The sequence below is a fragment of the Cryptomeria japonica genome, chromosome 4 (genome assembly GCF_030272615.1).
Source record: "Cryptomeria japonica chromosome 4, Sugi_1.0, whole genome shotgun sequence".
Lineage (NCBI taxonomy): Eukaryota > Viridiplantae > Streptophyta > Pinopsida > Cupressales > Cupressaceae > Cryptomeria > Cryptomeria japonica.
Genome location: NC_081408.1, coordinates 253,905,658 through 253,977,746, shown reverse-complemented (window position 1 = coordinate 253,977,746; position 72,089 = coordinate 253,905,658).

The following is a 72,089-nucleotide window of genomic DNA, read 5'->3' as shown; positions in this document are numbered from 1 at the left end:
AGACTGCTTATTTAATAGTGGTTATGCATTCCTTGATTAATCCAATCAGCTTATCCTAGAAGCCCAATATCCTTAAGACCTTGAAAAGAAAATCTCATCTCACTCTATCATATACCTTGGAGATATCAAGTTTAAGAACCATCACTAGATGACCACACCTATTCATTGAGTGGATAATATCATCACTAGAAATAGCAGCATCAATAATTTGTCTTATCAGGACAAACCCCTTATGAGAGGGGATAATAAAGTTACCAAGCAATGGCTTGAGTCTATTGGCTAGTGTACCTAGGAAATCAGGTAAACATCAAAACAATATAAATTAGACAACCACGAAAGCTAAATTGAAATGAAAAATATCCTAATACATTCAATAGAGGAAATGAAAACAAGATTTAAAATTATTGCAAACCAAAGCACATGAATCTCCTTCATAACTCCTCCATTGTTCTTCTTTCACCTTCAAATTGTGTGGGTGTCACCTACAAATGCAAGTGAATAGAAAACAAGATGATTGCAAGAAAGAGATTTAAAAGCAACAACATAAGATTACTCAAAGCATGGTTGTCGAAAATGAGCAATGACAGCTCAATTTATAGAAAAATTGGGATTTGATTGAATGGCTAAGATTGAAAATATTTTTGGTTAGATGGACAGACCTGATTGAGTGCACAACAAAGTTGCCATTCAGAGAAGGATGAAGATAGAAAAAAGAAAATGGGAAGATATTATGAGAATAAATAATAAAATATTTAATTATCTTCTAATAAATACCAAATTAGCAGGTTAAAGAGATAAGGGAGATAAAATTAGAAAGTGGAAGAGCTAAGTGGGATAATGAATAAATAAATAAAATTTAATTATTTCACCCACACATGGTAATTAAATAAATTAAAAATTTATTTAATTAGAATAATTTAGAGAAGGGGATTAAATAATTAATTATTGAAGAACAATTAGCTTAGAATAAACGGATTAAATAATTAAATGAATTATTTGATCAAAGAGGAATAGTTAGGATTAGCTGATTAAGATCAACATTAATTGATTAGAAAGAGATAATGATAAATATTAATTAAATAAAAAATATTATTTAATTAATGGTTTAGAAAAACAATAATTAAATAATTAAGAATTAGTTAATTAATTAATTAGTTTAGACAAAAAAAAGTTAGTGAAAAGTATCATCGAAGACTTAGGACAATTTTCAGTGTCTACATTTTGCCACTCTTTGAGACAATGTGATTTTGAGCATTGTTTCAAAGAAAAAAATTTGAGAAATCATGCCCCAATATACTGAAGGATGGAGGTAGGATTCCCCCTCAAGAGATTGTTTATGTATGAAAGAAATGAATGATCTCTCGAAAGAAGAGAAGAATGTTAGATGAAAGAGAAAAATGGTTAGTAAGAAGTGAAGAATATTAACTAATTATAGAAAAGGATTTATTGATATGAAATGATCAGATTGAATAGATAGCATGACAATGATTGATTTGATGAGTAGATAGAATGATTGATAGGATAGAAGAAATGTTAGTTAGAAGAAATGCAAGTGATAAGTGAAGAATGATTAGTGTGATGAAATCTTGCTTTCACAAATGCAAATAGTAGGTGACAACCTTTATTTGATATGACAAAATGGATGCGGTGCACCATGGCAATGAAGGCTAGGGTGATAATGCAATCCCTTCTGCATTAAACAGACATGTTGTAGACAAGGAATGGTTCAACCATCCTAAGACATTATGTGTGTCAAAGGTCAAGGTATGTGAGATAGCCATAATGTGGACATGTCAACACAGACACCCAATACATACTTGCCCCAGAATTTTATGAAACACTCCACAAATAGAAAACAAAAAACAAGAAAGACCATGAGCCATCTCGACCACTTCTAAATCACTCGATGACATCATCAATTAGCATAGGAACTGTTAGACAACTCAGATAACCGATGGACAAGAGAGAGGGGGGGTGAATCAATTGTCAACAGATTATAGAACTTTAAGCATTAAAACCTTATTGCCAGAATACATAAACCAAATACTAGAATAGTAGATATAGCAGTCAAGCACAAATATAAGCCACTGAACATTTACCAACCATCCATAAAAGATAACACCAAGATTTGTATGTGGAAAACCTAGTAAAGGGAAAAACCACGGTGGGAAGCCTACCCACAGTCAAATAATACTTATGTAGTAAGTGTGTGATTACAAAAAGAGGGACCTGCACATGCAAGAAGGCCAATAGCCTAGAATGTACTACTCATCGCAAAAGGAGCCTCACTGACTACAAATAAATCCAAACTACAATTCGGAAAGAAGAGTGAACTGCAAGAATAGCATCTTTTATGCCTAAGTACAGTTCCAATTAAGCTCAATACTGGAGGTCTTAAACCTCTTTCACCAACCTAATTCGATCACCTATGATCGACCAAAACATCTGCATATGATTACAACCTTATTAGCTCATAGATAATCACATAACACATTACCATGATCTACAAAGAGATCTTACATCATATTTATACCAACCCGGGACCTAAACAATTAGGTTGGCCACCTAAAAGATAATACAATAAATCCATTACATAAACTTGCAATCAAATAATCATCCAAGTCGGCCTGGGACAAAAACAACATAATCCAATCAATAAATCCAAACATTAACGCATCAAGATCATCCATCAACACATTACATAAACTGGTCCATAGCCTAGCAGAATAAGGTCGGACCCAAAATAGGTTGCCATAAACCAAAACCAACATCATTGATCAACAAGAATAAGAACAAGATAACCAACAACATCTCACGAGCCATCTAGAAGTTGCACCAAAACCACTTATCACATGCATCAAAAGATCTTGAACAAAGCTCTATCGGTAAAACCCTTACCGATGACCAAAAGGCTTTCTAGAACAAATGATAGCTTCTGAGTCATCAAATCCTGAACCAACTGATTGTGATATGCATTTGAATAGCATGAATGACATATCCAAACCAATTCAACAAAATGAAGCATACCTAGGAATACCGGATCAATAACATAATCCAACCACTCTACCAGAACCTAAAGGAAGCCAGTAAACAACCAAAAAAGTCGGTGTTGCCATCAGTGACAAAACATCAATGCAACACATAATCAATTCCTCCAATTTTCCAACAATCTCCCCCTTTGGCATTGATGGCAACACTAGATGTGAAAAACATCCAAGTGCCAAGAAATGCCAAGCAAGTCTCCCCCAAAGGAAGATAGCCAACAAACTCCCCAAAATGAAATGACAATGAAGTTTTGAACCAACAGACCATACTCCCCCTGTGAGAAATATCTCGGTTAATCTATGATCTCTTCCCTTTTGACATCAATGCCAAAAATCTAACATTAACATCAAAGATAAATTACAAAACCTCTGAACCACATAGCTAACTACTCCCCCTAAGTAGTAGCACCAACACATCAATCCAGAATGAATGGTAACTCTGTAAATGCATACTAGACTGATGCCAATCAACATCACTCAAGTCTCTACTAAAGGGGCAGAAACCCCCAATCTATCTTTGAAGTACTCAAATGATTCCTTAGGCAAAGGTTTAGTGAAGATATATGAAATCTACTCTTTAGTGTTCACATAAACCAGTCTGACTTCATTTTCTTCCACCTTCTCCTTCAAAAAGTTATACTTGATAGAAATGTGTTTTGTCTTGGAATGAAACACTGTATTCTTTGATATGTCAATAGTAGCAGAGTTATCATAGTGAATAACTACCAGTTCATTAAAATCCACCCTTATATCCTTCAACATTTGCTTCATCCATAGAACTTGTGTACAGTTAGTAGTAGCAACAATATGCTCAGCTTCAGCAATAGATAAAGAAGTACATAATTACTTCTTGTTGATCCATGAAACAAGTTTATTTCCAAGAAAGAAAGCTCCACTGGATGTGCTCTTCTGGTCATCAACATCTCTAGCCCAATCTACATCTGTATGTGCACATAGTGTAAAGCCATCATCTTTAGGATACCACAAACCATATTCAGTTGTTCCCTGCAAATACTTGAAAATCCTTTTCACCGCACTCTCATGATTCTCTCTAGGATCACTCTAATATCTTGATACAATACAAACTTCATTCATTATATCCAGTCTAGTCTGAGTTAGATATACCAAACCTCCAATCATAGACTTGTACCTTGTAGGATTTACCGATGTTGATATATCTTTCTTTGTCAATTTCTCACTTGTAACCATAGGAGTACCAACCAGTTTAGAATTTTCCATACCAAATTTCGTCAACAACTCTCTAGCATACTTAGTTTGATAGATGAAAATACCTTTATCAATCTGAGTAATCTACAAACCTAAGAAAAAATCCATCTCCCCAATCATAGACATCTCAAATTCATTCTTCATATTATCAAAGAATATCATACATAACTTATCCTCACCTCCAAAAATGATATCATCAACAAAGACTTCAACAATCAATATGCAATCATTAGTGATCTTATAATATAAATTGTTGTTAGCATTACCTTTAGTGAAACCAAGCTTCAAAATATATTTATCCAATCTTGCATACCAAGCTCTAGGGGCTTGTTTCAATCCATATAAAGATTTCCTTAACCTGCAAACCATGTTTTTGTCATCTGAAAGTGAAATTCCCTCAGGCTCCTCAATATAAACTTCCTCTTCAAGATCTTCATTCAGAAATTCACACTTAACATCCATCCGATAAACCTTATAGTTCTTATGTGCAACATAGGCAAGAAATAATCTCATAGCTTCAATCCTGGCTAACGGAGCAAAAGTTTCATCATAATCAATTCCTTCCTTCTGAGAATAACCTTTACAAACCAATCTAGCCTTATTCCTTACAACTTGTCCATCTTCATTCAATTTGTTTTTAAAAACCCATTTAGTCCCAATAACATTCTTATTTTTAGGTCAGGGTACTAAAGTCCATGTATTATTCTTTTCTATCTGATCTAATTCCTCTTCCATACCTTTCATCCCTCTTCAACTGCCACCCTTCTTCTAGTCATCACTCCTTTATTCTTGTCTCCAATGATCTGATCTTTTGAATGGTTCAACCTTACATACTTAGGAGTCTTCTGATTTTTTGTTCCTCTATTCTAATCTTTAGTTACTGTTGAATTTTCTGATACTGCCAGAGTAATTGGTTCAACATTATGTTCCAGTGTAGGTTGACATTAGTGCTTTTCACAATTCTCTGCAATCTTTTGTTATAACATCTATATGTTTTTCTTTTATTAGAATAACCAAAAAATATTCCTTCATCACATCTAGGATCAAACTTTCCAATGGAATCATCTCTTTTAATATAGTATTTACTACTTAAGATTCTGAAATACTTAACTATAGGTGTATGACCAAACCATAACTCATAAGCTTCTCTCCAGTAGATATGAGGTAGATTAGCTTCCATCATCATAGCTCTAGCCGCATTCAAGATAGTTTTGTTCTTCCTTTCCACAACACCATTCTACTGAGGTGTCTAGGGTGCAGACAACTATCTCCTTATCCCATTCTTCTCACAATAACTATTAAATTCACCGAATGTGAATTCACCACTCTGATCTCACCTTAAACATTTAATCTTCAATCCTGTCTCTATCTCAACTTTAGCTTTAAAGATTTTAAATTTTTCGAATGCTTCAGATTTCTCCCTTAGAAAAGTAACCCACATCATTCTAGAATAGTCATCAATGATTAGCATGAAATATCTATCACCCTGAAAATTTTTGATTCTAGAAGGACCACACAAATTAGTATGAATAAGATCAAGAACATCATTAGATTTGTCTCATGTACTCTTAAAAGAAGTTCTGACTTTCTTTCCCATTTGACATTCCTTACATACTGGATTATAGGGCTTCGCAATCTTAGTTATGTCTCTAACTTCCTTAGTAGAATTGATCTTTACAATGCAATCAAAATTCACATGACATAACCTCTCATGCCATAGCCAACTTTCATCAATTTGTGCAATCAAACATGTCTTCTCACCAGAGTTCAAATGAAAGATGTTACCTTTAGTCTGAGTATCGGTTGCAATCTCCAATCCAAATTTGTTGATAATCTTGCATTTTCCATCCTTGAATTGTAAATGAAATCCCTTATCCACCAGCTGTCCTACACTCAAAAGATTATGCCTTAAACCTTAAACATAATAAACATTATCAGTTTTATGCTTACCATCCAATGATATTGTTCCTCTTCCCTTGATCATGCATGCTCTGTCATCTTCAAATCTAACTAGACTGCCATCAAATTCTTGCAAAGATAGAAACTTCCTTTTATCTCCAATCATATGATGTGAACATCCACTGTCTATCACCCATTCATCCTCATCTTAAAATTTAGCAGCAAGGGCCTTTTCTTTAGGTACCAGATCATCTTCCTTGATAGCCAAAAATACCCATTCCTTTCCATTGCCAAATCCACTAGCTAAATCTTGTGTTAGTTAATCATCAGAATCAGTCACACCTTCCTCATTTGTATAGTAGCATGATTTGTCTTTGTTCCTCCTATACTTATGCTTGTTCTGATAATCATGGTTAGGCCTAAAAGATCTTCTAGCTCTTTCCTCAAATCTTGAATTCCTTTCAGGACATCTAGATGCAAAATGACCTATCTTATTACATGAAAAACATTTAAAAGGTGATTTTCCTTCATACTTACTTCTTGTCGGACCTTTAGGTACTCTTCTAGCAAATAGGGCTTCAAGTTTATCAAGCTCTTCATCTTCTTTCTTTCATTTCCTCCAGTTCCTTAGCATATAAGTCTTTCCATCACTCTTACCGGTAGATGATGTAGATGCATGAAAAGTAGGTTCAGATTTTGCAACTCCTTGAGGACCAAATTCTTTAAGGTCAAAAGCAGATAACTTTCCAACCAAGGTATCCCTATTAATAGAGGTTTTTTCCATTATTCTCGGCTCATTAATTATGGTAGCCTTCATCTTGTAAGCCGGTGGCAAAGCTCTCAATACTTTAGAAACTATTTCATCTTCGCTTAGAGATCCACCACAACACTGAATTCCCATGACAATTTCATTAACTCTTTCAATAAAAGCAGTAATCCTTTTATCTTCTTCCATCTCCAGGTTATCATATCTCACCCGGTAACCATAAAGTTTAGCAATTTTAACAATAGGGTCACCTTCATTCAGAGTCTCCAATTTATCCCATATAGCCTTTGCAATTGATTTGTCAGTTAGTCCCATAACTTGTTGATTAGAAAGTGCACACAAAATAGCTTCTCTACCTCTACAATCATTTTCAATGTCCTTATCCAAGCCTATCGGAGGAGGATTGCTCTATGTCAAATTATGAGGTGTATATCCTTTATCAATGATCTCCTAAATCTCCTTGCCAAGAAATTTCAGATGAGTCTCCATCTGAATCTTCCATACTCTATAATTTGTTCCATAGAGCCTAGGAACTTCTCTCTGAAACACAACTGCAGATGAACTTGAACTATTAGATGCCATAGGATCTTCCTCAAGCAATTAAGCTTCTGCAAAGAGGACCAAGCTCTGATATCAATGGTTAGACAACTCAGATAACCGGTGGACAACTGAGAGGGGGGGGTGAATCAATTATCAACAGATTATAGAACTTTAAGCATTAAAACCTTATTACCAGAATACATAAACCAAATACCGAAATAGCAAATATAATAGTCAAGCACAAATATAAGCCACAAAACATTTACCAACCATCCATAAAAGATAACACCAAGATTTTTACGTGGAAAACTTGGTAAAGGGAAAAACCACAGTGGGAAGCCTACCTACAGTCAGATAATACTTCTGTAGTAAGTATGTGATTACAAAAAGAGGGGATTGCACATGCAAGAAGGCCAATAGCCTAGAGCACACTGCTCATCACAAAAGGAGCCTCACTGAATACAAATAAATCCAGACTACAATCCGGAAAGAAGAGTGAACTGCAAGAATAGCATCTTCTATGCATGAGTACAGTTCCAATTAAGCTCAATACCGGAGGTCTTAAACCTCTTTCGCCAACCTAATGCGATCACCTATGATCAACCAAAACCTTTGCACATCATTACAACCTTATTCACTCATAGATAATTGCATAACCCATAACCCATTACCATGATCTACAAAGAGATCTTACATCATATTTATACCAACCTGAGACCTAAACAATTAGGTCAGCCACCTAAAAGATAATACAATAAATTCATTACATAAACCTTCAATCAAATGATCATCCAAGTCGGCCTGGGACCAAAACAACATAATCTAATCAATAAATCCAAATGGTAAGGCATTAGGATCATCCATCAACACGTTACATAAACTAGTCCATAACCTAGCAGAACAAGACCAGACCCAAAATAGGTTGCCATAAAGCAAAACCAACACCACCAATCAATAGGAACATGAACAAGATAACCAACAGCATCATGCAAGCCATCAAGAATTTGCACCAACACCAATTATCACGTGCATCAAAAGATCTTCAACAAAGCTCTCCCAATAAAACCCTTACTGATGACCAAAAGACTTTCTAGAACAAATGATAGCTTCTGAGTCATCAAATCCTAAACCAAATGATCATGATACGCATCTGAATAGCATGAATGACAAATCCAAACCAATTCCACAAACCGAAGCATACTAGGGCATACTAGACCAATATCATAATCCAACCGCTCTATCGGGACCTACCGAAAGTCGGTAAACAACCAAAATAGTCAGTGTTGCCATCAATGACAAAACATCAATGCAACACATAATCAATTCCTCCAATTTTCCAACAAGGAACATGATCAAAGATAAATCAATGAAAAATAAGATTCACAAATCCAAACAAGTCAAACAACCATTCTGATCTTTGTGGTCAAAGTGATAATGTTTTTTTGATGATAGGACGATTATGTTGCCTAGTTTCAGGGAATGTAGTACCTCATCTAAGATAGGGCATAGTCTAGTTTCGAGTATACCACACCCTGTGTAAAACCCATGATAATGTTGGCAAAGTACCAATGATATTCATGTTGATTAATTGATAAGACAAGTTGACCAATTTGAATGCTTGGTTGATTGAAAAGCTTACTTGTTAATACGTGATTTGTTAAGTGAAATATTTTATTGTGTTATATGTTCAATGTCTGCTCAAATGTTTGTCTATGTACAAAAGAGCCTATTTATAGATGGAATGAAAATGATTGTTTTTGGATTTTGATGTTTTCCAAATTTTAGGGGTTTGTGAACTTTTGGATTTTTTTGTGTGTTTTGTTCAGGATATTTTATGAATGTTTTTGGATTATTTCAAGACATTTTGCAATTATTTATGGATTTTTTTCAAGACTTTATTTGATTTTTATGGATTTTTTTAAGACTACATTTGATTTTTAGTTGTTATTTTAGGACTTTATTTGATTTTTAGTTGTTTTTTCAAGACTTTTTAAAATTATGTATAGATCATAACTTTCGATCTTTCCATAGTGATAACTTTATGAATTGATCATAAGAAGAGATTTTCCCTCAATTAAGGTCCAAAATATATATAGTGAACATGACATAAAACATATATATAGGGATTGGCAATCGACAAGAAGAAACATTTGATGTTGACCAATCACAAGCCTGCACAGGGGCGTTGGGTCAAATCGAAATGGATAGGCAAGATAAAACATTGTGTTATGGACAGATAGAATCAAGATAGATGGCAAAGAAACGACCATGCTATGTGTGGTTCCTGTTTGCTAGGTTTTCACCATGGTACTTACCCAAAGCACCTGTTTGCCAGGTTTTCACTAGAGGGCAAATGATATTTCTTTACTATTTTTGTCATCTTTTTACATTTTTACTCTTTTTTTTGCTTTCACACAAGGTGCTTGTTTACCGGGTTTTCACCAAGGTGATGATTTTTTCTAATTTTTCACTTTTTTTTGGACTTTTTCAATTTTTTTGTATTTTTTTTCAGGATCATATTGGAGAACTACTAAAAGAAAATTATATAGAATACTTTTGGAGATGCATGTTGTTGATAGGATCTAACAAGGGTTCTCCCTTTGGTGTTGCAAGCTAATAAGCACCTAAAACATATGTTGCAGTGACAATGCAAGGGCTGACCCAATTAGGCTCAAATTTTCCCTTAATGATCTCACTAGACTATGAATTCTTAGGGTTAGCTTTCAAGACCAAATCTCCTACTTCAAAGTGTCACCCTTTGACTTTCTTGTTATAGGTGCGACGGAGATGGTTTTGATATGCCTGCAAATGAGTCAAAGTTGTTTGGTGGCTTTCATCTAACATTTCAAGCTAGTGCAGCCTAGACACTCGGTATGCTTCATCATCAATTAGGTGATGTAGAGAGACTTGAAATGATGGAATCTTGACCTCTAAAGGGAGCATAGCTTTTGCACCATACATCAAAGAATAAAATGTTGCACCAATAGGGGTGTGGATAGAAGTGTGATAGGCCCATAAAGTTGGATTTAACTGCACATACCAATCACAGCCAACATCATTGACAACCTTTTTTAGTATTTTGATGATTGTTTTATTTGATGCCTCATCTTGGCCATTACTCTGTGGATAATAGGGTGTAGAGAAGTGATGTTGGAAGTGAAACTTCTCATAGAGTTCTTATACATGTTGATCCTTAAATGGACGGTCGTTATCAGTGACTATTGCTAGTGGGACTCCATATCGGCATACGATATGATTCATGATGAACTCAGCAATTTGTATGCCTGTGATGTAGGTCATAGGTATAACCTATATCCATTTAGTAAAGTACTCTATTGTAGTTATAATGAATTTGTGTCCATTCACAGAGCTTGGATGAATCTTACCAATGAGGTCCAATCCCCATTGAGAAAAAGGACATGGAGATGCAACTGGTTGAAGCTCTTGTGCTAGCACATGAATCAAATCTCCATGCATCTAACATTTGTAACAATTTTTTACAAAGTCATGGGCCTCATTTTCCATTTTAGGCTAGTAATATTCAACTTGTACTAACTTTTTAGCCAAGCTCAGACCATTGAAATGCCCCCCACATATACCATCATGAACCTCATGTAAATTTGTTTGTGCTTCATCATAATCTAGACACCTAAGGAGGGTTTGGTCAAAGATCGATGGTAGAGGGTATCACTGATGATGAAATATTTGGCTACTTGCTGAATGAAGGCTTGGTGTTGGTTTTGGGAAAGGTTTGGTTGTACAATTTTGGATTTCAAATAGTCATATATGTCTTGGTACCATGGGGAATTGGGGCCAACAATCACACAAACCAATTCTAATTGAGGAGTCTTGAAGGGTGGAACCGATAATTGTTCAACCAAAAATTAATATCTCTCAACATTTTGTGGCACATCTAACATGGAAGAAATTGTCGTCATGGTACCTATTGATTTGTTCTATAATCTAAGCACTTGACTGAATTTTATGGAAACAAACTTTATTTAAAAAAATTCTACCAGTTGTTTATAAGGAAGCAAATTCACATCCTTTGTTTCATAGTTATCATTAACTTGTTGGATCACGTTGGGAATCCCCATAGACATGAAGATGAGAAATATGCCATTGTACCTCTATCCTCAATCTTGTAACCAAAGCCTCATATTCTGCAATATTATTTGTACAATCAAAAGTGATTCAGTAAGACTTTGGAATGACATCTCCTTGGGGAGTAACAAACAAAATTCCTTCTCCTAAACCAAATTTAGTATGTGATCCATCAAAATATAATTGCCATTCATCAAAAGTCCCTATAGAAAACATTGACTCGTCAAAAAAATCTGTTAGTAAGGGGTGATAATCTTGGATTGGTGTATCTATGAGTTGATCAATGATGAATTGTCCTTTGATTGCTTTTCTATCGATGTATTCAATATTAAACTCGCTTAAAATCATTATGTATTTTGCTAGTCAGCTAGTAAGGACAACTTTGTTGAGCAAGTATTTTAATAGGTCTATTTCAGCTACCAAAAAGGTCTTATGGTTCAACATATAGTGTCAGAGCTTTTGTGCTCCCAAAACAACTGTTGGATGGGATTTTTCAATGGTATAATAGTTCAATTCATAACCGGCTAATATAATAAATGACTCTTTCTTTTCTTTCTTTATTATGTTGTGCTTGTAGAAATGTACAAAATAAAAGGTTTTCCTTCAATGGGAGGCATTAGGACCAATGGTGAAAATAGATAATCTTTAAGTTGTTGAAATGCTTCTTGCCATTGTTCTATCCATTTGAAAGCTACCCCTTTGTGAAGCAAGTGTTGAAAGGGGTGACATTTGTCAGCTAACTGTGCTATAAACCTACAAATTGATTACAATTTACCTTGAAGGCTTCTTACCTGATGAAGATTGGTAGGAGGAGGCATATCTAGGATTGCTTTGACATTTGTAGGTTCGACTTCAATACCTCTTCGAGAAATAATGTAGCCTAATAATTTGCCAGATGTGACACCAAACACACATTTTTTTGGATTCAGTCTAAGCTTATATTCTTCCATTCTATCAAAAATCACGCCAAGAATACCAAGATGACTATCTCTAGTAACTGATTTGCACAACAAGTCATCCATGTATTCCTCCATTAGTGTATGCATAAATCATGAAATATTGTTGTCATTGCTTGTTGATAAGTCGCTCTTGCATTTTTGAAGCCAAAAGGTATCACATTCAAGCAGTAGGTGCCTGAAGCACATGTGAATACAGTCTTATGTTGGTCTTCGGGAGAAATTTAGATCTAGTTATATCTGGAGAAGTCATCCATTAATGACAACATCTCATATCCAGTTATCATATCTACTATGATGTCAATATTTGGCAGAGGAAAGTCATCTTTAGGGAATGCTTTGTTTAAATCCCTAAAATCAGTGCATATTCTTATGCCCCTAGTTGCTTTATTGACTGGTACCAAATTTGAAATCCATTCTCGTATGTAGTCAATTGGTCTTATAAATCCCACATCCAACAATTTCTTAAGTTCTTCTTTGACTAATAGGGCCACTTGTGGATGCATTTTCCTTAGTTTTCATTTGACGGTCTTTGCTCTTAGTTTTAGTGGCAGATGATGAAGGACTAAATCTGGATCAAGGTCGGGCATATCTGCATAAGACCATGCAAAGTTAATTTTCTTCTCAAGGAAAAAGTTGACAAAATCTATTCTTTCTTGGTCTATTAAGGAAGTAGAAAAGTGAATGACCTTAGGGTTGTTAGGTGCACCCAAATTTATTTCTTCGATCATCTCCACAAGCAATGTTGATTTGTCCTGACCTAATGGGGGTATGTCAAATCTTCCACCTTTGGGTGCCTCAAAGAGGTTTTCACCCGCAAATAAGTCCTTTGTTTTTACTTTTTTGTGGTTAGAGGGTGCCTTGCGGTTTTCACCCGGAGACCTATTCTTTTGATTTTTTTCTTTTTTTATTTTCTTTTTCAATTTTACCACTGGAAGATAGATTTGACTCCCCAAAATATGTTGTGGAATCTAGATCAATAGAAAATTTGGCCTTGTGATCACCTTGCAGTATGCCTTCTCTGGGCTCAAAGAATTATGCAATTACCTCATCATTCTCAAAGCAATCTAAATTAGGCGGTCCTCATTAGTCCCATTGGATAAGCTATGGGTATACATGGGGAGTGTCATCATCAGTTTCAATAAATTTTTGGATCGATATAGAAAAGACATGAATGTTAGTGGTATCGTTATCTAAGTTGCTTATGTCAGATTCAGTGTTATGATTCCAAAAGGATTGTATCCAAGCTTTAGGACAAGTTTTGATAGGAGGGGGAATTTCATGTTTGTCTTCCATAGGTAGATCATCAACGTCAATGAAGACATTGTCTAAGGCATAGGAACTAGAGGATTTAGAATCCCACTCCCATTCATTAGAATCAGTTTCAGGTTGGGTGTCCTCAGATGTCATTTCATCATCAGAATCATAGCCTTTTTCACACATAGTCACTTTGGTAAATGAGGTCCTGATTCGTAATGGTACAAGACCTAAACCCAAAGTTTTATGTCACATCTCAGGTATTATTGGCTCTAATATTCCTTTTTTTCCAGGTCCCAAACTACTACATCCATCATATCCCTTCTTTTGCATTATGGTAAACCCTTTTCCATATTGTTCCACTAGCAATTTAACAGGTGGAGTGTCTAGTATGTCAGCTTCATCTTTATAAAGCCAATCTGATACATCATCATCCAAAGTTTCTTTGTTTAGCTCACCCCACTTTTTGAATTGTGTGGGGGGTTGATATTGGATGATTGTTTTAAATTCCTTTTGCAACAAATGTGGGTTTCCATGTGATTTTGGTGACATAGATATCTTGCCAATGAGGAATGTTTGGGACATTGAATATTGTCCATAGCCTTGATCTTGTATTTTTTATCTTACCCATGATAGATTCTAACAATTTATTGGGATCCACATAATTAGGCAAGGATGCCTCTTTATTTACTAGCACTTGTTGTTGTGGAGTATCCTTTAGGTTAGCACAAAATTGAAAAGGATTCGGATCTCTAGGAATTGTTATCTCAGTTTCATTGTATGAATATTTCAAACACCAGTGATAGGTCAAAGGAACCACTTTCATTACATGACTCCATGGACAACCTAGAATCATATTATAGGGGAGATCTTGATCTAGAACTTGCAACAAAGTGTTCTTTGTTACTAGACCTCTTATGATAGGCAAGACAATCACTCCTTTAGATGGGTATTCAACATCATCATAGGATTTTATTGTTATCTTGCTTGAAGGATCTATGTCCTTTTCAGAGTAACCAAGGCCAATTATGACTCTCATAGTGCATATATTCTAGCCTACTCCACCATCTATCAAAACTTTTCTGATTTTGCAGTTCTGGATGAACACTTCAAGATGAAGGGGATCATTATGATGAGTTTTATCGCAAGGTATATCTTTTTTTGAAAAGGAAACATGTTGGGAAATAGCAAGGTGTCCTATCCTAGCTTGAAATTTGTCAACATCGATATTAGTAGGTATTGTTGACTCAGTCAGGGATTTGTCTAGGATAGCGTGATGCATGGGAGACATTTTTAACAGCGCAAGGATCGAAACTTGTGCAGGTGCTTTTCCCAAATTGTCAAGGATATTTTATTGGCTCGTTGAGGTTGGTTTAGGAGGATTGGAAGGTTCTCCTTTTAAGACTATTTTGGATCAGTGGGTAGTCACTACACATGAGGGATCCTATTCTTTTATCCTTATGTTTGACACATGTTTTGATTAAGTAAAAATAGGTTTTTGAAAGGAACCCGAACCTTTTACAAATCAGGAGAGCAATAGAGCTTGAAAGAGCCATGCCTGATCACTCCAACAACAAAAATTGATCCCACCCAAACAAATAGGGATCTTAACACACTTAACAAGAATAACCACAAAAAGACAGCAAAAGGAAAGCAAAAAGGTTGCACAAAGACTAAGACAGAGACCAAGACCAAGACAACTAGATTTTTTCATGATATCTTCAACATGGACCACCATCTACTTCATGTTGTTTGCAAAGGTCTTTAACTCATCCAGCTCTCAACCCTTGATGTCACCCTTATTCCTGGTGTTGGCTCTAGTCCTCTTCTTGTGACTCTTTTTGTCCATTTGATCCTTGTCGCCCTCTTTGTCTTTGTTGTTATCAAATCTGTTAATCAAAATATTCATATTGTCCACCGAGGCTTTGAGAATCTGGAAGTTTTGTTCATATATCTTCTTAACTGTGAGTTCCATCCTATCAACTCTGCTGCCTAGATTGTTCATAGCAATTTCAATCCCTTTCGCCTCTTTATTTCCTTCCATCTCCTTAACCCTTTTTTTAGTTTCAATAATTTTACTCACCATGTTTTCAATGGCTTCAGCTTTATTAATTTCCTCCGCCAATTCTTTGACATTTTTAGACATAGGTTTGTCACCTATCGTGGCTATTTTGACAACATTCATATCCTTCTTCAGGTTGCCTATGTCTTTCACCATTATGCTGACGGTATCACAGAAACCCTTAATACTCTCATTTTCTCCAACACACTCACTAGATTTGCCCCTTTTGTCCTTTTGATCCTCTTTCTCCAGACCTTTAGTATTCAAATCCTCATTGCTGCCCACAATCGGGATATCATCCCCCTCCTTACCCTGGCCATTATCATTATTATCTTCCTCTGTCTCCTCATCAAAATCAATCAAAATTTGATTAATATCTTTGTTACCTCCCCTGTTGATGTTCTTCTTCCTCTGGGTTTTCTTTTCGATACCTTTACCTTTCTTGCTTTGATGAATTTACCTTTGAAGGACTTGGCCTTAGACTCTGAAATATCTGAATCCACCACTATCCTCTTCCTCTTTATCTTGTTCCTCTACTTTTTACTTAGCTCCTTTGACTCACCTTCAGTTTTTGATTCGAAGTTAAAACCACTAACCTCACTCTTTGTTTCCTCATCCCTTGCATTTTTACCTTTAATAGGTTTCTCAATGCATTTCCCTTTCAGCAATTTATACACAACAGCCATAAGACCCTGATGAAGAGCATGGTCACCCTTGGGGTCTTTCTGTATCTCTTTGATAGTATGGCCCATGGAACATGCAATATAGTATGGTAGGCTAACCTTTTCCCCATGGCGGAAATGGTTGAGCAACACAAAGTGGTGCCCATAAGCTCTCGTAAATCTACCATCCAACGTTATATAGGTAATTGTAGCAAACAAAATGAACCTCCATGGCCTGCATATACATTTTGGGGAGTGATAAGAGTTGTCAAACTTCACCATTTTCTTCTTCTCACCTTCCGTGACAGGAAATTTGTTCGCTGCCTTATCGGAGATGCTACGATCTCTATAGAATTTCATGCCCTCTGTCATCATCCCTGTGGCTTCAGCAATAATCTCCTCATCCACAGTCATCATCTGGGTCCCCACCAAAACTTTACCATTCTTCCAATTCTTGATAAAATGCTTAGTGATTATTGGATCTTTCCCACTAAGCCTCTCCATAAACACACTTAAACCCCCCTCCTAAAGAATATCCTAGACTGTTCTTCCTCCATTTCGAACAAGAGGTAGGTTCGAACCTTTTTTTGTTCCCTCCCATTTTTACTTCACAATCACTGAATTTCCTACTCTTAGCTTTGATTCTTTTTCTCTGGTTTCTATTGTTGCCCTGAAAAATAGCCCTGAATCCATGCCAAGCAATTATGAAAAGACACTTAAATAAATGCTCATCACCACCGTTGTAAGCCTTCATCAAAATAAGTGGAAGAAGCACTTAGAAATTATGGTTGATGATGCCACGTTGCCTCATCTGGATATGGTCCAGATCAAGAAAGGATTTCTCTTCACATGCAAGATCACTCTCACCATTAATAGTAATGATTTCCTCAGTATGATAGGCCAAGTTGGTGGCTCAGTCAGCACACGAATTAGCTTCCCTATACACATGTGTGAAAACACACATTTCAAATGTATCACTTATTTTCTTCGCTGCTTTAATAGCATTGTTTATTGACCAAGATGGTGGGAATTCCTTGTTCAAATAGTTTATTATATTCAAAGAGTCTCCTTCACACCAGACTCTGGTGCAGCTGGCTTCCTTTTCTAGGACCATCCCATGATAAGCTACCATAGCCTCATCAACATGATTAGTTTGATTTCCTATAGGTATGCATTTAATGATTTTTCATTTTCCCCATTTCTCCCTTAGGACCACACCACATCCCACATTACCAGGGTTACCCTTTGAAGCTCCATCAAAGTTTATTTTCATCCAACCATTGGGAGGGCATTCCCATTTCACACCCTCTCTAGGATTAGTCTGAAAGTAATCTCGTCCTTTTAATCTCCACTTCTTGAAGATTATTTGAACATCCTTGTCTTGAGGGTTAGCAATACCACCTATGATATTAATATTTTCCAATATGTTTCTTTTTATTTTCTCAAACACAATTTGAGCCTTAGACACCTTCTCTCTGAATACTCTTTCATTTCTCTCTTTCCATATACCCCAACATATATGGGGTAAGGCCAATTTCCATAACAAAATTGTAGACTTATTCCTTGATGGGTGCTGCCAAGAATTAAAAACCTCTTGAACTGATTCAGGGAAACTCCAACTAATATTGAAGTGATCCAGACATCTTCCCTAGATATCAACAGAGAAGGGACAATGAAAGAGCAGGTGGTTAATGGTCTCCTCATTTTGTATACAAAGAAAACAAGCACTAGGCATACAAATACCTCTTTTTTTGAGGTTATCAATAGTTAGAATTTTATCTTGAAGGGTTGTCCAAAAGAAAATATTAATTTTAGGTGTTAGGCCTTTCACCCAAGCCTTAGCCCAACAAGGACTATCCATTTTAGAAAACTGCTAATAATAAAGAGAGGCCACAGTAAATTTACCATTTGCTGTGAGTTTCCAAATTAATTGATCTTCATCTTCCACCACCACCATGGAGTTCATTATTTTCTTCAGACTTCCCAGGGATGGATCAACTTGGGATAAATCCTTCCACTATCCATCTTTCCAGTAGTCACCCACCATAGAGCCATATTTTTCCTTGCACTGGTTCCGAAATCTATTCCAATCAGGACTAACACTCAAAGGGGACTCGAGCAACCAGGAGTCTTCCCAGAATTTGATAAGGTTTCCTTTCCCCATCTTCCATTTCACATCTTTGGCAATTAGATCTCTTGTTCTTGAAACATTTTTCCAGATATTGGATCCAATTAGGATATCTTCCGCATTAAGGAAACTTAGAAGAGTAGGGTATTGCCTTTTATACTTGTTGTCCCATATCAGTTTCCATTCTCCCTGGTTATTATACCCTCTCCAAATCTTCTTGGCCTTAAGAAATTCATTCATGTCTCTTGTTGGGACTCATTAAATTTGAGTAATTTTAGAGGCCCATTTCAAAAAATTTGCTCTGCATTTCCAAATGATTATAAATAGAGCCAGATGATTTTCAAAGGGTAAGGCTTGGGAAATGTGTCCTACACCTTTCATTTTACCTATACAATGTGTTGCAACTTTCAGATTTCAGTTTGGATCAGTTTATTAGGTACCCATTTCAAGGGGTGAGCTGAAAGTGCATTTTAGGTGCGAATGCAGATTTTACCAAGTAGCCTACTTTGAGTGCTTATATCTTTTGATCGGTTGATCATCATGAATAATTTCAAATTTCACTAAATTATATGCATAAATGTGAGTTATCATGTCAAATTTCAAGTTTCTAGCAATCCATTTTCTCAGTTTAGCAAGCTCAATCCGTTTGCAGTTTATGGTTTGCATAATTCCCTGTTTCAGCACCTAGTCGGAGCCCTGTTTTGCATAAGTATTAAAGTTGCCTCGGTGAATGTCATGGCAGAATGTTTATTTCAAGCTATTTTTGGTACAAAAGACAAGCTATGTTTCAAGTTTCAAGCTCATGCCAATCCGTTTGATCAGTTTTCAAAAGGGTTTCTTGAGCCACCTTTTTCAGTGTTTCATACTTTCATTGCTATATTAGTTAAAGTTGCTATTTTCATGAGCACACCATTTGCACCTAGTCAGCCTTCTGGTCGAATTGAGCATTCTAAGTTTTGGTATGTACTTCAAGGTACCTATGCTTCAGATTTGAGGGTCTACGGAGATCATTTGATATTTTTAAGGAAGGCATCATGAGTTGCCTACGCATTGACTTCATCAGTTCGCCTGTTGTTTGAAGGAGTTGGAAAGGCATAGAAACTTTTAACAAATGCAATTGGTATATTGAAATGCCTTAGTTTGCCTATTATTCCCTAGTGTGTGTGGTATGGTGAGGTATTTTATAAGAATTTTGACAACAAATATGCATTGCCAGACAATAAACTTTAATGCAAGTGCGATGAGCAAGTGTAGTTCCAAATTCCACAACTTTTACCAATCCTCCTACTGTGGTGCATGGTGTTGAAGAGCCATTGAAGTTTGAGCAGCAAATAAAATTTAAATCAAATGCAATTAGGAGGTGCAATGCCAGCATCCTTCCCCAACATGGTTGTTGAAAAGGTTGAAGGAAGTTTCAAACAAATACATTGGCAAGCATTAAACCAAAATCTCTCCCTCCTTCATGGACTGGCTTTTGAAAGGCTGCAGAAACTTCTTAGCAAATGCAATCTAGCAGGTCCATTCTCCCCCTGCATGGTCAAAGGTGCTACTGAAGGGACTCTAAAACATAGCCAATGCAAATGGCAGGTGTAAAATTAAATCTCCATTATATTTGCCAACTTTTCCCTAGCACGTGAGAATGGAGGCATTGAAGAAGTTTTAAGAATTTCAATTTCAATGCAAGTGCCAGCATCCTCTCCTCTTGCATGGGCCTATTGAAAAAGCATAGCAACTCTAGCAAAGGTGTTGCCAAGTCAAAATGCTAGCTCCCCTCTGCGTGATGTTTCCTCCTCTGTGTGGCTGGTGAAAAAGAATTAAAAAAAGTTCAAACAAATGCAATTTGGCAGGTGTTTAATGTTGAAGCCCCTGCGTGGAGAGTGGGGAGGTTTAAAATGAAATGTATATGGTAGCTTTGATGCCAAATCTCCTCTGTGTGGCATGTAAAAAATGCAGAACTCCAAGCAAATGCAGATGTCATGGAATAAGGTAAAAGGATTTTAACCAGCATCCTCCCCTGCGTGAAAATAGAGGAAGGTACATTCAAGTTTCAGAAGAAAGGCAGCCATTAAAAGTCTCAGGCAAAACCTTTAGAATGCACAGTCCCAGGAAAATGCTTTATCCCACATTGGCTTGGTGAGATAAATTTTTCGTATTTAAATGCACAAACACGCTCATTCATAGTGTGAAAGCCTCAAGGGATTTTGACACAAGGTGTCGGTTGGGCCCCAGACGAAACCCATGTGCACGGGCGCGTTTCCTAAGGCGACCAAGGAGACCAAGTGGCAACCAGGCGAACCCCACCCACATGGGCATGGCTCCCCAGGCGAGTTTTGCAGAGAATGGGAGACTTAAATGGTGAGCAAGTTGCAGGAGATCTGACGGTGCGCACAATTTCATGGAGTGAAGATGCACACTGATTAAGCATCGCGAAATGGCGAAATCGTAAAGATCGCGCATCTTGGAGATGATCTGATGGTCGACATTGTTTCATGAGATAAAGATGCATGCTCAGTACCCTTCATGAAATGGCGAAAGGTGGCATGGTAGGTCCAAGTGGAGGTCCCGCTTGCAGGTCCCACTAACATGGCGATGACATGGCAAACAGGTGGTGACAAGCAAGCAATCCAGTGGCAGTCCGGTGGCGGTTACATTGCCGACAAGTGGTGAAAGGTGAGGTGTCATCCTCGGTGGTGCATAGTGGACCCTCCTGACGAATCGCAAGTTTCCACATGGCAGGGCGTCAGGAGTTAAAAGGGTGAAAAATCAAAATTAAATTCATAGTTGAAACTATAATGTAAAATTCAAAAGTTTAAATGACAGGTGCATATCCAAGTTTAATTCACCTGAGAGGCTATTTTTGCCTGAAATAGAAAGTATTATATGTCGCCAGAAAGATTTCAGAATGAGGAATCCAGTCATGAAGTTTGTTTCAACAAATGTGGGATATTTTGAGAGCAGTTTCCACGGGAAGGAAGGAGATATTTTTGCAGTTATAGAAAAAGAAGACACATGGCATGTTCTGATGGATTCTGATCTTTTTCCCTCTCCTTCTTATTCCCAGTTCTTCTCAATTGTAAGGGTTCCATAATTTTCAAGGAAGTGCTCCATATTTCATGGCTTCTAGTTTTGAATTTCTTGACCCAAGTTTGTAAAGGCTCTTTGGTTTGCTTCAGGTTATAGAGATTACATTGTAGGATGATAGATTATTTTTCTAGTTGTAGGTCTTATTTGTGTCAGGCATTAGTAAATTTCCCACAATATTGTCTCTAGGCATGTATTTCATTGGTATGAATTGAGTCCTCAAGGAGGCTATAATTTGTCATCTCAAGGAGATTGTATGATTGTTTGTAAGAATCCTTCAGTGAAGAGTTTAAATTCTATAATCAGTCATAAACAATGGAATGTGTCCCACATCTGATAATTTTGTGAATGTAATGAGTAATGCATTAGTATAAGGTATTAATGCAGGAATATCTTGTAAGGAAAACAAAATTGCAGCTATGATTTGCATTTTGCAGTTCTGTGTGTGACTCTCTTGCCTAATGAACAAGGCACTGGTCTTTGAAAGATTTCGAGATAGTTTTAGATTAATTCATTTAAAGGAAATCTATTTCCCTTTGTGTTTAGGGGTTGTGTCCTTTTCATTCCAAGCTCTGTTTCATCTATGGTTTATACAGATTTAGTCAATCTGTAGTGTGTTTCTAAATTGGGTGAGTTTGTGGAATGATCTATCTGCTTATTGTTGATGCAGTCATGTGTTTGTAACTATTGTATTTAATGTATCAAAAGGGTGTCCCCCCCTAGGTCTACCAGAACATGAAGTGCAGGAGGATCAATTAGGGTCCTATGTTATGTTGTCCAAGTCCTAATGTGTTTCCTAGATCGAAATTGGCCATTTCATAGAAGGATTGCGGGTGAGCTTGGGTTAACCAGATTTGGTGAACAACAAAAGTGGCGACTCTGCTGGGGAATATGCTACAACTTGTGTTGATTAGATTGAAATTGAGAGCACTCTTTGTCTATCAACATTAAAGCCAATTAGTTCAGCCATGTCCATTTGGGGAAAGAGTCATAAATTTGTTATAAATCTAAAACCATTTTCAGATCTGCAATTATTTGTCTGGTAGTGTTGTGTGCCAAGTGTTGAAAATTTGTTATCCTTTTATCTTTGTGTGAGTCCAGATCTGTTCATGTTCTACAAATGATTTTATAAATTCTCACAGCAATGAGTGGCGACCCTGAAAGATCTCTGCACCAATGTGCATTATTGTAAAAAATTTAAAAGATTTGGTGAACTTGCATCAAATATTTAGCAGTTGCTTTGGGTTTTATGATTGCAGATCCCAAAGAATTTATTGAAGATATTTTCCTCTATGAAGGAGGTGGTGACTCTATATGAAGATCAGTGTACAATGTTAGAAGATCTCAGAAAGATCTTACCAAATATCAGAGCAGCAGCAGTAGCAAAATTATTTTACCAGGTATTCCTCATTGTTGATGCAATTATTTGTTCCTTATTAGGTGAAAAGGTCACCATAAAAGGAAAAGAAATTCATACTTCACATATTTCCTATTTTGAAAAATTCTAGTTAAAGCATGGGTGAAGTATTTTGAGTAATAGAGATTGCAGCTAGTAATGGATTGTTGTAGAAATTTCTCTATTAAAGGTTATGTGTCATTTTGTTTTGATGGCATACCTGGTTACCCGAATCAGATTCCAAGTGACATTAGGAAGCATTTACCATTGTTTAATGGGGACCAGTTACAATCAGCAAGAATGCATGTGCAAAACTTTGTTGATTTAATGAATGATTATGGGATCTATCATGAGGATGTTTGCATGAAGTTGTTTGTGCAAAGCTTGAAAGGGGATGCCAAGATTTGGTTCTCATTTTTGCAAGAAGCTTCTATTCCCTCATGGGAAGAATTTGTTACATCTTTTCTTGAGAAATTTCTTGAGAGAATAAACTTTAATGATGCACTGAGGAAGCTGATGGAGATTAGAGTTGAGGAAGGTGAGTTAGTGCCAGCCTTCAATGTCAAATTCTCCAAAGCACTGGCTGAGATCCCACAAGGGTATAAACTAAATGATGAAATGTCTTTAGTGATTTATTTGGATGCCTTTGGAAGTAAGATGAGTTACAAGTTGAGGGATAAAGAGCCAAAGACATTACATCAGGCATTTGTGACAGCCATGGACATAAAGAAAAACTTAAGATATGGTATCCCTAAAGGATTTTTATCTATTGGTGTCTGATGTCATAGTGTTTGTAATGTTGCAACTAAGTGTTAAGTGACAAGTAATGTTCAGAGTTTTGGTGTTCATACTTGTGCTGGCAACCACGATAATTTAATTCCCTATGAAAATCCAAGTTATTTGGTGCAAACAATGGTTGATCCTCATTTAGATATTGATAATGTCAATTATGTTGAAGATGAAATAAAAGTATTTTCAGATTTCTTTTTATAATCATGTGGATGATCTTTCTAATTCGAAAGTTGTGCACAAAGTTAATTCAGAAAATTTTAATGGTACACATGATTGCAATGAAAATATGGCATGCAGTGATGAACAATTTTTTTAAGAATGTCACATTGAACAGCAAAGTGCAATGCATTTCCAGAAGATTGCAGAACTTAGAAAAGCTCTTGAAGTTGTGGACAAGAAAGTTCAAATGTTGGAGAGCCTTAGAGTTGTTAATGAAGACCTTTTGCAATATGGTGAAGAGGATTCTTTAGAAAAGGACTGTGAACTGAATGCTTATACATTTGATGAACAACATGCTAATCTAACAGATGGTTTTATGATAGAAAATTTAAGTGAACATGTTGGATATTCATCAGATGAAGTAAATGGCAATGATATTCATCTTTACTCCTTGACTGATGATGAGTGTTCTATTGGTAAAAAAGATCAATTGTGACAAGATAAGTATTACTATCTTGATTCTCAGAATGATGGTCATAGGATGAAATTTTGTGGTTGTGAAACATGGAACACTGAGGATAGTTCCAGCCTAGTTTCAATTTCTTCTTTGTCTGATGAAGATGATTATGATGATAGGGTGGATGGTATCTTTAGAAAATTTTCTAATGTTTTATTTGATGTCGATATAGATACGGAACAACCACTTCATTGTCATAATGTTCATAAGGGGATTCTTCATTTGGTTTCTAACCCTTTGTATGAAGAAATAATTGATCAGCCAGATGCTGTAAATGATGAACCAGTCCATGATGATGATACCATTCCATGCAGCAGTGACATGTGTCAGGATGGAGATTTTTGTAATGGGTTGCTTGCTAGTGTGTTTGAACCCCATCTTGAAGTTTTTCATGCGAAGATGAGTGAATTTTCAAATCTTATTTCAGATTATATGTTTGAGAAAGAAGTATGTTCATTTTTTCAAGAGTGGGATGTTAAAGATGTTGATTTATTTCACTTAGTAGATGATGAAAAGAATGGATATTTTAGTAGTTGATCATGAAAGTAAGGTTCAAAATTATGTTCATGATGGGTATGCATATAATGTTGATTGGAAAAGCATGCTGAAAGATGTGTATCATAATAGAAACATTTCTCTGATGATCAATGTTTGCTTTAGATTGTTTACATTATTAAGTGATGAGAATCAAATTTTTGATAAGGGAAAGAGTTGGTTTCAACTTTGGTGGCTGGAAGCCATTTTATAAATAAGTTGTATTTTTGTACAGTTGCTTTGCTTTCAGTTGTGTGGTTTTCAATAAAGTGCCTTGCTGTTTGGGTAGAATAAGGAGCCCTTTGTTTTTTAGAAAAGAAGAGATGTATTCCATTTTTGGGTGGTCTACTTTGCCATAGATTATGAATTCTTGTGTTGATCTTGCAATCAACCATCCCCAGTCAGAGCCACTATTGGGACTCATTAAATTTGAGTAATTTGAGAGGCCCATTTCAAAAAATTCTGCTCTGCATTTACAAATGATTATAAATGGAGCCAGTTGATTTTCAAAGGGTAAGGCTTGGGAAATGTGTCCTACACCTTTCATTTGACCTATGCAGTGTGTTGCAACTTTTAGATTTTAGTTTGGATCAGTTTATCAAGTACCCATTTCAAGGGGTGAGTTGAAAGTGCATTTTAGGTGCAAATGCAGATTTTACCAAGTAGCCTACTTTGAGTGCTTATATCTTTTGATCGGTTGATCATCATGAAGAATTTCAAAGTGCACTAAATTCTATGCATAAATGTGAGTCAGCATGTCAAATTTCAAGTTTCTAGCAATCCACTTTCTTAGTTTAGCAAGCTCAATCTGTTTGCAGTTTATGGTTTGCACAAGTCCCTGTTTCAGCACCTAGTCAGAGCCCTATTTTGCATAAGTATAAAATTTGCCTCGGTGAATGTCATGCTAGAATGTTTGTTCCAAGATATTGTTGGTACAAAATAAAACCTATGTTTCAAGTTTCAAGCTACTGCCAATCCGTTTGATCAGTATTCAAAAGGGTTTCTTGAGCCACCTTTTTCAGTGTTCCATACTTTCATTGCTATATCAGTTAAAGTTGCTATTTTCATGAGCACACCATTTGCACCCAGTCAGCCTTTTGGTCAAACTGAGCATTCTAAGTTTTGATATGTACTTCAAGGTACCTATGCCTTAGATTTGAGGGTCTACGGAGATCATTTGATATTTTTAAGGAAGGCATCATGAGTTGCCTGCGCATTGACTTCATCAGGTCCGTAGTGTCGACAAAGCCAGTTGGTCATCTTTGACCATTGATATCTCTTCACTCGGGATTTTTCTTGAAAAACCGCTTGGTAGAGTTCATGTTTGTATATCAGAGTACATGCCTGTTAGTTTGCAAGGTCCAAAAATGTGCTTTGACCAGTTTGAAAATTACATCTTCACGATTAAATGCGAAAATGTGGTGCACATGCCTGAAAGTTGCGAAACTTAGTTTGATGATCCGAAAATGGTGCCGATTGATTCCAGAGGTATGTTTAAGGTTCATGAGGCATTTCAAAGGTCAGTTGCATGAAAACAAAATTTTTTTTAGCCAAACCCACTTTGGGGCCCGACCTGGATAAATGCATGTGCATTATTTTAAGGCGAAATGGTCTTAATTCATGGTGATGCATATCAATACCAGTAAGTGTATTTGGAAATTTGGTTTATTGAGAGCTCGATGGACTGTTGTAGACTTGATCCTTGATCCTAGAGATGGAATATGTAATGCATTTTTTTTTTACTTCAGTAACATAGAAGAGACAGTAAAAATAATGCACCTGGCAAGTAGAGTTTTTTGGAAGAGGGTTTTAAAAATTTCAAAATGCAATTGGCAACCATAATGCCAATCAACTTTACCCAAATCTCCCCCTTGCTGTAGTTTTTGGAAGGACTTAGAAACCTCCAAGCAAATGGAAGGAAAACAGTGCTAAATAGAGTGGAGTTGGCAAACTTTTGAAACTCTAGGCAAATTAAGTTAACATATATAAAACTTAATTCCAATCTCTTTGTCAATTCCCCTGTTGTTTGAAGGAGTTGGAAAGGCATAGAAACTTTTAACAAATGCAATTGGTATATTGAAATGCCTTTCCTTTGCCTATTATTCCCTGGTGTGTGTGGTATAGTGAGGTTTTTTAAAAGAATTTTGACAACAAATATGCATTGCCAGACAATAAACTTTAATGCAAGTGCGATGAGCAAGTGTAGTTCCAAATTCCACAACTTTTACCAATCCTCCTGCTGTGGTGCATGGTGTTGAAGAGCCATTGAAGTTTGAGCAGCAAATAAAATTTAAATCAAATGCAATTAGGAGGTGCAATGTCAGCATCCTTCCCCAACATGGTTGTTGAAAAGGTTGAAGGAAGTTTCAAACAAATACATTGGCAAGCATTAAACCAAAATCTCTCCCTCCTTCGTGGAGTGGCTTTTCAAAGGCTGTAGAAACTTGTTAACAAATGCAGTCTAGCAGGTCCATTCTTCCCCTACATAGTCAAAGGTTCTACCGAAAGGCATCTAAAACATAGCCAATGCAAGTGGCAGGTGTAAAATTAAATCTCCATTATATTTGCTAGCTTTTCCCTAGCATGTGAGAATGGAGGCATTGAAGAAGTTTTAAGAATTTCAATTTCAATGCAAGTGCCAGCATCCTCTCCTCTTGCGTGGGCATGTTGAAAAAGCATAGCAACTCCAGCAAAGGTGTTGCCAAGTCAAAATGCTAGCTCCCCTCTACGTGATGTTTCCTCCTCTATGTGGCTAGTTAAAAAGAATTAAAACAAGTTCAAACAAATGCAATTTGGCAGGTGTTTAACGTTGAAGCCCCTGCATGGAGAGTGGGGAGGTTTAAAATGAAATGTATATGGCGATTTTGATGCCAAATCCCCTCTGTGTGGCATGTAAAAAATGCAGAACTCCAAGCAAATGCAGATGGCGTGGAATAAGGTAAAAGGATTTTAACCAGCATCCTCCCCTATGTGAAAATAGAGGAAGGCACATTCAAGTTTCAGAAGAAAGGTAGCCACTAAAAGTCTCAGGCAAAACCTTCAAAATGCACAGTCCCAGGCAAATGCATTATCCCACATTGGCTTGGCGAGATAACTTTTTGCTATTTAAATGCACAAACACACTCATTCATAGTGTCAAAGCCTCAAGGGCTTTTGACACAAGGTGTTGGTTGGGCCCCAGACGGAACCCACGTGCACGGGTGCGTTTCTCAAGGTAACCAAGGAGACCAAGTGGAAACCAGGTGGACCCCACCCATGCGAGCATGGTTCCCCAGTCAAGTTTTGTAGAGAAAGGAAGACTTAACCGGTGAGCAGGTTGTAGGAGATCTGACGGTGCACACGATTTCGCGAAGTGAAGATGCATGTCGGTTAAGCATCACGAAATGGCAAAAGATCGCACATCTTGGAGATGATCCGACATCCAATGATGTTTTGTGAGATGAAGATGCACTCCCATTACCCTTCGCGAAATGGTGAAAGGTGATGTAGCAAGTCCGAGTGGAGGTCCAGCTCGTGGGTCCCATTGACGTGGCGAGGATGTGGTGATGACATGGCGGATAGGTGGTGACAAGCAAGCAGTCCAATGGCAGTCTGGTGGCAATGACGTGGTCGACAAGTGGCGAAAGGTGAGGTGTCATCCCTAGTGGCGCCCAGTGGACCCTCCTGACGAATCGCAAGCTGCCACGTGGCAAGGCGTCAGGAGTTAAAAGGGTGAAAAATCAAAATTAAATGCATAGTTCAAACTATAATGTAAAATTCAAAAATTTAAATGACAGGTGCTTATCCAAGTTTAATTCGCCTGAGATGTTATTTTTGCTTGAAATAGCAAGTATTATATGTCGTCGGAAAGATCTCAAAATGAGGAATCCAATCGTGAAGTTTGTTTCAACAAATGTGGGATATTTTGAGAGAATTTTCAATGGGAAGGAAGGATATATTTTTGGAGTTAGGGAAAAAGAAAACACATGGCATGTTCTGATGGATTCCGATCTTTTTCCCTCTCCTTCTTATTCCCAATTCTTCTCAATTGTAAGGGTTCCATAATTTTGGAGGAAGTGCTCCAGATTTCATGGCTTCCAGTTCTAAATTTCTTGACCCAAGTTTGTAAAAGCTCTTTGGTTTTCTTCAGGGTATAGAGATTACATTGCAGGATGACAGATTGTTTTTCTAGTTCCAGGTCTTATTTGTGTCAGGCATGAGTAAATTTCCCACAATATTGTCTCTAGACATGTATTTCATTGGTATGAATTGAATCCTCAAGGAGGCTATAATTTATCATCTCAAGGAGATTGTATGATTGTTTGTAGGCATTCTTCAGTGAAGAGTTTAAATTCTATAATCAGTCATAAATAGTGGAATGTGTCCCAGATCTAATAATTTTGTGAATGGATTGAGTAATGCATTAGTATAAGGTATTAATGCAGGAATATCTTGTAAGGAAAACAAATTTGCAGCTATGATTTGCATTTTGCAGTTCTGTGTGTGACTTTGTTGCCCAATGAACAAGGCACTGGTCTTTGAAAGATTTGGGGATAGTTTCAGATTAATTCATTTAAAGAAACCCTATTTCCCTTTGTGTTTAGGGGTTGTGTCCTTTTTATTCCAAGCTCTGTTTCATCTATGGTTTATACAGATTTAGCCAATCTGTAGTGTATTTCTAAATTGGGTGAGTTTGTGGAATGATATATCTACTTATTGTTGATGTAGTCATGTGTTTGTAACTGTTGTATTTAATCTATCAAAAGGGTGTCCCCCCCTGGGTCTAGTAGAACCTGAAGTGCAGGAGGATCAATTAGGGTCCTATGTTATGTTGTCCAAGTCCTGATGTGTTTCATAGATTGAAATTGGTCATTTCATAGAAGGATTGTGGGTGAGCTTGGGTTAACTAGATTTGGTCTACAACATCTCTTATTCTTATTAGATCCAGACCTCCCTTTCTTATTGGTTTACAAATCTTATCCCATGCAATCAGATTCATTCTCTTCTTCTCTGCGACCCTTGTCCACAAAAAAGTTCTTTGAATTTTTTCAATAGCCTCTGCAAACTTGGTTGGAATTCTGAAAAGGCTGATGGCATAAAGAGGAATACTTTGAAGAGTAGATTTCAAAAGTTGAACCTTACCATCTTGGCTAAGAAGAGAACCTTTCCAACCTGCTAACTTCTTATGGAATTTGTCCACCAAAGCTCCCCAGAAAGTTTTAGGAGGATCTTGGCATAAAGGAAGCCCCAAATAGGAAGTAGGAAGACTCTCCAATTGACACCCCAAAATGTTGCTTATTTTTATCTTTCTTCTTTTCGGAGTATTGATGAAGTAAACAAAACTTTTAGACCAATTAATAAGTTGCCCAGTAGATGACCCATAACTGTCCAAATCTTTCTTTAAACTCCTAGAATCCTACATTGAAGCCTTCCCCATAATTATAGAATCATCCACAAACTGTTGATGGGAGCAAACTTGTTCCATTGAAGATGGTTTCAATCCACAAAACTCTTCCTTGTTAAACAACTTTCCAATGCATCTCCCCAAACATTCCGCCATGATAATAAAAATAACTGGAGATAGAGGATCTCCTTGTCTGAGTCCCCTTGAGGACTTGAAAAAGGGGGAAGGAGACCCATTAATTAAAATAGAAAAATAAGCAGAAGAGACTAATTGCCTAATGAGACTAATACTTCTAGAACAAAAACCAAAAGCCAAAAGAACTTTCATCATTAAATCCCAGTCCACTCTATCATAGGCTTTGTGTAAATCAAGCTTCAGAAGAAAGCCTTCTTTTTTAGCACTAGACAAAGAATGAATGTTTTCATGGACCGAAATTATCGAATCCAAGATTTGTCTTCCAGGGACAAAACCACTTTGCTGACGTGAAATGATAGAAGGAAGCAACTTCAGGATTCTAGAAGTCAGAACCTTAGAGATGATCTTGTATAGAGAGTTACAAAGGCTTATAGGTCTGAATAGATCCATGGAATTGGCTCCCATCCTTTTGGGAATAAGAGCAATAAAAGTGCCATTTATCTCTTTCAAAATTCTTCTAGCACCAAAAAACTCTTTTATAGCTCTAGAAACATCATCTCCAACAATATGCCCGTACATTTGAAAAAAGAACATGGGAAAACCATCTGAGCCCAGAGCCTTGTTACCTTCAAAGGAATTAACAGCTTTTAGAATCTCATCATTGGAAGGGATAGCAGTCAAATAAGAGTTCTGATCTGCCTCCAAGATGGAAGGGATACAATCCATAAGATTCTTTTGAGATTGCAGATCCAAATTCTGATCCTTAGCAAGGAGGTTGGAGAAAAACTCCATGGCGGCCTTTCTCATAGATTCTTCTTGTTCAACAATTCTACCATTAACTTTAATCTGTGATATCCTATTGATGGCCTTATGTTTTAAAGTGGACATATGAAAATATTTAGTGTTTTTGTCCCCTTCCTTCAACCAAACATTTCTTGACCTTTGTTTCCAGAAAGTTTCTTCTTTTTCTATTATGTCATGATATCTCATAAGAATTTCATCTTCAACATCTCTTGAAGTATTAGTATATCCATTATTTTGAATCTCATCTTGAATATCTTTTAGATCTGAAAGAATGGTGGCTTTTGAAGAAAACATGTTCCCAAAGCATTCCTTATTCCACCTTTTAACATTATCTTTCACAAACTCCAAATTTTTGACCACTTTATACATAGCATTACCTTCAATTCTGACCTGCCACCATTCCTTTATTTTGCTTTCCATATCTGGGTGTTTAGTCCACATTCTCTCAAATCTATAAGGGAAGTGTCTTCTTCTATTCTTGGCATTAGCCATGAAGGGTATAGGATAGTGATCTGACCCTACCCTTATGTGAGCAGATAAAGAACAAAAGTAAAAGTTAAACCAATCTAGAGAAATAAGAGCTCTATCAAGTCTGACCTGAATTAAGTCCTTACCACTCCTTCTATTAGTCCAGGTGTATTTAACTCCTTGCAAATCCAGGTCATGGAGAGCATTATTATTGATGAAGTCCATTAAATCCAATCTACTGTCTAGATTGGTTTGTCTCCCTCCCTTTTTCTCATTTTTCTTCAAAGGGGTATTGAAGTCCCCCATAATCATCCACTCATCTTCAGCAAACCTACTTCTTAACAAGGTTAATTTTTTCCAAAAGTCACTTCTACCAATCTTAGTGTTAGGAGCATACACATTAGTTAAGACCCATGAGGTGCTCTCTTTCAAATGCTTAAATCTGATACAAGCTAGATTGTTGTTCTAAATCAACACTTCTCCCTCTCCAGTGTTTTTATTCCAGAAAGTAACAATACCTCCCGAGGCTCCTTCTGAACTACCACCACTAACTCCTCCATTACTAAACATTTTCAATCCTTCAACCTTTTCCTTTGACACATGTTCATTTAACACATGGAAGCAATTAATGACATTGTTGTGACTTGCACTGGTATAATTTAGATTGCCTTTCTTATTCGAATTTGAAGAAGAGTCTTTTCCCTTGTCATGATCAAGTAAGGGAGTCTTAAAAATTGTATGATCAACATTAGAAGTTTTCATGGATGGATCTACCTCAATTACTCCTTGATCAAGAAAATATTGGATAAGGTGTTTCAGTTGAAAACATAATGTAGTTTTATGTCCCTTAGACTGATTATATTCACAATATGCATTATCATTCCACCAATGTCCTTTTATTGGTGCTCCTCTTTGATATTTGACAACTTAATGAAATTAGCCTGAATCAATTATTTCATGACTAATTCAATCGACTCTCCCAATGCCATAAACTATCGGGGAGGCCCATCTCTTGATCTAAAAAGTCTACATTGTTGACCTTGTTGCTGACCTTGTTGTTGTTGATTATGTTGTTGATTTTGTGGTTGGTGGATAATGTTACTTGTTTGATTATACATCTGTTGAGTCTGTCGAGAAGCTTGAGTATTAGAAGCACTTGATCCTTTTATAAAAAACTTAGGTTTATTCATGCTTACTATCCTTGTGTCGACCACACCGTCATTGGTGACATCCTTGTTCTTGGACCAAAATTTATTCTTGTCACTTGAGTTGTTCAAATTGTTATTGCCTTTGTTGATCTTGATTACTCCCTTGGCAACAAGAGAATTCTCAATGTTCATTCCATTTTTAATGAGCTTCTCAATGGTACTTGGACTTTTTAATTTCAGCCCATACATCATTTCTGGTACCAAATTTTGATTGAACAAGTTAACTTGTTGTTCCTCAAGTATGTCAAGAGAACATCAATTGACCAGGCTTCGCCATCTTTGTAGGAAAGTCATCAAAGGGTCTCCTAGCTTTTTCTTTGTGTTACATAAATCTGACATGGTTATCTCATTTTCAATGTTGAAAGCGAAATGAAAAATGAATTTCTTGGACAATTCATTCCAAGATTTTATATTCCTCGACAAATATGCATACCAATCCATAGCTTGTCTTGTGAGACTGCATGAGAAAATACACATCAAATATCTCATCATAAGTCACCTCAGTGCATGGTGCATACAAATATCGGATATGATCTTTTGGATTACCCTTTCCCTTGTATTTATCAAATTTTGGTTCTTCAAAGTTCTTAGGGAAGGGAGGCATGTACAAACTTTTATCAAATGGATTAGGACATAAGTCTTTCTCTGTATATAAATTCTATGTTCTTTTGGTTTGTAATGCCTCTATTTATCATTGCATCTTTTCAATTTGTTGTGCCAATACATCTGATTGCAAAGGCTTTTGAGGTTCATCATTCATCCCTAGATATCCTTGTTTTTGATATATAGTACCTTCAAATGGCTATTGATATTGAAAAATCATTGTCTTTGTCCTCTCTAGCATATATTCATTTTGATATTTCTTGTGTTGTTGAGGCACTTCCATGCTTTGGTATTGAGTATTTTGTTGTGCCAATTGAGATAGAATTTCCATCTACATATGTGGTTGATATTGCACTTTGGGTTTTTGAAATTTATTTGTGGTCAGTAATGCACATTTGCCTGTTGTTGTTATTGTTGGGGCATATAATAGCTTATTTTGCCCTATTGTGCATATTGAGGCACATACTATTGTTGAATCAAAATTTGTTGATTTTGTGCCATTTGTTGTTGTCTTGATGTAACCCCCATTAATTTTAAAAATCTTTGCTTATGTGCTTTAGGTTGTTTCTCTTTTACATGCGGAATGGCACTTGCATTTACTTGTTGTGAAGTTTGTCCAAATGATTGTTTTTGTTGCAAGTTTGTATTTACTTGTAGTGGCACAAAAGACACTATTGTTTGTTGTTGATTATAATATTGTCATTGTGCATTATGCATTTGCACATTCAATGGTGCTTATTGTGCATTTTTAAATTATTATAATATTCGTTGTGGTTGTGTGCCACTATTTGTTCTTTTTGTTTCCATAATTGAAGGTCCTATTGACAAATTTTGAGTCATCTATGAATGCATATTTGTTGCATATACTGAAATCAATTGCACATAATCCTTTTGTTACATCATTGAATTGGTTTGAACATCAATAATTTTTGACATTCCAGCCATAAAATGCTCTTGTGTTTGAGATTGTGGTCCACTTTGAAGAACTTGTGACATCTTTGGATACGTCGTGTTTGTCAATGATTTCACCATCACCATTTGATCTTGTGTAAATGGTGTAGTGTTGCATAATATATTATTAACCACTTCAAACATTGATTTCAATGGAACACTCACACTCAAGGATTTAGAGCCACGCTTCTCAAGTAGTTTGGTTGGTACTTCCTGTTGTGCATTTGTTTCATCTAGATGAGGTTCAAAGATCAAAATATTATCAACCTCATGTCACATTTGTATATTAGGTTGATCATTCGAGGTTGTAGTAGCATCAATCATATTTCTATACTTGTTGGAAAAAATTTTAAACACTTTGTTCAAGAACTTGTTCATTTTCTTTTCCATCACAAGATTGTTGAAAAACATTTTGACATCATTTGAGGCATCGGATTCTAATGAGGAATCTAATGGGTTATTTGGATCCATTTCTTGTTGAAGGTCTTGGTTTTCCCAAATCCTTATAAAAGGTTTTTTTCCTCATATAACAATGGAGGTTGTCTGTCATGATGCCACATTAGGGGTTGTGTGTTGTGTTGAAAATTTAATTGATTGAAATTGAATGGTGCACTCCCCAATAGTGTTGGTGGAACACTTCCACATCCTGATTTTATTGGCACAAATAAGGGTTCATAATATGGAGGTGGTCCCAATTGTACTATCTCATATTGAGGTGTTGTGTTTCTTGAAAAAACCACATTTGGATCGAATGATTAAGTTTGATATTGTTGCATTTGCATGTTTTGTGTGTTATCCATTGGAAAGGACATGGCTTGATACATTGATTCGTGCAATTTCTTGGATTTAGACCTTGTTTCAACAGGCATGTCACTATGTAATGCTCTTTTTTGGAATTTTTGATTTTAAGGATGATGTATGAAACTAATGCAACTTATATGATTGACAATGCAACTAATGTTTTTGGTCTTTTTGGATTTTTGGAATGACGATGGTGTGCAACTAAATGTAATTTTGAGGAATGCAAATATGACCTTACTTCAAACTTTTGAATTTTGGGGGTTTGATAATGTTATGCAACTAAATGCAAGTTTGGGATATGATTAATTAAATCTATGTTTTTATTGGACTTTTCAAGATTTGGACAAAATTTTGGAATACAAACCTAAAGATGCAACCTTGGTAAATTGAAATGAAGTCAAGACCTTAGAAGGACAAAGGACCAAATGACGATAGGAAAAATGACAATGTCTCACCTATGCGCTTGGATACTAAGCTAGGTTTGACAAGATGATGTTAATGATAAAAGAACAAGATGTTGATCAAGGTCAAAACTCCCTAACAACAACCTAGGGTTTTACCCAAATTTTTTATTTTTCAAATTTGACAAAACCTAATTTTGAGACTATTATGCAAATTGACAAAGATAATAATAAGAACCTAGGGTATGATTTGAATGTTACGACCTTGGGATATGAAATAATCTAAGAGTATGAAAGTAATCCAAGAAGGTATTATGTCCTAATGTTATGAGGCGACTCCAATATATGATATGTCCTAAAGATGTGATGAAACTCTATACTATGATATTAACTAAGGTTATGCTCATGATGCAATGATATGACCTAGGGTTATATTATGACCAAATGCTATGATATGAACTTAAGGTATGAATGAAAATGTTGACAAGATTTGGAATATGATATGACCTAATTTTATGATATGAATGCATGTGTATGACAATGTTAACCTAAGAGAAGACCTAGGATTTTGGACTTTACAATTATATAACCTAATGCAAGAAAGATATATGCAAGGCAATAATATGACTTTAGTGAAGACCTAATTTGGGTATGGTAATGATAACGAAAGATGTAACCTAAATGAAGACCTAGCTTTGGTATGATAATGATAATGAAACATGAATGATAATAACCTAGGGGGATTGATTTTAAACTTAAATAGAAATGGAGATAATGACAATCCAATGGACTAATATGACAAAGATAATGAGGATGTGTCCTAAGACCTAAGTTTGGACTATGCAAAACCTAACCCTAAGTGACATGAATTTTGAAACAAGGATATCCAATGTTTTGAAAAGACATGTATGTAAAATCTTTTGAATGTTCGATGGATTCTTTGAAATGTTTAAGACAAAGTTTGACTTTATTTGAGGTTGTTTGGACTACTTTTGGAAAATTATTATTTTTTTGTTTTCCAGTGTTTTCTATGTTGATTATGTTAGGTTTGTTTGGAATTCATCTTTAACAAGCACATAAGAGAAAATGTTTGTTTCACTTTGAAAGAAGACACACATGTGCATTCAACAACAAATCCTAAGGCTGGCTAGGACAATACCTATTGAATCCCCTTACCCAAAATATCCCATTCAACCAGATACTTAGAAGCTTGGTAGCACTAGCTCCCCTCCTTGACACTCACTTCTTTGGGAATACCAAGCTTCGAATTCCTTGGGTCATCACTTCCCAAGAAATTTACTATCTCTAATTGAAGGGCACATGAGGGGTTTCTTTGACATGTGTGTATCACAATGCCCAAGTCAACAAGTAGAAGGTTTTTGGCAAATCTAAACACAAGGGGTTGTAGTCAAGGAATCCATTTGAGTGCCCATAATCAACAACATTTTCCACTCTGTTAAAGGAGGCCTTCCAACTTGTAGAGGTTATGCTTTACAGGTTTTTACGTGCCACACGGGCACTAAGGAATACATAATGTCATTATGGCAGCATGTAACACTTGTCGCTTGCAACTTTCGTCATAAACACATTTGTTTATAGTGGCTCGAAAGAGCTTGACTTTAGCCCATTGCCAATTAGGTTGTTCCCTCTCATCGAGCCTTAAGGGCTTCTCAGGAGGTGGGACCTCTAAAAGGTAAAACAAAAAGAGCCTATTGCTCAAGATACAAAAGACACTAGTTAATTTTAAAACACCAATTGAAGTGTCCACTAAACTAACAGACAATCGGTTTCAAAATCAAGTCTTCGTCAAATGCCCTGCACCAAATGTCATTAGTAGTTTCAAGAGATTATGGTCTTCAACAAGATTGATACCTATACAAGAAAGTAAACCCAAAATTAGCCTCTGAAATCAAAACAAACACACCAAACATTCACACCTGATAATGAACAACTAATTAACAAAATGATCTAACTAGCAAATTAATCTAAGTTAAAAATGAACCAATCTAAGCTAAGAACAAATTAATCTAAATGAAAAACAAACTATCTAGATTAAAAAGAACTAATCTAAAATAAAAGCTAATCTAATTTAAATAATAAACACCTAATTTTTAATTAAAATAATAAAATTAAAAAATTAAAAAATCTAATCTAATTAACAAATGAAATCTAATTAATAAAAAATCTAATCATCAAAACAAAAATCTAATCAAAAGTTAAATTTAAAAACTAACTAAAAATAATAATCTAAAGTTTAATTAAAGAAATCTAATCTAGAACCTAAATTAAATCTAAAATCTAGATTAATAATCTAATATAAAAATTAAATTAAAAACTAATTTAAAATAAAATCTAAATTAACAAACATTAAAATTTAACTAAAAACTAATAAAAAAGTAATTCCTAAAATCTTAAAAAAACGAATTAAAAAGAACTAAATTAGAAACTAAATGAAAACTACAAAAAATACTATAAAAAAATTAAAAATAAAGAATTTAAAGAAGATAAGCTAATAAAGGATGAAATCTATGTGGGCTAAGGGAAGAGCATGTAATTTTGAATTAGAAACTTTCAAAAAAATGCAAACATATACTCGCAAATTATGCATGCAATATAAGCAAGACATTTAATTCATCTTACATCTGCCAACATCTAGATTATAGGCTAGCGCATAAGCTCAATGTGAGTGTAGAAACAATTACCATTTTTTGATAGATTTTCTGAATATGCAATACATGGATATTAAGACAAGGTAATTTTTCTTTTTTTGTTTTTTAATTTTTATTTATTTGTTGTTGGAAGCCAAGGCAGGGTATGTGGATTGTCTACAAAAAGATGTTTTCAAAAGAGATGTCATCTTAAGGAATGCAATGATTGCAATGAGATGGGCATGAAATGGATTTGTTTGGAAGATTTTAAAAGCTAATTCCCAATAGATTATGGATCTCCATCGAAGCATAACAAAAAAAAGAGTTTTTATTAGACATTTTTATCAAAATGCTTTCCTATTCATGCATGCAAAATGTGAAGCGAAGGCAAGGCGATGTGCATTCTAAAATATGTTGAAAGATGTTTAATATTTATGCAGAAAGGTAGCTCAAAACATCAAATCTAACAAACACCAAAAACGTTAGAAATTTTGTAAAGCACCAAGAAGACGCATGATTTGCAATCACTCAAAAACATATATTAGTAAGAAATTGTTCACATCAGGTTCACCAGAAAATGTAGCTAGGAAATTGGGAAAACATGAAAGCAATATAAATTAGCCAACCACGAAAGCTAAATTGCAATGAAAAAGATCCTAATACATTCAATAGAGTAAATGTTGGTAACAATGCAACAAACAAAGAGGGGGGTGAATCAGTTTTTACCAAAAATTTTGCAACTTAAACCACAATTCTGATTAGCATTAAACACCACCACATCAATAACACACATAACACCAAGATTTTTGACGTGGAAAACCTAATTAAGGGAAAAATCATGATGGGAACCTACCCACAATGAGATAATACCCTATTAGGAGTAAATGAAATATTACAATGGGGAATGCACATACATCCAGGAACACTACTTAGAGCTCACTATTCAAACAAGAAATCAAGAAAGGCTACAACCTTTAAGGAAGGCTCATTGTCTTTCAAGAAGTCTCACTAACTTACAAAAGCATTCAGACAACAATCTAAATTACATGAACTGTGAAAATAGCATCTCCATATGCCTGGATATAGTTCTGGTTAAGCACATAGTCTGCTCTGCAACACTTCTCTTCTCTTCTTCACTTCTGATAGATGAAATCACTTGTTTGCACATACAACTTGATCATACACTCACTCAAGGATCGCAGACCTTCATAGACATACATCTTACATGATTATTACATTTATTTATACAAGACATCAACCTATGTTTCAAGGTCGGCCAAACCCTCAACACAAATTATAAAATAATAACCTCACAGGCTACAACAACATATGTAGACCAAAATAATGTTGGCTAAGACATAATCTGAACCCAAATCAACACCGCAAATATACAATACCTCCAATAATTACACCTCAATCATCCACAACACGCTACAACTCCATAAATATCGCATAACACAAAGAACATCACCGGACCAAGAAAATATTCAATAACGCACACAATGATCAATGTGGACCACCAATACTCATATAACATGATCTATAAATATTCACAAGCAACGTGAATTGCATCACAACAATCGTGACAACTCAGTTACTAGAATCATTACCATCTCATCATCAGAGCTCAAGAACAACATCATAACTGACTATCAACATGAAATATTAACTTGTGGACATCCAAATCATGAATCAATCAAATTGAGGATACACATCACCGTCCAAAACACATCCCATACATCCACAACTAAAGATTTAGCAATTTTGAAGCAATTTGGTGCACAAACTAGAATAGCAAATAACATGAACAACTTAATATCAATCTCAATACCGGATCTCATAACTCGATCAAAACATCACTCAGACAACTGAAAATTATGTTGAATCAACTAGAGATACTTATCTCAAAATCCATTAAACCGCATCAGCTCAACTGCAATACACTGACTAAACCAACTCATTTAATCTAACTGCAACATTGGAATACACGAAAGAATATGTTGACATCAATGAAAACATATCATTCCTGCAAACTCTCTGCAATATCGAACAATCTCTCCCTTTGGCATTGATGGAAAGATATGAATGTGAAAAAAAATCAAAGCAAAGAAAAAAATTATCCTTTATCAATCTCCATCAAAGTCACAAGGATCGGCTCAAATAAAAAAACTCAAAATTCACTAGGGTTTTTCACATGCTTCTCTCCCCCTTTGACATCAATGACAAAGGTTCAGGAATCAGGATTCCCTTACCATAAATTTGAACACCAACACTAAATACTCCCCCTGAGTAGCAGCCTCACTCATCAATCTGGGTCACAAGATATCTTTGTGAAGTTCACCGAACTGATGCAAATCCATGCATCTTAGTTCTTATCAAGAAGGGAAATTATCCCTAACTTCTCTTTGAGATACTCAAAAGTATCTTTAGGCAAAGCCTTTGTAAAGATATCTGCAACATGTTCCTTTGTAGATACATACTCCAGTCTGACATCTTTCTCATTCACCTTCTCTCTCAAGAAATGAAACTTGATTGATATATGCTTTGTTTTGGAATGCAACACCAGATTCTTTGAAATATTGATAGCAGTTGAATTATCATAGTATATAGCAATAGGCTCATCATAAATAGCTCCTATATCCTTAAGCATCTGCTTCATCCAAATAACTTGAGTATAATTTCTAGCAGCAACAATGTATTCAGCTTCTGCAATAGCATTTTGCTTCTTACTTGCCCAAGAGACCATCTTCTTACCCAAAAATAATGCACTACCTATAGTACTCTTCCAATAATTAATATCACCATCCCAATCAGCATTTGTAAAGAAACTCAAGGTGAAATCATCATTCTTAGAATACCACAAACTGAAATCAATTGTTCCTTTCAAATATTTGCATATCCTTTTTATAGCAGCAACATGAGATTCTTTAGGATCAGCTTGAAATCTAGCAACATGACATACATCATTCATTATATCAAGTCTAGTCTGAGTCAAATAAAACAAACCACCAATCATAGATCTATATCTGGTCTGATTAGGTTTCAAAGAATCATCATCCTTTGTTAGCTTACATCCGATCACCATAGGTGTACCAACAGGCTTAGCATCCTCAAAACCAAATTTCTTTAGTAGTTCCTTCACATACTTAGACTGAGATATGAAAATACCTTTATCTAACTGAGTAATTTGCAATCCCAGAAAGAACTTCATTTCACCAATCATAGACATTTCAAATTCATTTTGCATTTCTTCAGCAAATTTCTTACATAGGTAATCATTTCCTCCAAAGATAATGTCATCAACAAAAACTTCAACAATCAAAATGTTATTCTGATTAATCTTGAAATAGATATTACTGTCAGTAGTGCCTTTATCAAATCCAAGCTTCATCAAATACCCATCCAATCTGGCATACCAGGCTCTAAGGGCTTTCTTTAATCCATACAATGTTTTCTTCAATTGGCAAACCATGTCCTTTTCTTCTATCAGTAGAAATCCATCTAGTTGCTCAGTGTAGACTTCCTCCAACTCACCATTAAGAAAGGTTGATTTGACATCCATCTGATAAACCTTGAAATCTTTATGAGCGACATAGGCAAGAAATAATCTAACAGCTTCAATTCTAGCTACCGAAGCAAAGGTCTCCTCATAGTCAATTCCTTCCATCTGTGAATAACCTTTACAAACAGATATGGCTTTATTTCAAACAACTTCACCCCGTTCATTCAACTTATTCCGGAATACCTATTTAGTTCCAATTACTTTTTTATCCTTAGGTCTAGGAACAAGAATCCATGTATCATTTTTCTCAATTTGGTTCAATTCTTTTTCCATAGCTTTAATCCAATTTTCACCTTTACAAGCTTCACCAACACTTTTAGGCTCAATCTTAGAAATCAAACAAATTTCTTCAACAAGTCTTCTCCTAGTCATCACACCTTTATTCTTATCACCAATAATTTGATTTTTTGAATGATTCAACCTTACATACCTAGGAGTTTTAGGATTTTCTGGAATTTTAGGCTCTTGAACTCTTTCTTGTATATTAGCATCTGCACCATCATTATTAGGATTTACCAGATCAGACTGATCTTGACTTTGGGTCTACACATGTCATCCTTTATCTGAACTGGCATCTTGATCATCAGAATCATATCTGCAAGATCTAATCTAATACATATTACCTTCATCAACCTTCATATTAGTACTTTCAACAATCTTTCTCAATATTTTATCATAACACCAATAGGTCTTTTAGAAGAATAACCAAGATAGATTCCTTCATCACATATAGCATCAAATTTTCCAAGACCTTCATCTCTTTTGATATAGCATTTACTACCAAAAATTCTGAAATATCTAACAGTAGGAGCATGACCAAATCATAACTCATAAGGAGTCTTACCAGTACCAACTTTGACATTTACTCAGTTAAGAGTGTATACTGCAGTACTCACAGCTTCTCTCTGAAACATATGTGCAACATTTCCTTCAATCATCATGGTTCTAGCAGCTTCTTGAACTATTATATTCTTCCTTTCCTTAACACCATTCTACTGTGGTGTCCTAGGAGCAAATAACTATCTCTTAACTCCATTCTCTTCACAATATGCACTAAACTCACCGAAAGTAAATTCTCCACCTCTGTCAGATATCAGACACTTCAACTTCAAACCAGACTTTGTTTCAACCATAGTCTTGAAAATCTTAAACTTCTCCAATGCTTTAGATTTCTCCCTTAAGAAGGTAACTCACATAATTCTTGAATAATCATCAATCAACAACATGAAATACCTATCAACTTGCAAGCTTCTTATTCTAGTAGGACCACACAGATCAGTATTCACAAGATCTAACAATCCATTAGAATTATATTGTTTGCTCTTATAAGTAACTCATGTTTTCTTCCCTAATTGCCATTCCTTACATATAGGATTACATGGCTTTATAAACTTTTGTAGATCTCTTACTACTATAGTAGAACTTATCTTGACCATGCAATCAAAATTTACATGACACATCCTTTTATGCCATTACCAACTTTCATCGATCTGAGTAATTAAACATATTTTACCACTAGCATTCAAGTGAAATATATTACCTTTAGTCTGAATTCCTGATGCAATCTTAGTTCTAGATCTACTAAAGATATCACATTTTCCATTCTTTAATTGCAAGTTGTATCCCTTATCAACCATCTGACCAACACTCAAAAGATTGTGCTTTAATCCTTCAACATACAACACATCATCAGTATTGTGTTTACCATCAAGAGAAATAGAACCTCTATCACAAATTATACAAGCTTTGTTACTACCAAATTTTACTAGACCACCATCATACTTTTCAAATCTCACAAACTTACTCTTATCACCTATCATATGTTAAGAGAAACCACTGTCAATTACCCATTCATCTTTCTCTTCTACTTTAGCAGCTAAAGCTTTCTCCTCATTCATGCAGCTTGTAGAATCTATAGTTACAAGATCATCTTCCTTGATAGCAATGAAAACAAATTCATCTCTTGAATTTCCCTTATCTAACTCATCATCTGTCACACCTTCATCAAAAGCCTTGTTGAGCATTGAATTTAAATAAATAGAATTTTGTTGAAATGAAATCAAGCATGCCCTTAAGAATTTGGATAGAACCCTTGGCACTGCCATCGACATCAGAATCCTAAAGATTATCATTCAAACCAAGGCCATCGGATATACATGCTACTCCTTCACTAAAATGCCTAGTCTGACCGAAATGACTCTATCAAAGAAGCCTACCATTATCCTATCGAACAAATCTTGGCTGCGATGGACTTCCAAAAGGATTCACCAAAAACATTAGTTCCATCGACATAAAGTACATTGAGGAAATCAAGAGTGCTCCCCACCGATGAAATAAAGAGTTTCGATGAAACTATAGTATTGATGAGACATGTGAACAACTCACCGAGAGAAGAAGTTTGGCCAAAAGAGTGATATCGAAGGAACCAATGGATATTTTATCGATGAAGCTATTTCAGGGAAAAGAGTGTATCGAAGAGGCACAACGGATGTTGACCAAAGATAACTTTCTCATCGAAGGATAAAAGATTGATGAAACATGAGGAATTTCTATTGATGACTTGTTATCGGCCGAACATAAAGAGTTGAAGGAGAGTATTTTTCTTTTACCAAAAGAGAAAATTTCATTAATGCTAGTACAAAGGCCAGATAATGAAGGACTGTTTCGATGGAATTATAACATCAATAAAACGGTGGAGGGACTTAGCGATAAAAGAATTTTCATTGAAAAGGAAGATTTCGATGAATTGATAGAACATTATACCAACATAAACACTTATAGCGAGGCTTCGATGAAATAAAGATATTGATGAGACCAAGAGAAGTGTCGGTGATGATGTCAATTCTATTGAAATAAAGAATGATGTCGATGGAATATGGTGTTTCGGGGACACATAAGATAAAGCCATTGAGACATATGATTTCATTGAAGTACAGCACAAGTGTAAGGTTGAATAAACATCGGTGAAAAATTCAAAGCACTACTAGACAAATGATTACCCGTTGCCGCGAAAAACAAAACAAATCTCAATGAAGTCACATTACCATAAATTAAAACGAATATCTGTATGATTGTTGCTTAACTAGAATTATTAACTAATGCTCAATGAATTAGTGATGAAGGGACATGACTTCTCATAGAATAGGTGTTTCTTGTTTATTTATATGAGCATATTTTGTAAAATTACGGAATTATTAGGATTAGAATATTAGAGACAGAACAAATACTATAGCCTTGGGACATACTATTGTACCATTTTGAAGCTTTAATAGAATAAGTCATTTTCTTCTGCATATGTGTTGTGGATTATCTCAATTTCTATAGGCAGTTGTTTGTGATATTATATAAGGGAGATAAGGTTATTCGTATTCTTACACTGAAGTTTATGTTTTTATGTTATAAATTTGGATTAAAAAGATCTACTCGTGGATTGTAATTGTTCCTTGTAGTTCTTCCTTGAATGGTCCCTTAAGGTTAGGGTTAAATTCATTTAGGTGGTTTATAATATAAACATTTAGTAGTGTGTAGGGGAAAAAGCGAGACTAGGTTAACATGCCCTAATCCTACCTTTTGACACACATTGTGGAATATGAAAGAGCCTAGAGGTATCACACAATTGGCTACTTCTTTTTGTGAAAGAGAGAGCCACAGGCTACCTATTGGGATTTCTATTCCTTTATTGTAATTGAAAGATAAAATGATGCAAGTTCAATCCCTAACCCCAAAGTGCAAGTATGAACTAATAGCAAGATTGTAGAATTGAGATTAAACAATGAAAAGCTGTAAACACAAGGACAAAACAAGAATGCAGATGCGTACCCAGAGTCAAAATCTGAGTGAAAATGTTCTGGATGGGGGTGCGGGTGCCACTGTCCTGATACTGTCCCAGAAACTGCTCCTGAAACTGTTGTTTTGCAACCTGGGAAGCTGTCGGAACTGATGAAAGTTGCTGTTTGTCAGAAGGACCAGGGTGCCCAGTGCCTCTGTCCCAGGAACCAGGGTGCCCAACGCCCCTATCCTGGCAGGACCAGGGTGCCCCACGCCCCTGTCCTGATCTCCTACTCTGAAATTTGGTGTGGAGTGCTGTCTCGGCCTGCTTCTCCCAGATCTGCAACCTACGGCGTCGTCCGAATCCCGAAACCTGCACTTATATCTGAAGAGGTATGGTGGGAGGCTATATAGGGTTTTTCCTTAGTCAAACCCCCACTTTGGTGATTTCCACCTCCACGAATAGCCAAGTTGTATTGTAAAAGTAATGTGTGTGCAGACCTTGTGTGTGTGCAAGATCCTAAAATGCAAGTAAGCAAACTAGAGCAACCTAGAAAGTAAACCCTAATTGCTTGTAAATGATAATGTAAATGCTCCAAATCAAGATGCAAAGTGATCTAAAGCATGAATACAAATGATATAATGAGGCTTATGCATAAGACATGAAAACAATATGAAATCATACCCAACCCCAAGGGAGAGGTACAAGCCAATCTTCAGTCGGTAATCTCCTATTGCTCTTCAATGTATTCAAAGCCTTAAATGTATGAATGAAATTGATGAATTCTTGATGGATGGATGTTGAATGTTGTTGAAGTCTTCAAAGATCTGCTCTTTCGCTGCATATAAGGTCCTGAAATCAAAAAATCCGGATCCCCTCAAATGAAGAAAGAGAGCTCTTATATATGAAACCCTAGGTCGTAATTTCAACTTTTGGCCATCCTAGAGATTGAATCTCCCACCAATTTCTTGGGGTTAAGCTTTATTTTATGATTGGATCGCGCTCCTAAAATTTCGAGAAAAATGTCTGGGACCATGTGCACTCCGGGCGCCATGGTCCCGACAACTTTTCACCAAATTTTTAGGGCCATCGGATATGATGATTTTAGACAGAATTCTGAAGTTACAGGTGATTTCGAGATGTTTTGACCCCCGAAATCAAGCCCCCAAGTTCAAAATAGGACTTAATTAGGGTTTTTGATTGAATGATGTATTGGAGGAATAAAATGAAAAGGGCACACTTTAATGAAAGGGCCCAACTTTATGATGTGGAAGATGATGAAATAGCACCTTAGACCCAATTAATTTCATTAATTAAGTGCTAAAGGGGAAATGCAATGCAAAATGTAAAATGCGCCAAGGCGGGTGCTAAACTAGGTGTGAAATTGTACCACCCTAGCAAGTGCGTACAATTTACGACGCTACATTTAGCCCCCACTTTAGCGGTCATATGAGTACTACGTGCATATGCAAGCTAAAGTACAAGAAAGTAAACATTATTTGAAAATGGATATATCCATAAGTTGTCGGATGAAGCCCCCAGCGGTATCTTGAAAGTGACATTTGCATTTGTCACTTTGTTGATTTCTAAGCATTGTTCATTGTAGCGGAGCCCACATAGCCATCATCATGCCTTCACGACGACCGGAGCGTTCCAAGAGGATTGAGATCATGCGAGAGGCCGTGATCGATGACGAGCCACTGGACGAGGTGAGTTGACTGAACTTTGACTTTCTGCATTTCTATTGACTTTGAGCTTTTATGATCGATTGCGGGCCCTGAAATCTAACCCTGGGTCCCACCCAGAGCACCATGGTCCTTTCAGGGTGCCATGGTCCCTGTGGGGTGCCATGGTCCTTTCAGGGCACCATGGTCCCTATGGGGCGCCATGGTCCCTGAAGGGCGCCATGGTCCCAATCAGGACTTGGCGAGGGATGTCAAGGTTTTAGCATTCGATGTTCGATAGTTTGTGTAGATGATTTTGATGATTGAGTACTAATTACACTTATGTTTTTGCATTGCAGGGTCTCCCATACATGAGAGAGCACACCGTGAGGCAGATTCTTCGCAGTCTGCGAGATCAGATTCCCTGGTTGACTCAAGCAGAGAGGGATACATTGTCGATCGTGGGTTTATGGTATGCGATCCTCATGTTGGCCATTCGATTCCATCCTGCGATGCTGATGGCACTTATGAAGCAATGGGATCCTGACACATGTACATTCCATCTCCCAGTAGGAGAGATGATGGTAACACTGGAGGATGTGTACCACATACTTCGCCTACCTATCAGAGGAGCCACCGTGACATATTCGACTGATCGGTCAATGGAGGACCATCAGAGGGAGTAGGTATACTGCATAGGGAGAGTCATGCTGAGTGAGACGAGAGGTCGCATCATGGTCAGTTGGCTCTTACATCCTACAGGAGAGGTGCCCCTTGTGAGACATCTTATGATTGCCATCATTGCACTAGCTGTCTGCCCTAATGGGCGAGGTACGCACATGCATGGGGGTCTCACATGGTGTATCAGAGCTATGGAGAGACATAGGAGAGTATATGCCTGGGGTCAGAGTATGCTTGCACATCTCTATCACGACTTCGAGGAGTATGTGTTTGGACAGTGTTGTAGTTTGATGACATGCACACTTCTGCAGGTGTGGATATTTGAGCACTTCACATGCACCAGGCCTGTCGACTATCCGATGAGTATGGCTAGCGAGCGACCTAGGGTGTTTGCCTATCCACTTACCAGCGAGTGGAGATTTGGGGATCTATTATATTGGAGAGTGGCATTTGATAGACTGACAGCTGAGGTGACAGTATGGAGACCATATCTGTGGATGCACAGATGGGATGGGATGGAGAGGCAGCTAGCATGCTTATACAAGAACCGCCTACTGAGAGGACGATACCCACATATCATAGTTCCATTCTACTTTGACCAAGTACAGAGGTAGTTTGGGCTAGAGCAGTGTGTTCCAGCCGATGTCCCTATCTATACTCGACACTCGCGAGTCCTTCCCAGACCCAGAGCAGTAGCGAGACCTACTATAGATGATATCAAGATTATAGATATAGAGGGATCCGATCAGGATGTGGTCACTGATTACTCTGTAGGTCTCGGAGCACAGCACAGGTATCTCTCATGGTTTGTGAGGTCATACCCAGGGCCTATCTTTCCACCAGATTACCCGACAGGCCAGCCAGGTCCATGGAGACATGGAGACCGAGATGAGGATCAGGGATCTAGATCAGAGGAGGTAGGAGATCCTGATCCACCCATAGGAGATCAGCCTAGTGCCGAGGAGGAGGAGGAGGGAGAGGAGGATGACACAGATGGAGGTAATGATGAGGAGAATGAGGATGCGGGTGAGGATGCAGACGAGGATGTAGATGAGGATGATGAGGAGGAGGAGGAGGAGGATAGAGATGATGAGGAGGAGTCAGATGTAGCTCCCCACCATTCAGGCCATGATACCATAGCCTTGGATCCTCCTCTTGTTCCCTAAAAGGGGGAACCCGAGGCGATACGGAGACCTGTTTCTAGTAGGGGCCAGCCTACACCCATCGTGCACAGATTATTTGAGCGCGGGGAGCCTAGTAGTTCCCAGTCATAGATGCTACCATATCACGATCCCTACTGGCGCGAGGGAGATCCAGGTATAGTAGGTTTTATATTGATTGATTAATGTTTTGATGATATAGAATGGTACTAATACAAAAATCTGTTCTACTGCTATAGCTAATGTGTAGGAGTGGTGTTCCTTGATTCAGCAAGCAGTGACAGATATTTCCACAATGGCACAGATCCCTAGTTCCTCACAAATTGCTTATAGGCCTCAGGGGAACGCGGGTTGGCATGAGGACTTGTTTTCCCCATTTCGAGTACAGGTGGACATATGGAGGGAGAGAGAGAGAGTTCTATCAGAGACCCTTCAGCGGGCATAGCATGATCTAGCAGCAGCTCAGGCTGAGGCTACCTCATATCGCGTGATGCTTATGGATAGGGATCGTAGGAGTTCCTCTTGGAGTCATTCACGGTCTATATCACGCTATACACCTATGGGTCCACCTTCACGGCCAGATCAGGAGGGAGCATCTAGTCGCCACTCTCCAGCCACCAGCCCTAGGGATAGGAGATGATCTCATGATGTAGGATAGGTCACATTTTGTATAGTGACCTACTTTTGTATATGAAAACATGATCCACATATATATATATATATATACATGATTTTCATTGTCTCAAATGTGTTATCTTTAATGCCTAAAACCATGTATATTTTGCTTTGATTAAAGTTAATACATTTGGTAGGTGTACATGTATGTTTTGAATTTAATTTCCATGTGATTGATTTCTCAATGCTCCATGATTAAATTGATACATGTGTGACTTAATTAAAACATTTAATCAAGTACTACATTGATGATAGAGAAGAAATATGCGTTAAGCCTAAGAATCATATAACTAATGTGATTTTAATTTTAAACTTTAAACACAACATGATACGATTCTACTTAACACATAAAAGACATTGTATAATATGCTAGCATAATGGAAATGTAAATCTTTTACAATTTACATAAATGAATTCAAGACAAACTATAAATTAAAGAACACGCTTGTCAAGAACAAAGCAATATAGATTAAACACAATATCATTTAATTCTATTTGCTCTAACCAAGATATGCTAACATATTACCCAATTTTGAAAAGAAGATAGATGAAATGAAAGATAAGGAATGAGGAATTAAGCATAGTATCTACACAAGTGCATAGCATTTATAGGTTCTTTAAGAGACGTACCATCTACATCTGCTATTTTGTAAGCACCTGATCCATAATCTTCAATAACGATATATGTTCCAAGCCAATTAGGACTAAATTTTCCCTTTTCTACAGGTAAGGCATTCACATTGCGTTGATTCTCATAGAGAACTAAGTCACCTACTGAGAAGGAACGTTGAATAACCTTATCATTATAGCTTCGCTGTAGAGTTTTGTGATACGCTTGAATATGCTCAAGAGAATTTATACGCTGTTCATCAAGCATCTCAAGCTGTTGAAGTCATTGTTCTCTATAAGAGTCATCGTCTACTATACCTTTGAGAGAAACCCTAAGTGATGGAATCTCTAGCTCTAAAGGCATAATAGCATCAGCACCATAAACAAGATTATAAGGGGTAGTTCCTATAGCAATTCGTACACTTGTTCGGTATGCCCAAAGAGCATAGATTAGCTGAGAACTCCAATCCTTACCATGCTTATTCACAGTTTTGCGAAGAATTTGTTCAATTATCTTATTGGATGATTTGGCTTGACCATTTGATTGAGGATAGTATGGTGTATAAAATTGATGTTTGATATGATATTTCTCAAGGAATTTCTTCACGTCCTTGTTTTTAAATGATGTCCCATTATCTGAGATTATAGTGGAAGGTATCCCGAAACGAGAAATAATGTTTTCTAGAAGAAATTGACAAATTACTTCAACAGTAGTAGAGCGAAGGGGAACAACTTCTACCCATTTTGTAAAGTAATCTGTTGTGGTTATAATGAAAGTGTGTCCTTGAGATGAAGGAGGAGAGATTTTACCAATGAGATCCAACCCCCATGCAGAGAAAGGCCAAGAAGCTACGTGAGAACGAAGTTCTTGGGCAGGAGCATGAATCAGATTATTGTGTTGTTGACATTGATGACATTTCTTAACAAATGAAAAAGAATCCTTCTGCATAGTTTGCCAATAGTATCCCATATGAAGCAATCTTTGAACCAAGGATTTGCCTCCAAAATGCCCCCCACAGGCACCTGAATGTGCCTCTTCAAGAGCAACAGGGATTTCCGATTTGTTAAGACAGCGAAGGAGAAGACCATTATAACCCCTTCGGTAAAGAACATTAGAAAGAATGATATATCTAGCAGACAACTTGTGGATTCTAGCCCTAGTGTTCCTATTGGCGGAATCAGGAAAGGTACCATCGGTCAAGTATCTTACGATATGCGAATACCATTCATCTGAGTCTATAAAGTCACAACATGTCACCAAGCTAGAATCATCTACAATAGCTGGAGAAATGAGGTTATGAATAACAAATTTAAGATCAACCACAGGGTCCTCTAAAGATACAAGAGAAGCCACACATGCCATTGCGTCCGCATGTCGATTATCTTTTTGAGGAACAGGTTCCATGGTATAAGAATCGAATTTTTGTAACAAAGAGATAGCAAGGTTTTTATATTGTGATAATTTGTCTTGTTTTGCTTGATACAGTCTTGTTACTTGTCTTATAATCAATTGAAAATATCCATAAATATGTATGTGCTTTATATTCAAAGCCAAGGCCGCTTTTATTCCTACTATAAGGGCCTCATACTCAGCAATGTTATTGGTACACAGGAAATTGAGACGATAAGATAAGGGAATGGATTTCTTTGTAGGAGAAATTAGAACAACACCTGCCCCTGATCCCGTACGACACTTAGAGCCATCAAAGTATAACTCCCAAGCTTCATCTTTCTTTGTACAAAGAATGAAGTCATCAGGAAAAGACTCAGGGTTAGGGAAGGAGAAAGGTGAAGGGGCCTCAACTAAGTGATTGGTCAACGCTTGCCCTTTAATTGCTCTTTGTGAAACAAATTTAAGGTCAAATTCAGTTAACATCATAACCCACTTAGCTAGGTGTCCTGATAAATCAATTTTAGAAAAAAGATGCTTCAAAGGATCAAACTTTACCATGACGTGGACTTCTGAATTTAAAAGATAATGTCTCAATTTCTGAGTCGCAAACACCAAGGCCAAGCATTGTCTTTCTATCGCAGAATATCGGGTCTCATAATCAAGTAAGGTTCGACTTATATAATAAACCAGACATTCCTTACCATCTTTATCATGTTGTGCCAGCAATGCTGCGAGAGCATGAGAGGAGGTAGCTATGTAAAGAAGGAAGGGTTTAGAAGGTTCAACAGGTTGAAGGATAGGAGGACTAGCCAAATATTCTTTTAAGTCTTCAAATGCTTGCTGACAATCTTCGTTCCATTGAAAGGTGATATTCTTTTTGAGAAGTTGGGTAAAAGGAAAGGTACGATCCGCAAGTTGAGATATGAACCTATGAATAGCTTGAATCTTTCCTTGTAAGCTTTTAAGTTGAGACACGTTTCTAGGAGGTGGCATGTTGACAATAGCATCTATTTTCTTAGTGTCCACCTCAATCCCACGATGCAAAACTATGAATCCTTATAGTTTTCACCATCCACGCCGAAAACACATTTCTGGGGATTCAAGCGCATGTGATATTTACAAATTCTTTCAAAGATTTGACGAAGTATTTTAATATGATCTATGCGAAGAATGGATTTGGCTAAAATATCATCAACATAATCTTCTAAAATCTTATGCATATAATCATGAAAGATAAGGGTCATTGCTCATTGATAAGTTGCACCGGTGTTTTTAAGTCCAAAAGGCATCATCACCCAACAAAACGTACCCCAAGGAGTGGTGAAAGCAGTTTTGAATTGATCTTGAGGATTAATGAAAATTTGATTGTATCTTGAAAAACCATCCATAAAGGATAGCAAAGCATGTCCTGCTGTAGAATCAACTATCATGTCAATGTTTGGGAGAGGGAAATCATCTTTTAAAGAAGCCTTATTTAAATCTTGAAAGTCGGTACACATTCTTATTTTATCATCCGGTTTAGCCACAGCGACAATATTTGAAATCCATGGGGAATAATCAATAGGGCGGATAAATCCAGCCTCCAATAATTTTTCAATCTCAGCCTTAACAAGCAGAGCCACCTTAGGATTCATTTTCCGAATCTTTTGTTTCACGGGCTTAACATCGGGAACTAAGACAATATTATGAGTAACAATCTTAGGATCTATACCAGGCATGTCAGAGTATGTCCAAGCAATGATCTCAGGGAATTCATGCAATAAATCTACATATTGTTTTTGTTCTTCTTCATCCAAACACTTTCCAATTTTAATAACTTTTTCTTCATTGCAAGGATCCATCTTAACATCAGTGGTGTCACTTATGAGAAGATTACTTTGTTGAGGAGTATCCTTTAACTGAGGGAATTCTTCCACAATCTTATCATTATCAATCTCTTTTCCAAAATAAGCTTCAGTGTTCAAACAATAAGGAAATCCCCTATTGTGATGATAATGAGGAAGAGTGTCATATGCTCCCAAGAACTCAGCCAAAGCATCATCGGTAGGGAAGACATCCAAAGCATAGGCACATGAAGGATCCCCATCAATATACTCAAGATGTCTCATTAGTAGAGATGTAGAAATAACATTTACACTAATACAGGGTCTCTTAGAAGCTTTAGTGCACTTGTAGGGATTATAACCAAGTCCAAAGGTCTCATCACAAAGATTATTCCCTAGAGGAACTTTTATCCCTTGTTCGTGAGCACCACAACCATTTCCATTATACCCATGCTTAGCTAAAATATGAAAACCACGACCATAACGATCAGCCATTTCAGAAAGAGAAGGTGGTTTTTCATAGGACAAAGAATCAAATCCTTCAGAATTAGAGGTGTGAGGAGAAGAAGTTTGAGAAGCGGCCACAAAATTGTTGTTCATAGGTCCAGGTAAGGTGGACTGATCTTTAGTTTCTTCCTTCTTCTTAACTTCAAGCTTTCCAGGAGGAACCCTATACTCACCTACAAAGGTGGGATTAAAGTCAAGAGATCCCAAATCATCTTTTGCGAGAACCTTCTCAGGATCGAAAACCTTTTCATGTGTAGATTCAAGTTGAGGAGAATCTTCTTCAAGAACTTCAGACCCATCCAAAGAATTTTGATCATCAGAGGGGGATGACTCATCCATAGGTAAAGAGTCATCACTAGAAGAGGAAGGTTCAGAAGAACTCCCTTTGGAAGTAGATGTTTGCATACAAGCTCAAAAATTAGTATCACCTATCAAGGTATATGTCTTATTGTTATAAATGAATTTAACTTGTCTATGCAATGTAGAGGGGACAACTTGCATGCTGTGAATCCAAGGTCTCCCTAATAACAAGTTATATGTTAGATTTCCCGACATAACATGGATAGGAGTAGGCAAAGTAACAGGTCCCACTATGATGGGTAAGGTAATAGTACCTAATGAAGACTTAGCCACATTGTCAAAGCCTCGAATGGGATGAGAATCAGGCTCAATAAGCGATGTATCCACATTCATCTTATGCAATAGATTAATGCTACACACATTAAGGCCAGAGCCATTATCTACTAGTGTTCATCTTATAGCAGTGTCATTTATGATTACCACAATCATCAAGGGATCATATTGATGTTGAATTTCACTAATAGGCAATTCATCTTGAGTAAACACAATTTGAGCTTTAGGATTCATCATAGAGTTAACCAAAGACACTATATTACTAGATGTATTAGGTGGAGGAACATTCAAATCTTTCAAGGCATCTTGTAACATTCCATGATGAGCAGAAGAAGTTTGGATCAGATCCCAAAGGGATATCTTAGCAGGGGTAACTTTAAGTTGTTCTATGAGATGATATTCCTTACCCATAACTTCTGAAATACGTGGAGCTTGCGGAAGAATTGGTTGAGGATTAGGAAGAGAAACTGGAATAACAGGAGGAGGATTGGGCTGCCTATTATTTCTAGTATGATAAGTATGGGCAATCGCATGATAACTCTCTCTAGTTAATTGCTTGGCATAACTATAAGGACTTATAGGTTTTCTTCCTTGCACAGTGATTATAGGTTTATTCAGAGTAAGAAAGGAATCATGACCATACCCTCCTTGGACAGTAAGGAGAGGTGATTTAGGAACTTGAAAGGTGGGAGAAGGATAAGCACCTTGGACTTCAAAGAGAGGCTTATTATGCTCATTCAGGTTTACCATGTTAACTAATTTAGAAGTCTTGTTTAAAGATTTCGATAAAGCCACAAAGTCATCAAGAGCATCATCCAACAAAGCATGATCATAGCTATTAAAAGGTTTATCTTTTGATTCAAAAGGAGACATCTCTTCATAGAGGGGATTATTGAAAACAACCATGTTACCAGATTTAGTGGAAGAGTTGATAGGAATGTACCCTTGAGAGGAATCATTCGACTTATCTTTCTCATCACACCTAAATGGCATAGTAACAAGGTTTATGAGTTTTTGGTAAAATGAAGGTTTGGTATCTTTAGGGTTCAAAAACTCATCTAAAGCTTCATCTAATTCATCTTGGCTATACTCATAATCAACATGATTCCATACATCATCATAAACATGAACATCTTGCAAGTAAAAATCTAACATTTTGAAATAAAAGTTGCATAAAACCTAAACACACAATGCAAAGAAACACACTCTTTCTTTTCCCTATTTTTTTTTCTTTTTCTCTTTTTTTCTCTTTTTTTTTCTTTTTAATGAATAATGAAACTTAAATGAAACACACTAAATCTAGATCTAGATCTAACAAATGCAATGCAAGAGGAAGCAATGATAGGTTCACGATGGGTTCACCAAAATGTTTAGGGGAAAAAGCAAGACTAGGTTAACATGCCCTAATCCTACCTTTTGACACACATTGTGGAATACGAAAGAGCCTAGAGGTATCACACAATTGGCTACTTCTTTTTGTGAAAGAGAGAGCCACGGGCTACCTATTAGGATTTCTATTCCTTTGTTGTAATTGAAAGATAAAATGATGAAAGTTCAATCCCTAACCCCAAAGTGCAAGTATGAACTAATAGCAAGATTGCAGAATTGAGATTAAACAATGAAAAGATATAAACACAAGGACAAAACAAGAATGCAGATGCATACCTGGAGTCAAAATCTGAGTGAAAATGTTCAGGATGGGGGCGCAGGTGCCACTGTCCTAATACTGCCCCAGAAACTGCTCCTGAAACTGCTGTTTTGCAACCTGGGAAGCTGTCGGAACTGATGAAAGTTGCTGTCTGTCAGAAGGACTAGGGCTCCCAACGCCTCTGTCCCAGGGACCAGGGCACCCAGCGCCCCTGTCCTGGCAGGACCAGGGTGCCCCATGCCCCTGTCCTGATCTCCTGCTCTGAAATTTGGTGTGGAGTGTTGTCTCGGCCTGCTTCTCCCAGATCTGCAACCTAAAGCATCGTCCGAATCCTGAAACCTGCACTTATATCTAAAGAGGTATGGTGGGTGGCTATATAGGGTTTTGCCTTAGTCAAACCCCCGCTTTGGTGATTTCCACCTCCACAAATAGCCAAGTTGTATTGTAAAAGTAATGTGTGTGCAGACCTTGTGTGTGTGCAAGATCCTAAAATGCAAGTAAGCAAACTAGAGCAACCTAGAAAGTAAACCCTAATTGCTTGTAAATGATAATGTAAATGCTCCAAATCAAGATGCAAAGTGATCTAAAGCATGAATACAAATGATATAATGAGGCTTATGCATAAGACATGAAAACAACATGAAATCATACCCAACCCCAAGGGAGAGGTACAAGCCAATCTTCAGTCGGTAATCTCCTATTGCTCTTCAATGTCTTCAAAGCCTTAAATGTATGAATGAAATTGATGAATTCTTGATGGATGGATGTTGAATGTTGTTGAAGTCTTCAAAGATCTGCTCTTTCACTGCATATAAGGTCCTGAAATCAAAAAATCTGGATCCCCTCAAATGAAGAAAGAGAGCTCTTATATATGAAACCCTAGGTCATAATTTCAACTTTTGGCCAACCTAGAGATTGAATCTCCCACCAATTTCTTGGGGTTAAGCTTTATTTTATGATTGGATCGTGCTCCTAAAATTTCTGGAAAAATGTCCGGGACCATGTGCACTCCGGGTGCCACGGTCTCGACAACTTTTCACCAAATTTTTAGGGCCGTCGGATATGATGATTTTAGAGAGAATCCCAAAGTTACAGGTGATTTTGAGATGTTTTTACCCTCAAAATCAAGCCCCCAAGTTCAAAATAGGACTTAATTAGGGTTTTTGATTGAATGATGTATTGGAGGAATAAAATGAAAAGGGCACACTTTAATGAAAGGGCCCAACTTTATGATGTGGAAGATGATGAAATAGCACCTTAGACCCAATTAATTTCATTAATTAAGTGCTAAAGGGGAAATGCAATGCAAAATGTAAAATGCGCCAAGGCGGGTGCTAAACTAGGTGTGAAATTGTACCACCCTAGCAAGTGTGTACAATTTACAACGCTACAAGTAGATCTCATAAGAAATAGTAACTGGCAGATTTACCAAAGGGGGTAGGTTTAAAAACTGTCTCAAAAATCATACATTAAGTCCTAGAGAAATATAAGACTCTATAGCCCAAACAACAAACAAGGCACTGGGCATCCATAAACCATAATTATCATTATATGAACGCACCTTTACATTAAAGTAATAGGCATTAGTTGAGTAAGAAGTATAGAGTTAGTCAGTAATAGTGTACATATATAGGAATTTCAAGCACAAAGATCAAATAGCTTCCATAAAAACAATCTTAAACTCATCTAAAAGACATCTATTCCAAGAACCTTTGCCATTCTGAGATAGGGGTCAGTTAGATCAAAATAATCAATCTGCTATAAAAAGCATTAGTTATCAAAAGCCACTAGTGAATAGGTATACCCACCTAGGTCTTGCAGAGCCTAAAGTGAGAGAGTTAGTAACCAAATAGGTTTACTCTATAAGTTGGCCAAGTAAAATTGGAGGCTTTGATCATAGGAGTTGGCATTTCCTTAGAACCTATCCAATCTGTTGATTTGAGATCCAATAGATTGGTGACTCTGGTAGGAAGAGTATTCATTTAAAAGGACTCTGCTATGGGAAAGAACTCATATAAAAAGAAACAAATTTCTTCTGTAGATAGAGGTAGCGACTCTGAAGTAAAGAGAAGAATTTTTATGTACGGGAGGAGGTCAATAACACAAGGCCATCCAATAGTACAATTGAACTTTGATCAGAAAAGAAACTCAAAAGAAACAAAAATAAATTTTGTCCTCTATGAAGGAGGTGGTGACTCTGTGTATAATTAATGAAGAAAAGATCAGTGGTTGATATAATATCAATAAAAAATGTATCAATATCCATATTCTTATGAAGCTCCATGTTCAGGGATACAACATACATATACAAAATGGCAACTTTATGAAGCATACAAGCCATTGGATTTTAGTAGCATCCCTATGTATCCATATCCATTCCCCTATGAGCTTAAAACTCGTATGTCGAGGTTTCATGGAGCAGAGGGTGAATCACCAATTGAGCATTTGAAAGAATATTACTAGTTTATTGAAAAATTTCAGATTTGTGTGGAGGAATTGATCATGAAACTGTTCGTGATGACACTGGAAGATGTTGCAGAATGGATTTTTGGGTTGTTGTCCCCACAAAGCATCTCATCGTGGGAGGAACTTGAATGGTGGTTTGTAGAGGAGTTCTATGGTGTCATTGAAGAAAATGTATCCATCATCAATCCATCAGTTGATTCTCCACAATGTTTTACATTCCATAATCAGATTCAAACAGATCATTATATTGATCCTTTTGCACGTATTAATGCATTCTTCAGCATAAGGAGAAAGGAAGGAGAATCTATAAAAGGATTAATTGGTAAAATGATGATAAGTTATTTGTAAATACCTGATGATATAAGGCCTAATATATCTATGCTCATGGAATTACTCATGAGGGAATGCAGACCTGATAATTTGGAATTAGCATGTTCGATTGCTATGGAGATGAACAGAACACTACATGATATACATGAGAAGAGTAACATCAACATGAGAGATGCAAATGAAGACGAATGTATAGGAGAATCAGTTATTCATTTGGAAGGCCCATCTGATGAAGAAACAATTGATGATGTTTGTGAGTATGAGTTAGAACTTGAAGAAATTATTGTTGATAGTGATGATGAGGAATGGTCTCCATGTGAAGAAGCATACTTGTTTGACAATGAACAAATGGTTGATTCATCCATACATGAGAACTGCGATGATTTAATTGGTGAAGAAGAAGAATATTCACTCAGTAGTGAACAAATTTCAGATTTGTTGGATATAGAGTATTATAAATATAAGAGAAACTCAAAACCTCTATCTCCTGCACAGATAAAATTTGATACTGAAGATATGCATCATAGAAATTCACTGAAGATAGGGGAGGTTGTATCTAATAAAAATGTGCATTGTGATCAACACATGGAAGAAAATACATTTGAAAATGGCCTCCAATTTTTTTCAAATCCATTATATGGCGAAGTCTCAGAGGAACCTCAATTATTTTGCTAGGGCATATACACATATGGTATGTTTGAATTTTCCAGTCCAATGTTTGAAGAGGAAAAAGTAAGTTTAGATGAAATGAGCGGTATAGTGATGGATGTTGGTTCAATGGGAAAATATGAGGTGTATAGTTCTGTGGAGGAATGTGAAACAATATCTGAAGAAAAAAATAATTACTTCTTGAGTTCCAATGTTGACATCGCTAAGGATGAAATAAAAGTTGAACAACAATTTTTTTTGATTAAAGTGGAGAACCCCTATAATATAGGGATGAAGAATAGGGAATTTGTGGACATGAAGATACTTCAAAAGGAAAATAGGAAAAAATATAAGTTTTTAACTTTTTATGATGAAATACCCAAAGAAGAGAGTAATAATATTTTGAACCCTAATATTGATATCTTGCCTAAACCTAAGCATGAAGTAGAAGGAAAAAATAAATGTCAAGTGGGTAATGTGCAGCATGCTCGAAAAAGAGGAATGAGAAATAAGATATATGTAAACCAGGGATAATTTCAAAGTGTGGATATAATAATTTATGAAATTCCAAAGTCCACAAAAGTAAGGGGAAAAGGAGAAAGTAATTACCCGAGTAATTACTCAAAAGACCATTATCCAGGTTATAGGACAAATTATAATAATAGAAGTCACTATAACATATATGACAAACATGGAAAGATGATAATTGATGCGCCTTATGATGAAATCAGATTGGTCAATGATGTGTGCCAAATTGGAATGTTGTTGTAAAATGAGAACCAGGTGTTTGATCCAGGAAAAATGAGTGTTCATGTATTTGGGACCTAGGGGCCACCAGATGCAGTTTTTAACATAATCTATAGAAGGGAGGTGATTGGAAATGGTCTACTCTACCAAAGAAAATTGGATTCTTTCTATGCTCGCAAGGGGCATACATCCCCGGACAGAGCCACTATTGGGGCTTAAAATTTCTAAATAATTTCAAGAACCCTACTATTAAAAATGGTGGTCACTTCATGGAAATGACACATAATGGATGATTAGTGATTTGAACAACTATAGTAAAGGAGGATATGAATAAATTAATTCCAATGAACCCCATGAAAGACTAGTGTTTTTGATTTGTAGAAAAGATGATATGAATAGAGAACAAAATGAATGAAACATGAAAATATAAGAAATACCCATTTCATAAAATCATGTTTCCAAGCTTCAGTAAAAATATTAGATCTGTACAATGTGTTTTTGGCTATAGACCATACAAAAGACCGTAAGAAGGCTGAAAAGCCTTGAAAAGCCTATTATTTTGACCTGCATGAAAGAAGATGTCAACTTTGAATGAAAGTGTATTCAAATATCAAATCAGATGAAGACCCATTTTAGAAGTGGATGTTTTCTACCACCATAAAAAATTTCAGATTTGTATTTGACATTTAAGGCTGGCGACCAAACAAAAACCCGAAAGATAGCTTAAAGGAAGGTTATTGACTAATTAGTTTGCATATTAATTTCAAAGGGTTTTGTTAATTTTAATGTAAAATGGTGACTTTTCACCCCAAAAGGGGTATGGTTCCCATTCAACCACATATATAAGTGGTTAAAAAATGTAGATTTGAGGGGGAGAGTGAGAGAAAAATATAAGAGAGACTCTGGATAATATTGTACTATTTTGAACCTTTTAATACAATCAGTTGTTTTCCTTCCCATATGTGCTGTGAGATATTTCATTTTCTGTAGGTAGTTGTTTGTGATATTATCTAAAGGAAATAAGGTTATTCATGTTCTTACAGTGAATTTTATGTTTCTATGTTATAAACTTGGATTAAAAGAGTCTACTTGCGAATTATAATTATTCCTTGTAGTTCTTCCTTAGATGGTCCTTTAAGGTTAAGGTTAAATTCATTCAAGCGGTTTATGATATAAATATTTAGCAGATCTCATAAGAAACAATAATTGATAGATTTACCAAAGGGGGTAGGTTTAAAAACTGTCTCACAAATCATACATTAAGTCCTAGAGAAATATAAGACTTTGTAGCCCAAATAATAGGAAAGACACTGGTCATTCACAAATCACAACCTTTACCATATTAATTACTTTTACATTAAAGAAATAGGACTAGTTGAGTAGGACACATAAAACCAGTTAGCAATAGTATACATAGTTATAAATTTCAAATACAGAGATTGAATAGCTTCCACAACAACAATCTTGAACTCATCTAAAAGCCACCCATCCTAGGAACCTATGTCATTCTGAGATAGGAGGAAGTTATATTAAGATAAACAATCTTCTATAAAAAGCATTAGTCATCGAAAGCCACTAGTGAATAGGTATACCCGCCTAGGTCTTGCAAAGCCTAAAGTGAGGGAGTTAGTAACCAAATAGATTCACTCTATAAGTTGGCCAAGTCAACTGGAGGGTTTGATCATAGGAGTTTGCATTTCCTTCCATAACTAATGTTGGAGCAAATTTCCAAAGAGCAATGGATGTGGCATTTGCAGAGCTAATAGATGTGATAATGGTGGTATATCGGGATGATCTAACCACTTATTCAAAAAGGGCTGAAGACCACTGCAGTCACCTTAAAAAAATATTCAAAAAGGCTTTAGAATATGGGATCTCTATTAATCCAAAGAAATGTCATTTTAGAGTTGACAAAGGAAAGCTCCTAGGACACATAGTATCCAAGGATGGAGTAAAAATTGATCCTGAAAGAGTGGTTGCAATCAATGAAGTCCCCATTCGAAAAACCATTAAAGCCATTCAATCATTCCTAGGACAAATCAACTTTGTTAGGAGATTTATCCTAAACTTTGCAGAAATTGTAAAGCCTATAGTGTAGATGTTGAAGAAGGGAGCCAAGATAGATTGGGATGCAAAAGCATTGGATTCCTTTGTAGTAATCAAAAGGGCAATATCTGAAGCACCAGTACTAATATCACCAGATTTTAGCAAACCATTTATGATCTTCTCTTTTTCCTCTTGTCACACGGTAGCAACAGTATTACTACAGAAGAACCAAAATGGTTGTGAGCAACCCATTGTGTACTTCAGCAAATCATTGAGCCCATCTGAGATCAAATATGATATAAATGAGAAACAAGCCTATGCCTTGGTAAGAGGGGTAAAACACTTCAGACCATACCTGGTAGGGGTAGAGATCACAACTTATGTTCCTAATGCAGTAGTGAAGGATATTTTAAAATAAATAGAAGTAATAGGAAAAAGGTGCAAATGGATCAATCAAATCCAGGAGCTTAACATTTAGCTCAAGATCTCACAAGTCATTAAGGGTCAGGGATTAGCTAAACTCATGTCAAGAGCAGATTCTAAAGGATTTCAAATAAATGAAGTGGGGCTTGAGGAAGCCAGTTTCAGTATCGAGCACACAGTATGGTACATAGATGTTATGTATTATCTTAAACATATGAAGTGTCCAGACAATATGACTGATAATCAAAAGAGGACCTTGAAGTTGAAATCATTAAAGTATGTGATCATTAATGGTGACTTGTATTGAAAAAACAGAGATGGAATATTACTACTATGTTTGGAAGAATGTTAGGCAGACAAAATCTTGCAAGAAATGCATGGTGGAGTGTGTGGTGGTCATTTTTCTACCAGAACTACAACTCACAAGTTATTAAGGGTAGGGTACTATTGGCCACATGTGTTTAATGATTCCTATCAATATGTTAGAAAGTGTGAAGCATGCCAAATATTCTCAGGAAAAATGAAATACCAAGGAGCACTCCCATTAAGACCAATGCAAGTTGAAGAACCGTTTCAACAATGGGGATTGGATTTCATAGGGGAAATATGTGATAATTCTAGTGGAGGACACAGATGGATCTTAGTAGCCACTGACTATCTAACTAAATGGGTGGAAGAAATCCCTACCAAATAGGCTACTAGTAAAGTAGTGATCAAATTCTTGATGGAAAATATCATTGTCAGATTTGGTGTCCCTGCAAGAATCATTACAGACAATGGTATGCATTTTAGATCTGAAGAATTCAACACCTTTTGTGGAGAATATGGCATCAAGATACTCATTCATCTCCCTATAATCCCCAAGGTAATGGACAGGCTGAGTCTAGTAATAAAAATATTCTCAAGATTATTAAGAGGATGTTAGGACAGAATAAGAAAGCATGGGATTCTAAATTGAGTCTGGCAATCTGGGCAGATAGATATCAATGAAGAAGTCTATAGGAAGATCTCCATTTGAGTTAGTTTATGGAAAGAAAGATAGAATTCCTCTGGATAACCTCTTACCTATTCACAAATTCATAGTACAGGAAGAGATTGATATCATTGATCCTATGTAAGAAAGACTTGTGCAATTAATAGAGTTGGATGAAATCAAGACAGAGGCCTAGAGGCAAAATATTAAGGCACATAATCAAATGAAAAGGTTATATGACAAAAAGGTAACAAATAGGAAGTTTGAGATAGGTGATTGGGTCCTGATGTGGGATGCCAGAAACCAAGACAAAGGTAGGCATGCAAAGTTTGAGGCCCTTTGGCTTGGTCCATATGTGATTAAAGAGAAAGTAGGGGAGGATGCTTATTACATACAAAGTGCAACAGGAGACAATCAGGAATTGCCAGTACATGGACAGTTTCTGAAGAGATTTTTCTCTTAAAATATTATTCCATGTACAGTAGGTTAGGGTTCATTTTCCATTGTATATACCGCCAGCCACCATTAGTAGGTCCCTATTCACTAGAGATTCTATATTCTTGAAGGCATCCATAGCATACCTCCATCCCCAGTCAGAGCCACTGTTGAGCATTGAATTTAAATAAATAGAATTTTGTGGTTTCAATTGAAGTTACAGAAGTTTTCTTGAGAAAAAATGAAATCAAGCATGCCCTTAAGAATTTTGATAGAGCCTTTGGCACTTCCATCAACATCAAAATCCTAAAGATTATCTCTCAAACCAAGGCCATTAGATATACATGCTACTCCTTCACCGAAATGACTCTATCGAAGAATCCTACCATTATCTTATCGATAAACTGACTTATCAAATAAATCTTGACCGCGATGGACTTCCAAAAGGATTCACTGAAAACATTAGTTCCATCGACAAAAAGTACAACGAAGAAATTAGGAGTGCTCCCCATCGATGAAATAAAGAGTTTCGATGAAAGTATAGTATCGATGAGACATGTGAACAGCTCACCAAGGGAAGAAGTTTGGCGGAAAGAGTGCTATCAAAGGAACCAATGGATATTTTATCAATGAAGCTATTTCGGGAAAAAGAGTGTATCAAAGAGGCACAAAGGATGTTGACCAAAGATATCTTTCTCATCGAAGGATAAAAGATCGATGAAACATGAGGAATTTCCATCGATGACTTGTTATCAGCAAAACATAAAGAGTCGAAGGAGAGTATTTTTCTTTTACTGAAAGAGGAAATTTCATCAATGCTAGTACAAAGGCTGGATAATGAAGGACTGTTTCAATGGAATTCTAACATCGATAAAACGATGGAGGGACTTAGCGATAAAAGCATTTTCATCAAAAAGGAAGATTTTGATGAATTGATAGAGCATTATACCGGCATAAACACTTATAGCGAGGCTTTGATGAAATAAAGATATCGATGAGACCAAGAGAAGTGTGGACGATGATGTCAATTCCACCGAAATAAAGAATGATGTCGATGGAATATGGTGTTTCGGGGAGACATAAGATAAAGCCATCGAGACATATGATTTCATTGAAGTATAGCACAGGTGTAAGGTTGAATAAATGTTGGTGAAAAATTCAAAGCACTGCTAAACAAATGAATAACTGTTGCCACGAAGAACAAAACAAATCTCAGTGAAGTCACATTATCATAAATTCAAATGAATATATGTGTGATCGTTGCTTAACTAGAATTATTAACTGATGCTCAATGAATTAATGATGAAGGGACATGACTTCTCATAGAATAGGTGTTTCTCGTTTATTTATATGAGCATTTTTTATAAAATGAAGGAATTATTAGGATTAGAATATTAGAGATGGGATAGATACTATGCCTTGGGGCATACTATTGTACCATTTTGAAGCTTTAATAGAATCAGTCATTTTCTTTTGCATATGTGTTGTGGATTATCTCATTTTCTGTAGGCAGTTGTTTGTGATATTATCTAAGGGAGATAAGGTTACTCATATTCTTACAGTGAAGTTTATGTTTCTATGTTATAAATTTGGATTAAAAAGATCTACTCGTGGATTGTAATTGTTCCTTGTAGTTCTTCCTTGAATGGTCCCTTAAGGTTAGGGTTAAATTCATTCAGGCGGTTTATAATATAAACATTTAGCAGATCTCATAAGAAAGAGTAACTGACAAATTTACCAAAGGGGGTAGGTTTAAAAACTATCTCACAAATCATACATTAAGTCCTAAATAAATATAAGACTCTGTAGCCGAAACAGCAAAGAAGGCATCGGTCATCCATAAACCATAATTATCATTATATTAATGCACCTTTACATTAAAGTAATAGGGATTAGTTGAGTAAGAAGTATAGAATTAGTCAGTAATAGTGTACATATATAGGAATTTCAAGCACAAAGATCGAATAGCTTCCATAAAAGAAATCTTAAACTCGTCTAAAAGACATCTATTCCAAGAACCTTTGCCATTCTAAGATAGTGGTCAGTTAGATCAAAATAATCAATCCTCTATAAAAAGCATTAGTTATCAAAAGCCACTAGTGAATAGGTATACCCACCTAGGTCTTGTATAGCCTAAATTGAGAGAGTTAGTAACCAAATAGGTTCACTCTATAATTGGCCGAGTCAAATTGGAGGGTTTGATCATAGTAGTTGGCATTTCCTTAGAACCTATCCAATCTGTTGATTTGAGATCCAACAAGCCTAATAACACTTCTTCTGATATTTCGGCTTGTATGGCTTAAATGGCTTCTTAGGATTTCTCTCTCTTTCTGGAAACCTTGATGCAAATTTCCATATCTTATTGCATGAAAAGAATTCATGAAGTAAATTACCTTCATACTTACTAGTACCTTTAGGCAATCTTCTGGTAATAAGTTCTTCAATATGCTCAAGCTCTCTTTCTTCATCTTCCATCTCTTTCATCTCTTTCTCATATGTGGATACTTTTGTATAACTTTCTCCTAGATCATATCTCTGCTTCTTGGAAACAGTAGTTTTGAATGCAGATTCAGTCTTAGGAAGAGGATCACCAAACTCACTCAACTCAAAAGAAGCAAGTTTACCAACCAATTTATCTCTTGTCACATTTGTCATAGTTCGGATCTCATCTATAGTAGCAGCCTTATGTTTATAAGAAGGAGGAAAGGATCTCAATACTTTAGCAACAATCTCAGATTCTTCGAGGACTCCATCGACACATACGATTCCGCACACAAGCTCATTCACTTTCTGCATAAAAGAAGTAATATTTTCATCTTCACCCATCTTCAGGTTCTCATACTTTCCTTTCAAGATCTGCAACTTAGCAACTTTTACATGATTGTCACCTTTATCCAAGGTATCCAACTTTATCCAAATCTCATGAACTGTTTCAAGATCCATCACATTAGTCATTTCATAATCTAACAAGGCACTCAGCAATGCTTCCTTGGCTCTAATATTGTATTTTGCTTCCTTTAGCTCATCTGGAGTAGAAAGACCATTCTGAGGAACATTATATACATTCTAAGTGATCTTCCAGTACTCTTCTCCAATCCATCTCAAATGAACTTGCATCTGGCTCTTCCAGAGAGTGTAGTTCATTCCATCAAATCTTAGACTATCCTTTTTGAAAGAAAAGATTTCCATCCCGGATCTTCCTCAAGTGGTCAAGCTTCTTCTGGAGGATCTAGCTTTGATACCAATTAGTGGCAACAATTCAACAAACTGAGAGGGGGGGCTGAATTAGTTTGCACCAAAACTTCTGCAACTTAAACCACAGTTCTTATATGATAATGAACTGTTAAAACATTAAACAACACCATATCAATAACACACATAACACTAACATTTTTGACGTTGAAAACCCAGTTAAGGGAAAAACCATGGTTGGAACCTACCCACAATGAGATAATACCCTATTACGAATAAATGAAATATTAAAATGGGAATGCACATGCATTCAGGCACACTTCCTAGAGCTCACTGCTCAAACAAGAAACCTAGAAAGGCTACAACCTTAAGGGAAGGCTTACTAACTTACAAGAAGTCTCACTGGCTTACAAAATCATATAGACAACGATCCGGATTACATTAACTGTGAAAATGGCATCTCCATATGCCTGGATATAGTTCCCGTTAAGCACACAGTTTGCTCTACAACACTTCTCTTCTCTTCTTCACTTTTGAAAGATGAAATCACTTGTTTTCACATACAACTTGATTATACACTCACTTAAGGATTGCAAATGTTCGTAGACATACATTTTACATGATTATTATATTTATTTATATAAGACATCAACCTATGTTTCAAGGTTGGCCAAACCCTCAACATAAATTATAAAATAATAACCTCAAACGCTAAAACAAAATATGTGGACCAAAACAATGTTGGCTAAGACATAATCTGAACCCAAATCAACACCACAAATATGCAACACCTCCAATAATTATGCCTCAATCATCCACACCATGCTACAACTCCATAAATATCGCATAACACAAAGAACATCACTGGACCAAGAAAATCTTCAATAATGCACACAACTATCAATGTGGACCACCAATACTCATAGAACGTGATCTAGAAATATTCACAAGCAATGTGAATTGCATCACAATAACTGCAATAACTCAGATTACCATAATCATTACCATCTCATCACCGGAGCTCAAGAACAACATAGTAACTAACTAGCAACATGAAAGATTCGATTGTGGACATCCAAATCATAAACCAATAAAACTAAGGATACACATCAACATCCAGAACACATCCCATGCATCCATAACTAAAGATATAGCAATTCCAGAGAAATTCGAAGCACAAACCAGAATACCGAATAGCACAAAGAACTGAATATCAATCTCAATAACGAATCTCATAACTCGATCAGAACATCATCCGAACAACTGAAAATTATGCTGAATCAACTAGAGATACTTATATCAAAATCCATTAAACTGCATCAGCTCAACTGCAACACACTAACCAAACCAACTCATTTAATCTGAATGCAACACTGGAATACACAAAAGAATATGTTGACATCAATGAAAACACATCATTCCAGCAAACTCTCAACAATATCCAATAGGAAATGAAAACAAGATTTAAAATTGACGCAAACCAAAGCACATGAATCTCCTTCATAACTCCTCCATTGTTCTTCTTTCACCTCCAAATTGTGTGGGTGTCACCTACAAATGCAAGTGAATAGCAAGCAAGATGATTGCAAGAAAGTGATTTGGAAGCAACAACATAAGATTACTCGAACCGTGGTTGTCGAAAATGAGCAATTAAAGCTCAATTTATAGAAAAAGTGGGATTTGATTGAATGGCTAAGATTGAAAAGATTTTTGGTTAGATGGATTGACCTGATTGAGTGCACAGCAGAGCTACCATTCAGGGAAGAATGAAGATAGAAGAAAGCAAATGGGAAGATATTATGAGAATAAATAATAAAATCTTTAATTATCTTCTCATAAATACCAAATTAGCAGGTTGAAGAGATAAGGGAGATAAAAATTAGAAAGTGGAAGAGATAATTGGAAATAAAAATTAGAAAGTGGAAGAGCTGAGTGGGGTCATAAATAAATAAATAAATAAAATTTATTTATTTCACCCACACATGGTAATTAAATTAAAAATTTATTTAATTAGAATCATTTGGAGAAGGGGATTATATAATTAAAATAATTATTTAATCATGGAAGAATAATTAGCTTAGAATAAAGGGATTAAATAATTAAATGTATTATTTAATCAAAGATGAATATTTAGGATTAGTTGATTAAGATCAAGATTAATTGATTAGAAAGAGATAATGATGAATATTAATTAAATAATAAAGAATATTTAATTAATGGTTTAGAAGAACAATAATTAAATAATTAAAAATTATTTAATTATTTAATTAGTTTAGATGAAAAAGGTTAGTGAAAAGTGTCGTCAAAGACTTAGGACAATTTTTTGTGTCTACAACTAGAATCTTAGAAAATATCTTTTACAAAGTGTTATAGAGACTAATAGGTTTGAAATCTAATAGGTACTTTGTCTCAATGACTTTAGGAACTAAAGCAATAAAAGTATTGTTCAATTTTTTCAGAATCTTACCAGTACAAAAAAAGTCTCTTGTAGCCATCATTATGTCATAACCCACAATCTCCTAGAACTCTTCAAAAAATGTTGGGTTGAAGCCACTCGAGCCTATGAATTTGTAAGCAGCCACAGAAAAGATAGTAGCCTTAACCTCTTCCACCCAAACTAGGGTCATCAACTGTGCATTGTTAGCTGAAGTGAGGGACCCTAGAATGCAGACTAATAGTTGATCTTCCAAGTTAGGAGGGATAAAAGGGCTTTCCTCTTTACAAAAATTAAAGAAATATCTATTATCCATTTCCCCTAACATGGTATTATTAGTAAAAGTCTAGTTATCTTCGTCCACAAAGGAATGAATCCAGTTCATCTTCCTATGTTCTATGCCAGACCTATGAAAAAAAGTAGAGTTCTTATCCCCCTCTTTCAACCATTGGACCCTATATTTTTGTTTCTATAAGATTTCCTCTCAAAGTCTAGTTATCTTCATCCACAAAGGAATGAATCTAGTTCATCTTCCTATGTTATATGCCAAACCTATGAAAAAAAAGTAGAGTTCTTATCCCCCTCTTTCAACCATTGGACCCTATATTTTTGTTTCTATAAGTTTTCCTCTCTCTTCATGTTCTCTTTCCACTTCATCCTCAAGCTTTTCTCCTCCTTATGTGTAGTCTCTGACGTATCCCCATTAACAATTTGAGATCAAATAACAACCAATTTGGAATCAAACACCTTTTTCTTAACAAAAATGTCCCCAAAGGTAAATTTATTCCAGCCTTTTACCTTTAGTTTAATAATGTCAAGTTTCTCAGCTACCATAAACATAGCTAAGCCTTCACAGGGGTATTCCACCAATTTTGAGTATAGGTCCGAAAGTCCAGGTGTGTGTTCCACATAATTTCGAGGTGAAAGGGAAATAATCCCTTACTGGCATTGTCCACTGATTCCAGAAGGAGAGGATTATGATCAGAGATTGTACAAGAAAGGGCCTTGAGGGAAGAGTTAAAACACAAGTCCCAATTTTTTGAAACCATTAATCTATCTAGGTGTACTTGAATGATGTTATCCCCTTTCATATCTAGGTGTACATCTGATCAGACAAGTAAATGTCTAGAAGACCCGTCCTATTGATGAAATCAGCTAGATCCAACATACTGTCAGAGTAATTGACCGACCCTTCTAACTTCTTCGAAGGGAATAGGGGGGTATTAAATTCCCCAGCAACCATCCAAACACCATCTGGGGCCACAAGGATCTTATTCCAAACATCCTCCTAAACAACCAATCTACCTTGATTGGTGTTGGAAGCATAAATATTCACTAAACGTCGAGAAACTTTAGGTCCCAGAAGCCTCACTAATTGAGAAATATGAACCTAGCCAAATATAATCGACCACCTTTTGAAAGACCACAGCTGCCATTTTCACTTCCTGAAGTAGCAAAATGTCGACCTTCTTTTCAAGGATACAGTTTCTTAAAGCATATTATTTTTTAGGGTTGTCCAAGCCCCTCGTTTTCCAAGATAGGAACCTTGTTTCCTAAGTTTGGTAGTTGATTCCAAGGGAAATTGCCAATAGGTACATTGCCGACCATTGGCAATTTCCCTTATACTGTTCCTTTGCCTTGTCAATCTCTAAGAAGGTCTACCAACTTTAGCTTCCCCTCCAACACCAATCTTCTTATTACTAGTTTTCCCTTGTTGGGTCCTCCAGTCCTCCTATTTTGCCTAA